The 72,089-nt window shown below is 39.8% G+C and overlaps 1 protein-coding gene across 1 annotated transcript; it reads right to left on the bottom strand.

Moving 5' to 3' along the window:
• Window positions 1-22,467: 22,467 nt before the first annotated feature.
• Ska1 (spindle and kinetochore associated complex subunit 1) lies at window positions 22,468-38,179 on the bottom strand. Its single transcript, XM_076837166.1, has 6 exons — window positions 38,092-38,179; window positions 33,793-33,917; window positions 32,002-32,099; window positions 28,552-28,698; window positions 23,528-23,697; window positions 22,468-22,782 (listed from the first exon to the last, which is right to left on the bottom strand). Exons 1-6 carry the CDS (start codon window positions 38,177-38,179, stop codon window positions 22,634-22,636), a joined length of 777 nt encoding a protein of 258 aa, XP_076693281.1. The 3' UTR covers window positions 22,468-22,633.
• Between the last annotated feature and the right edge of the window lie 33,910 nt (window positions 38,180-72,089).

The following is a 72,089-nucleotide window of genomic DNA, read 5'->3' on the forward strand; positions in this document are numbered from 1 at the left end:
GCAGTGGGCCCCCCTAAATATTTTCCATCCTCAACTTTGGATAAGAAAGGCCGTGTAGTATATTGGAGTCCATAAATGGCACGACTAAATGTCATATGTCATGAGGAGGCTCACACACCCACTGGCCTTCACCTGTTAAGGGCATTTTCCTAGAGGGTCTGAGTTTTCAGGACACTGTGCTTTCTTTGTAGGTCCCAATGGAGTGATACCATGGGTCACACAGAAGGGGGATTCCTCCTGATAGGCACAATATGAAGCCATGTTTCTCATTGTCCACTTTGCTTTCCAAATCTGCCTGTGGCAAGGGTATAGACATGGAAACTAGGTCTTCCAGCTGGACACACCTGGGCAGGTACTGACTCAGCAACTAATGACAAAGAAGCCAGGAGTTTGCTCTTATCAGCATGGTGGCCACAGTACCTGTGTGGCTTCCAGTGGTTGACCGATGTTCAGTGTCCAGGACCGATGGCACCAGCAATACTAGTGTCAGTGGTAACTTCATGGCACACGCAGTGAAATTATTTGGAAGTGATCACTGGACTTGCTTCTCCAGTACTCTAGGATATCCTGTGAGCTTCCAATCTCTTAATACATTCCTTTTCAGCAAAAAATAGTCTAGTTTTTGTTGTTTCCAATTAAGAACCCAGAGTAACACATTGGCCAATATTAATTCTCTCGGCCAAGTCACAGTTCTTTCTACCTCAGGGTCTTTGCACATGTCCTTTCTTCCACCTGCCTGGAACATGCTTTCATCTCACTTCTTTTAGCTATTTCTTATTCATTCTTAGGGTCTCAGCTTAATGGTTCATTTGTTCCTTTTTCTTCCTCCTCCTCTTCCTGCTCCTCCTCCTCCTCTTCTACTAGAGCTTGAACCAGGGGCACTTTACCCCTGACTCATGTATTTCTTTATTATTTTATATTTCCAGACAGAGACTCACTAAGTTGCTGAGGATGGCCTCAAACTTGCAATTCTTTTGCATTAGCCTCCAAATTCACTGACATTACAGGCATATGCCATTGTGCCTGGCTCAGTTGTACTTTCTAAGGGAGACTTCTCTCATCTGCCATTAAGTATTTTCATGGTATCATTTACCTTTTCCCCATTTCTTATCACCTTTGTGTGTTCTCTGGTTGATGTAGATATTCCCTCTAGTATATAAGCTCTCTAAGAGCAAGGGCCATATCCATTTGGCTCAACATTCTATTTCCTGAAATTAGTCCTATGCCCAGAGCGTAGGGATATGGTAAACACTTGTTGGATGAGTATATGAAAGGGAGCGACAAAATTGTTTCTCCAATTATCCAAGGAAAGTGAGCATTTTTGTGAACAGACTTCACGGTTTCTGGGTTTTTGTCATTCCCACAACTTGTCTCTAACCTACTTTTGTTCTTCAGTTAAACAGGTCAAGGATATTGTATAAATCCTCAAAAAAGAGTCAATGGCACATACTGAAGCCACTAAATTGTGAAAACTTTTATACTACTTTGAATCTTCTGTTATTGAAACCGAATCACTAAGTTGTAAGGACTACAGAGTTTTGTCCTACCTACAGAAAGAATCCAAATCTGTCTCAAGTTCTGGCAGGTGACACTATTGCTGTTCTTGCTACCTCCACATAGGTTATGTGTCTGGAATGCTCTCGAAGCCAAGAAGTACCTTTTTGTTCTTAGCGTCATTTGGGTAGCGTAGGCTTGTGTGCCGACTCTGGCCCCCTCACTGATAAATTTATTCGGTTTCACTCCTTGTTCTTAGCTGGAAGTACCAGTTAGAAGCTGCTTTGGGGTGGCTGATGCAAGGATATGCGACTAAATATATAGAAATCCATGAGGATTTATGAGCGAGGGTGATCCATGTGAAAAGCATGAACACACATGGCATGAACTTGGATGTTGGCTCGGGCCCATCCGCCCACACAGACTTCACAGAGATGTTGCTATGGCATTTCTTCAACAAGAAGCAAGATGCATGGCTGAGCACTATTGTTCCTTTAGAGTCCCCCGCACCTGCAAGGTCTGTTTAAATGTCAGGGACCACGCCAAGGCCCTTAGCTGCTTTATTATTCACTTTGGGCCTGACCGAACACAAAGCCACCAATTAAGAGCATTCTCAGTCATCAAAGGCATCAGAGGAGGCGCTTTCCATTCAGAGGATTCTTTTTATTTTTTGTGGTGCTGAGGATGGAACCCAGGGCCTTGTGCTTGTGAGGCAAGCACTCTACCAACTGAGCTATACCCCCAGCCCATCCATTCAGAGGATTTTAATAGCTGAGATACATTCACTTAATTTTTTTGTTATTTCAAAAAATGGTAAAAGCATTTTTTTTAATTGACTCATTTCTAGTTTTCCATTCTAAAGGCTTAGAGGCAGAAAGTCTGTTACCTCTGCAAGAAAGCAACCCAGTCCAAATTGCATTTTATGTAACTCATCCTAATTAGACTAGAAAACTGCTGGGCAAGGAATCTAGCTAGCTGGCCGGAGCAAGAAGCTCCCAAAGCCTTTTCTCCCTCACCCACAGAAACCAGAGCAGTCACCCATTTTTCCATCACAAAACCCAGACACATAACACTCTATAAATTGTTCTTCCTACCAGTGCAGGAGGAGAATATCATAAAAGGAAGTCATTTGTGCAGTAAAGAACATTATAGCAGTACTAAGATAAAGCTATCCTAAACTAACTCAGTGTCTTTATCCCAGATAATCAGGATCCTGCTGTCCGGGGGAGCTCCAGCAATAGATGAAGGCCTAGCCCAAGGACAGCATCACAAAATTGTTAAGTTTCAGCTTCTCTATGATGGGGCACTGAAGTTTTATGAGGTGTCTGGGGCCTTGCCTTTTTATATCCATTTCATCAGCAATATTTATTTGCTGCTGTAGGCCAAAACAGGATCTCATGGAACTATGACCCAAAACAGCAATTTAATCAGCCTTGCTTCCAGGAACACACACACACTTTTCTCTCTTCTGGAGGGAGGGTGTGTGGAGCATTTAGAACAGGAGAGTACGTGGACTCTGAGTTGAGAAACTTGAATCCTAGTCAGTTATATCACTGCCTAGCTCCAAATCACTTTCTTTTTCATTTGAAAAATTATAGGTAGAATGGGAACTCTCTAAATACTTAAAGTGAAAATGGAATTTTGTTGAGCCAAGTGTAGATTGTTAGATAAAATTGTCATCAGTCAGAATCATGACTTTAGGAAAAAGTAAATAACAGAGAGACCTGTGTCCCCTCCAGCTACTCCTCTGCAAGGCGATGACCTGCTTTGTGACAGGTATCTTGTTTTTTCTTCCTTCCTTCCTTTTCTTTTCTCTCTTCCTTCCATCTTTCCTTTCTTTTTAAGATGAGGTTCTGCCGTGTTGCCCAGCCCAGCCTTGAACCTCTGTACTTAATTGATACTCCAATGATACTCCTGCCTCAGCATCCTGCCGCAGTCTGGCTGGGCACAATTCAGGAGCCACTTGTCAAAAGAAACTAACTTTATTTTTAGAACCACACAAGATAAACAAAACAGCTCCTCAGGAAAAAACCCTCAGAGCCCAACTGCCACCACCGGCTTCCCACAAGCCACACACCCAACAACCTCTTCCTCCCACAATCCTCCTGCTCTTGAGGCCGATTGGCTGGGTCGCATGGGCGGAGCCAAAAAAGTCCCCCAATGAGCAGCTCCGTGGTCTGAAAGGGCAGGGAAACAGCCCAATGAGCATCACCGCAGAGGAGCCAATCAGCTAGATGTTGTTGGGGCCGCTGTGAGCCAATCATCAGCTGGTAGTCTGAAAGGGCAGGGAAACAGCTCAATGAGCATCTCCACAGAGGAGCCAATCAGCTAGGTGTTGCTGGGGCCGCTGTGAGCCAATCATCAGCTGGCAGTCTGAAAGTTTGCTGGAGCCCCTTTGGCTGTGGCTCTCAACAGCATCCCAGATCAAGAGACCTGACCTAAAGGCTAAAGTCAAGCTGATGCCATGGTCTCTAAGACCCCCACCATAAATCACAGTGTTAATATAAACCATCTAATGCTGGCCAGTGCCCTAGGAATAAAGACATGGGTGTCAGGCAGGCTATTCCAAGAACTTACAGGTTATCTCCCGGGAGATGGAGAAGGGCCAAACCTTCCTTTGGAGAATACAGGGTTTGGATCACCCAGACCCACTGAGTTAATCATGTACTGCACAGTATTTGAATGCCATCAGGGTGGTTACCTTGGGTTGCTGCAGTATTCTGTATCTTGATCTGGATGTGTACAGTTAGCTTACAGATGCTAATTGAGTTGTTGTTTACTTCTGACCTGTGCATTTTCTGTATGTATGTAATACCACAATAAGAGGTTTTTGAATAGAAGCCTTATCTTTTAGAGAAGTATTTCTCAATCTCAACACTATTGATATTTGGGCATGATAATTCTTGACTGTGGGGGACTGTCCTGTTTACTGTAGCCTCCTTCATCCTCCTTCATCATTGCACTCAGTGGCAACCTCTCCTCTCCAAATATTGCCTTACATCTCCTGGGAGGCACATGGCCCCTCACTGAGAACCACTTTTTCAGACATACATCCTGGAAAATTAACAATTGAATGATATTATCAAAATCTGCCTCAGTATAATCCTGGGTGAAAGGGCTGAGGGTATAAAGAAAACAAGGATGGCCATGAATTGTTAATTTTTGAAATTTGGTGATGGGAACTGATGATGCCATTCTCTATATATGTGTTTTAAATTTTCCATAATAAACAAATTTGCAACAACAGGAAAATGTTTATGGCATAATGTTAAAGTAGAAAAAAATCAGTCGAACAACGTATATAATGTGCAGATAGTAAAAAGATTAGAAGACAATAGGACAGAGTGTGGTTGCCTCTTGGGGGACAGTATTATTATGGAATTATGGGAAGGTCATTTGACTTTTTCACATATCATATGTTGCATTTTTGAATTTTTAAAGTTGTATAAAATATTTTTAAAATTTGAGAAAAGAGTAATTCAATTTAATTTGATAGTTATTGGACAGAAGATCAGAGCAAAGAACTTGCTAACTCTAGCCAGGAAACTAAGAACAGCTCAAACTGACTTGGCATCTGGGCTGAGTTTAGTAGGAAGAATAAATAGTTCTGTAGGGGGAATGGATGAGGCCTGGTTGGGCACGTGCAGGTGAGGGAGCCACACACATGCAGAAGCAGAAGGATGGAGCATATGTTACTTTGAGCAAACTAAGATCTCTATCAGCTCAAAGAGGGGTCCCACCCCAGAGCACACACAATCAGAGAACACTTTGTAAGTTAAAGGTCAGCTGGTGTCTTGGGAGGATATTTTATTCTTGACTCTTCTTACTTATAATTCCTTTGCCAAAGCCTCTCACAGAGTTTCCCATCACACTCAGAATGAAATCCATGGCCCTTGCCCTGGCTCTCCAGGCCCACCTTCCTCTCTCATCATCTCTTGGTTCACTCCAGCCACAATGGCCTCCCAGCTGCTCCTGGAACCTACCAAATGCTCATGCCCCGAAGACCTGGGAAGTTGCTGTCCCCTTTGGTCTCCTTGTTCTCCCCAATGCCATCCCAGGGACTCATGTAACTTTCCTCCTCTCTTTTCTCAACTGACACACCACCAGCGGGGTCTCCTTGACCACCTTATCCCCAACAAGCCACTATTACTGTTTCCTCTGGCACTGCTTTATGATTTCATGGAAGTTATCACTATTCAACGTTGGCTTCTACTTATTTATCATCTCTATTGGCCCTCACCTCAGCAATTCCCCCTCCAATCACACTAGAATAAGAGCAGTATTTTTACTAACTAGAATAGTTTCTGACATAGGATCTCAACACATATCCCTTAATGGAATGATTCTTATACACCACATGGAGGGTAGTAAGTGCAGGAGTTAAAATCACGGGCATTGGAGTTATCGGGGAGGGGTTCAAAGCCCAGCTCTGGATTTAACCAGCCATGTAGCCTCAGGAAATAAATGTATCTTCTCTCTGCCTATTTACTTCATTTATAAAGAGGCTCACCTGTCAGAGGGTTGTTTTCCAGGTCAAATTTGGACACTGTCAGTGAAGTCATTAGCACATTGTCCATTGGACAACAGGTGGCAATCAAAGGTTATAAGCAAGCAAGTGGCTGGATTGCAACCCAAATCTACCCCACAGAAACGTGAATGGATCACACAAAGATGGGGAGGGGGATTAGTTCACTGCCTGCATTTAAACATTGGACACTTTGACATAAATATCTGGGTCTGAGAACCAGGCATCCTGGCAGATGCTTGTTAATCCAGCAACTCAGGAGGCTAAGGCAGGAGGATGGCAAATTTGAGGCTAGCCTTGGCAATTTATCAAGACCCTCTCTCAAAATAAAAAGGGCTGGGGATGTAGCTCAGTGATAAAGCACCCCTGGGTTCAATTCCCACAATCAGAAAAACAAAAATCTATTCCTGGGTCTGGAGCTCTTCTTTAACAACTGCGTCCCATTCTCCCAGGGCAGCCATGAGTTGGAATATAATGGAGGCCTCCCCGCTTTAGGTGGGTGGGGGTGTTGAACAATCTCCAAGTTGTCCCAGCCTACTTCACTATGATATCACCTACCTGGCCACTGTGGACGTGTGTTTGCACATCAGCAATAAGTAACAGCAGTGTGGTTGATGTTTTTAGGTTGGCACTTAACGGCTACTGCTAAGGACTGCCCTTTTAAAACTTTCATGAACACTGGAGGGCAATACAGATCCAATTTTTTAAAAACCACGTTAATATTTTTAAAACTGTTACACATATATAAATACATATCATACTTTCACATACACATATACACACATTTTTTGATGATGAAGACAATGCTACACTAGAGGCCATTTTTATGAACATGATCAAATGTAAAGAAACCATCAGTCCTCAGCAGAGACCTGACTCACCACCTGACCTGCTGCATATGGGGGAGAAGCATGGGAAATGCTTATCTATAATTATCTATAATTCCAATCTCATAGAGCAGTGAATTCTGGTGTTCTCACACATAACATAGGCAGAGATGAGCCAGCAAAAGTGTGAAAACAACCTACTGGGTGGACTATCCAAGTTCAAGTCCCAGCCCTGCCATTTATTAGAACTGGAATGCGTGGCTACTTACTTTTGGTATGTTTTCACATCTGTACAAGGGGATTACTGGAAGGATTAAATGGGTTAACAAACATAGGGCCAGCTTCATGGATGGGATTAGTGCTGTCTCACAGACCCTTCCTCCTCCTGAGAGGCTCATTCTCCTCAGGTTTAATGTTCTCTGGGCACCATCTTGAAATACTACATAATTTTATTTTTGAGGTCAGACGATGGAGCATGTGCTGGGGACTTGGATAGCTCACACTTGGTCCTACCTCCCACTTTGTCCTCAGGATGAATCCTCTGCTACCTACGCCCTTGACCCTGGCATGCTGGAGCAATGGCAACAACGAGATAAGTGCCAGGAAGATGTCCTCTAGGGCCACAGATCACTGCTAACCAGCCCAGCTTTCAGGAGATGAGGGGCAGCATTGAACCTGAGTTCTGAATACAGGTGAGGCTCAACATGACCAGAAGAGAGAGACAGAGTAAGGGGCCCTGGGAAAGGAGGCCAGAGAGGCAAGCAGGGGCCCATGCACAACTGATTTGTTCTAAGCTGGATATAATGCCCAAACAGTACTATTAACTCTGGCAAGAAAAACTATGGGCCCAGGTGGAATTCAGAAAGACATATCACTTTCCTCAAATCAAGTATGTCTGTATAACACGGCTTCTTAAAGATGTTTCCAGATGACAAAGAATCTCTAGTGCAAGGCATTATCTTTGAGCTAACTACTAAGGATGTCAAGGTAACCTAATCTCTATTAGCTCGAAGTACTAGAGATTAAGAAATTCAAAATCAGATAGCCAACAATAAAATAAAAATCCTTGGTTTTTTAAATAAAATTTTTATTAATTTTATATTTATTGGTTTTTTGGGTTTTTTTACAGTATGAGGATTGAACCCAGGGGTTCTCCACCACTGAGCTACCTCCTCAGTCATTTTTATTTTGAGACAGAGTTTCTCTAATTGCTGAGGCTGGCCTTGAACCTGTGATCCTCCTGACTTAGTCTCCTGAGAAGCTGGGATTACAGGCATGAACCACCCAAGCCTGGCTTTTTTTCCTTAAAAATTTTAAAGGAGCTGATGCAGTGATGAATGCCTGTATTAAATAAAAAGATGTATTACATAAAAAGAGCTGGATATATTTACAAAAAAAGCTTTTTGCAATGTAACAATACATACATACTTGGAAAGAAAAAAATGGAATTATGCATCCTAATGATGATTACCTTCAGGGAGGTGATACATCTTTAAATGACTTTGCTAGTTTCCTTTATTAATTGCTATGTGCAAGGCACCACATCTGGTGTATTCAACTCTTTTGGAAGTGCATTTCTATGAGTCACACCTGGACTCCTAATTAATAGATAATTTGCAAATAATTTATGATTTATCTTTTTTAAAATTAGATAAAATTCATATTTATCCCTATGATTTTATTGCTCACTTTGCATTCTACATGACAAGAAAGGAAATGCTGGGTATAGAACATAGCTGGATTTTCTTTGGGGCATTTGTCCTTCATGGAAATGGCAGACTGCTCTTTCTGCTTGGATCCTCTCTCCTCCTCACCACCCCAGGCCTCTGACTTCTCCCAGGAAGATATCGCTGGTCCCTATATATTTATGTTAGGTGCTTCTGTGCATCCCTATAATAGCCTGTGCATCCACATCCAAGTATTTATCACTCTACCATTTAAAAAAAATTTAAGTTGTAGATGGATGCAACACCTTTATTTTATTTATTTAATATTTTTTCATGTGGTGCTGAAGAGCCAACCCAGTGCCTCACATATGCTAGGCAAGTGCTCTACCGCTGAGCTACAAGCCCAGCCCACTCTACCATTTACTTGGGTATAATTAATTCCTCCCAAAATAAAAGCTTTAGGGAAACAAAAGCTCATGTTTCTAGATGTCACTGACCCTCCACACCTAATATAGTGCCTTTGCCAAGGAAGATGCTCAATAAATATTTGTTAAATATTTAAATGTATCTATCTTGTGTCCTGGAGAAGGGGTAGAGGGGCAGGTTGGGAAAGCACTGTGTGAAAGTTTCTCCTGGCTCTTCACACTGGCTGCAGGGGCACCAGGGAACACATCTCAGGAGGATGAGTGTGCAGACCACTCGTATCTAGGACAAGGGCTTAGCAACAGAGGATGAGCCAAAGGGTAGAAAGGAAAGATGCCTCAGAAATGGGCAAAGTAGGAGGTTCATCCAGATAAGGAAGAGAAATTAGTAGCTAAGAAAACTGGGCCATTAGGTTTCAATATTTAGAAATAACCCATAGGATTCCTTTCAGCAGGGGACAGACATCTCATCATCTGAAATCATCGCCACCTAGAGGACATCTGTCAACATGACAAAATTTAAAGTCATACAATTAGACATTATGTCCCACCAAGGTTCTTCAAGTCCAATATTTTGTTTGTTGAAGAAATATTTAAAAAAAAAAAAAAAAAAAGATTGTTTTAAAACATTGTACTACCTGTGAACTGGTATAATGTTATTTAAAAGTGGACTTAGAACTTGTGCCTCAGAGATACTCGGCAACAAATCTCATGAGACAAAGGAATTCCCAGACTACAGGTTCGAACACTGCTGCTGACCAAATCTCAAAAGGACAACACAGATTCCAAAACCCGGAAATTAGCCTGTTTACATGGCTGGGCTTCTCCAAATCCTATCTAATGTCAGGAGTCTTACTCAAAGGGAGTCAAAGAAGCAGAAGGAGCAAATGTCCTTCTCACTCCTCCCCCAAGACAGAGGAGTAAGCTCACACTTATAAATGGCGCAGGTATTTGTCACTATACATCCCTGAATCCAACTCCACCTCCAAGGAGACCTCAGAATAGAAGAGAACCACCCACCTCCATGCCCTGCCCACGTGGAACAGCGGAGGCTTGGGTGTTCCAATTCAGGAAAACAAACGATTGCTATGATTTATCATATCTCTAAGTTGGAAGTGATTACCAGAAGTGAGTCATTTATTTCCAGCTTACTAATACCAAAAGCTGTTTCTGATAACACAAAGGACCAGAGAAAAGACAGCTGACTAAGGTATATCTCAATTATTAGCTTGGAGAATAAAAGTATATATTTAAATTTACTTAGGTATAATTAATACCTAAGTAAATATTCTTCCAAGCTGTGGCAACAGGCCAAAATCAAGTATAGTTATATATCTGTCCTGCTTGAAGAAAATCCCACGTCCAAAATTCAAATATTCAAACAGATTTATGGTTCTCATTTCTCTCCACTTGGTAGGAGAATACTAATGAATAAAAGCACACAGCAGGTACATGACATTTTTGATTACCAGTCACCAAGGGAGATAAAGCTAATGTCTATATATTAAAGGCATGTCTTGCTGCTCTCTTCAAAAAGGTCAAGAGATAGCTTCCTAAATCAGTCTCTAGATTTAAGAGTAGCTTAAAATGGACTAATCTCCCACAGATGACATTTATAAACTCCATGCAAAACATTAAAAATCCAACTATTTGAAGACTGTAAAATGACCCAAAGCAAGCAGAACTGGAAGGGAGATGTTCCCTGAAACAAAGGAGTTCACAGGGTTAAGATCCACATGTATCCAAGTGCAGTGGCACATGCCTGTAATCCCAGCAGCCCAGGAGCCTGAGACAGAAGGATTGCAAGTTCAAAGCCAGCCTCAGCAACTTATCGAGGCCCTTAGCAACTTAGTGAGACCCTGTCTAAATAAAAGATAAAAAAGGGCTGGGTGCACAATAGCTAATCTGTGGAACCAACTTAGATGCCCTTCAGTAGATGAATGGATAAAAAATGTGGCATATATACACAATGGAATATTACTCAGCAATAAGATAATAAAATCATGGCATTTGCAGGTAAATGGATGGAGTTGGAGAAGATAATGCTAAGTGAAGTTAGCCAATCCCCAAAAAACAAATGCCAAATGTTTTCTCAGATATAAGGAGACTGATTCATAGTGGGGTAGGGAGGGGGAGCACAGGAGGAATAGACGAACTCTAGATAGGGCAGAGGGTAGAAGGGAAGGGAGGGGGCAGAGGGTACTGGAATATGATGGACTTCATTATCCAAAGTACATACATAAAGACACAAATTGGTGTAAATATACTTTATATACAACCAGAGATATGAAAAATTGTGCTTTATATGTGTAATATGAATTGTAATCCATTCCGCTGTCATTTATTTTAAAAAATCAATTAAAAAAAAAAGGGCTGGGGGGGTTGGGGTTGTGGCTCAGAGGTAGAGCACTCACCTAGCATGTGTGAGGCCCTGGGTTCAATACTCAGGTTCATAAATAAATAAATAAATAAAGGTATTGTGTCCAACTATAACTAAAAAATAAATATTAAAAGTGGGGGCACTGTGAATGTGGCTCAATTGTTAAGCACCCTAGGTTCAATCCTTGGTACTAAAAATAAATAAATAAATAAATAAATAAATAAATAAATAAATAAAAAGTTCCACATTTAGACAGGTCTTCACTGAGGGCATTCCCCAGTCTGTAAGCCTGGCAACTAAAAAACAGGAAGCAAGCTGTAGTACTACTGGTGTGAGATATCAGAGGAAGGGCTCTGGGAGTGTTGGAGTAGCTGGAAATGAGAAATGAGGCAAAGTCTTAGAGAAAAGGAGCCAAAAAGAAGAAGTCCCAAAATCTCTTCATACATTCCACTCAGATACTTGCTGGGCACAGGGGATGGAGGGGTCTTCAAGGAGCACACAGGGAACAACCAGCTGGAAGACTATAAGTGTTGGTAATAGACAGCAGCTGTTGCCCACTATAGCAGAGACAAAGTTGGAATATGGAACTTTGCTAAGTTAGAGGATCTTACCAAATATTTTTGGCTTTTCATTAAAAACACCAGAAAGACCTGGGTTGCAGGACTAATGAACGAACAGATGGGAAACATATATATAAATGGCAATACCAGAAGGAAAAAAATAAAATATTTGAAATGATAATGACTAAGAAATTTCCAAAATTAATGACAGATACTAAACAATAGATCAAAGAATCTCAGAGAACACTAAGCAGAATAAATATGAAAAACCTTTACATAATATACTCAAAAACCTTCAGCATAATACACTCAATTTTTTTAAGTGGACTTAGATTAATGGCAAGTGTATATAGGACTCTAGGGAAACCACATGAAAAAAATTTAAAGACGTATAATTTATCTGCTAAGAAAAAAGAGAAAATGGAATCAGAAAAAATGCTCACATAAAACCAGAGAAGTCAGAGAAAGATGGGAAGATTTTTCAAAAAAAAAATGAACAAATATAACAAATAGGAAAAAATAATGAATATGGCAGCTAGTCATCCAAATATGAATTGTCAATATACCAATCATAAGTCAAAGTAGGTTAAATAAAGGCAAGGTTCCACTATACATTGCCTATAAAAAATACATTTTAAATATAAAGACAGAATAAAATCAGAGAGATGGCGAAAGACACATATACCCTGCTAACGCTAGTGACAGAAAGCAGAGGGCAGCCGTCTTGTGCAGGGCTTTCCTTCCCAGCACTGAAGCCCTGGCAGCTGTTGCTGCGACTGCTGCTCAGTCCTAGGTACCCTCTGTCCTTTGCTCCTGCGCACCTCATGGCCCCTACTTTAAATGTGAAGCACCTTAAATAAAGATGGAAAATATTTTTAGACAGGTTATCAAATTTGATTTATAAAAAAATGCTTTGTTTAAAATGTATACAGGTTTGAAAAAGTGTATTAAACACTTTGTATTCTGGGAGTGTGAATGCTTTTAAAGTCTGTCAGTGTTATTATTGGTATTTCTCAATAAAGAATAATTTTCTCTAAAAAAAAAAAAAGCTAGAGTAGTTATATAAATTTTAGACAAAGCCAGCTTCAGAACAAGGTAAATTATCAGGGACACAGGAGACCTTAATGACAAAAGAGTCAATGTTCCAAGAAGACTTAACAATCCTTAATGTGATGTACGTAATAACAGCATCAAAATACATGAAGCAAAACTGACAGAACTGCAGAAGTAGACAAATCCACTATTCTAGTTATAGACTTCAACATTCATCTATCAGTAATTGGCAGATAGAGCAGGCAGAAAAATCAGTGTAGAGTTGAGTGGAACAGCATCATCAATCAACTGGATTTAATTGACACTTACAGAATGCTTCATCCAACAATATCAGAATACAAACACTCTCAAGTTCACATGGAATATTTACCAAGAGAAATCACATTCAAGGCCATAAATCATACCTTAACAAATAAAACAGAAATCATATAAAACATGCCTTCAGATCAACATGGAATTAAACTAAAAATCAATATAAAAAAGATAGCTGGAAAAATCCCCAAATATTTGGAGATTAAAAACTTCTATGGGATGGGTTTGTGGCTCAGTGGTAGAGCACTTACCTAGAACATGTGAGGCACTGGGTTGATTCTCAGCCCCACATAAAAAAAATAAATAAATGAAATAAAGTTATATTAAAAAAAGAACTTCTAGACATAATTTTCCTAAAAGAACTTCTAGACGTAAGTTTCCTGTGTGTGTGTGTGTGTGTGTGTGTGTGTGTGTGTGTGTGTATTATACAAATACAACATTCTCACCTGTGTCCCACACAGAGGGTGGGAATGGGGTTCCCCTCGGTGGAATGGGCTGGCTGAGAAATAAAAGCTAGGAAAAATAGAATGAGAAAACCACAGGACACAGAAAATATTTTCAAAAAGCGGGAGCAAGCCAATCTAACGGATCGAGCTTCTATACCAATGGCAAAATGGAGCCTGCACCAGCTTTATTTATCAGGGGACATCAAAGACCTTCCATAGAATGTTCTTCTCCAAAAAAGGTTAAAGGTGGGCATTCCAGTTCCCCCTATCTCCGAGCAACCATAAGAGATCTTCCTACCAGAGACAAGATGAAGGTCATGTGCTCTGGGCAATCTATTTCCTGGGAAAGCAGGGATAGTTCCCAAGGCTAAACCTAAAATCTCCCTGGCTTCATGCTGAGAGAAGATCCTCCTATGTTTTTCAGGAATGGCTCCCTGCACACATAGTTAATCTCCACATCATGTACAACCACAAGACTGGGATCTAATTAGAATACAATGTGCTGCATGCTTGTATAAATATTTCAAAATATACTTTACTGTCATGTATAATTAAAAAGAATAAGTTAAAATGGAAAAAAACCTTCTAAACACAAAGATAAAGAGTCAAGAGAAATTTAAAGTTATTTTGAAAGAAGGAAAAGAAAAATACAACTTATCAACATTTGTGGAATGCAGTGAAGAGAGTACTCAGAGGGAAAAAACAGTATCACTCTGGAATATACTTTGGCAATTAAAATAAAAAAGAAAGAAAACAAACCTAACAACTAAACATGCAACTACCAGAGGACCCAACAATAGCACTCCTGAGAATTGTACACCCAGATAAGATTCATGTACACACACACACACACAAAAAAAACCTGCACTTGAATGTTGACTGTAAATAGCTTCATTCGTGATAGCCACAAACTGGATACAATCAAAGAGGAATAATCAAATGACCTGGGACATCATGGAACATTGTTCAACAATAAGGAACAAATTGTTGATGGGAATGACACACCTGGTGAATCTCTAGAAAAGTATGCTGAGAGAAAAGAGCCAGTCTCCGAGGCTTCATACCTATCATTCTGCTTATAACACCGCCGCCCCCCCCCCCCCCCCCCCCCCCCCCGCGCCCCGCAGTGCTGTGGATTGAACTCAGTGGTGCTTTACCACTGAGCTACATCCTAGCCCTTTTTAAAATTTTGAACTGGGTTTGACTAAACTTCAGAAGCTGGCCTTGAACTTGGAATCCTCCTGCCTCAGCTTCAGTACCTGGGATTATAGCTGGGCCTTGAAATGACAAAATAAAAATTGAAAACAGATGAATGGTTGCCAAGGGCTAAGGAGGGGATGGTGGTGGGAGGGAGGTGGGTATAGCTACAAAAGGGCAGGAAATGTTCTGTATCTGGCTGTATCAGTGTCAGTATCCGGATATGACATTGTGCTATGGTTTTGGAAGATGTTACCAGAAGGGAAAACTGGGTAAAGTTAAAGTTCTCTCTGTTATTTCTTACAGCTCTGTGTTAATTTATAATTATTCTCAAAATGAAAAGTCTAAGAGAAAAAAAAAAATGATAGGCATGTGGATTAAACGGGTTTATATGCATTGACCTATATCCTTAAGATCTGTGCATTTGCTGTATATTTTCTCAATTACTAAAAAATTATGTTAATCATAGCTACCTAGTTTACTGCTTTTCAATGAAACAGGGCAGACTACTCCAAGTAAAGAATTTGAAGTACAACTTGGTAGTGATACTATAATTTCTCAGAAATACTTCTTTTGTATGCTCCTTGAGTACCTAACTTTAACAGTCAATTGATACTGTATTATATTACATTTCTACTTTCTAATCATATATACAGTCTTGGCTCCAGTCTGTTTAAAATATACCAGGAAGAGCCCTTAATATCTTAAGTAACTCTTTTTGTTACTTACATAGTTATGGAACAATGCCAGTTGTTTATTAGATGGGATGTTTCATAAAAGCAACTGCAATAATTTCACAATAATCCTGAAATCACATCCAATAAGCAAAATAAATTAGAAAACTAAAGATATTGGCTGAAAAGAAATTTATACAAAGGCCCTTATCAGTGAAGTTCCTTACTTTTAATTATGTAATTAATAACAGAATTTCAGTATTTCTTGAAGCTTATTAATTTATAGATTATTTGCTTAAAAGATGAGATTTCATGTAATTATCAGAATTTTTAAACATTTTTTATGACCCAGTCAAACAGAAGAATATCCTTTAATTTCAACATAAATGTATTTCCCAGAAGAAACTAGGAATATTAGAACTGTAGAATATCAAAACTACAGGTCCTTAGAGAAAATTTTGTACAACCATCTCAGTACATACAGGAAGAAACAGGCAAGGAAAGGTGAAGTCACTTGACCATGATCACCAAATGTTTCAGTTAATGTACATTCAATAAATATTTATTCAGCGCCCTCTACTGCAGAGCCCAGCTAGAGAGGCTGAGGCACAGCAGTGAACTTATCAGACAAAATTCCTTGTTTATATGGTTTATATTCTAGTGGAAGGAGAAAGACAAAAAAAAAAAAAGGTAAAATATCAGAACCATCAGATACATGTAAGGGCTGTGATAAAAATTAAGCAGAGAAGGGAAAAGCAAGGAGTGCAGAAGGGAGATGTGATATTTAATAAGGGGTGGCCAGAGAAGGCCCACGGGATCAGAGGGCACTTAGCAGAGAGACAGAGCAGGAAGGAGCAGGTCCCTTAGGCAGAAACAGCCACTGCACAGTAGTGACCTCTGGCCTGCTCTGGAAGCAGCAGAGGCTTAAGTGGCCAGAACAGAGCCAGAAATGTGGGGAGCAGAAGATGATGCCCTGGGTTGAGGAGGACCAGGAAGGGCTTCGCAGGCCTTTGTAAGGACATGGCTTTTCCTGTGAGAAGCAGGAAGCTTCAGAGTAGCAGCGTGATCTAATCTAACTCACTCATGTGGAGCACAGTCAGTCACAGGGCCAGGAAAAAAACAGAGCACTTAGGAAGCTACTGTTTTAATACCGGGAAGAGGTGACATTGTTTGGGACTAGGGTGCCAGATATGGAGCTTGTGAAAACAAGTCAAATTTGGATTATATAGAGTTAAAAGTCAGAGCTAGGAATAGACCTCAGGTTTCCTGGTGCCTACATGTCCCTTTTGACACACCATATTGCTGAACAATTTTTAAAGAAACCATTTTCAAGGAATAATGTGATTTTTTTAGTCCTGATTAATGATACAGTTAGTCTTCTGTTATACAAATGAGGCACAGCTTACAATCACTACACTAAAAACCATCCATAATTAGAAAAGACCACATTCACCAGCTTGGGCCATTAGAAGAAAGGACATTTTAGTGACCTCAGATTGTTGCTTCAGTCATTAGCAACAGGTTACACACCGTTCATCAGCAGCATGTCCAGAATTTAAACTCCAACCAACCTTCTCATTCCAAAGTACATGATACTTGCTCAGAAAGTGATATGTATATTTAATAATAGTGACTTGTGGTAATGAACTTCATTTATAAAAATGAGCACAATTTCAAAACAGATTGCCTTATAACAAGGTCCCAAAATGCATTTTATGGAGCATTAGTCTGCCAGAGATATTAATATGTATTCCTCAAAAACAGTTAAAGAAATAACACACGCATTGTCTCTATTGGAGCTTTATAATGCAAATGGGCATAGTTAAGTACATGAGAAGTTAAGCAATAATAAAATCCATTTAACTTGGACTGGGGCATAGTTTAGCATAGAGCACTTGCCTTGCATGCACAAGGCCTTAGGTTGGATCCTAAGCAGGCAAGAAAAAAAAATCCGTTCAATTAACTGTACATATCACAAACTCCTATAACCACAGAATCCTTTTTTATTTATTTATTGTACCTATAGATGGACAGCATGCCTTTATTTTGTTGTTTATTTTTATGTGGCGCTGAGGATCAAACCCAGTGCCTCACACATGCTAGGTAAATGCTCATCCACTGAGCTACAGCCCCAGCCCCCACATAATCCTTTTAAAAACCACCTACTATATTGAGACTCTAGTCCTCAAAACATGCAGTTTGGGAAACATAAAACTACAGGTCTGTGAGCTTTATCTTGGCAAAAGGTCCCCAGAGCATGGATAACAATTTATTGGGGGTTCCATGCCCGGGGCAGCAAGAGTGAGGGAAAAGAGACCCAAGACAGGGAAAGATGGAAAGCAAATCCAAAGTGATAATACACCTAAGCTCATCGCTGCTCCATGACCCACAATCGGCATAGTCACTCAGTCACACAGGATGTCGCCGGACAGGCAGGTTAGAGAAACTATTCTTTGGAACAGTATCTCAAAAAGAGGTACAAAGAATTTATCTGCCACTTCATCTCCTCTCTCACTGGGAAAGTACCTTCCATGGGTGTATCCTCACAAATCTGGGTTGTCACCTGGCTCCTCAAACAGCTGCTCGGAAAGCCAATGCCCATACTCTGTGGCCAGCTGCTTCCTGAGTCCAGGAGGAGAAGCCAGAACCTCCACAGCTAGCTGGGTTGGGTTTGAGAACTGGCACCACAGAGGCTGCCCCAGTAGTGTGCGCCAAGGAAGCCAGAGCCTGACGATCGCGCAGGGGAGGAGGAGATTGTCAGGTGTGCCAGAGCCTGGGCAGCACCAGTCAAGACTGAGATGAGGCCAAAAGAATCTGAAGGGACACCCACACACTCAGTTAACATAAAGGAGGACAGGCATACCTAAGACAGGGCCATGTGTAAAGTACACCCAGGAGAAGTCCAGGGGACAGAACGTACCTAGGAGAGACTTGCGAGTAGAGCCTGCCTAGGAGAGAGGCCAGGACACAGTGTAACGAAGAGAAGTATGGGGCACAAAATATACCCAGGAGGAATAGAATGGGATTGAGGTGGTAGTTCCCAAGATCATTTCTAACTAGCCTGTGTTTCCTGGGGTAAAAAAAAAAAAAAAAAAAAAATAGGGGAGTGGTTATATATAAACTTTCCTTAAAAAAACAGAATTTATAAAAGAACAAACTGAAGATTTTATCATGATAAAGGATTTAAAGTATCACAAGAATGAGGCCACAAAATTCTATAGCCCAGGGAAAACATGAGGCATGAAACAAGTCACCTAGGTTGTTCTGACTTGGCATGCCATATTTCTGCCACCTCCCTGGCGCCATAAAGATAATAAATAAAAAAAGCCTTTCCCACTTGTCACAATTCCTTACTGGGATGCATGACATAAATGAACAATGATAAATCAATGACTGTACAATGCTTGCCGACCCACTTGTTGTAACCCCCTTCTTGTTCTTCTTCATCTATACAACCAGATCCTGGGCCAGGGCACCATTTTGGAGCACTGAATCTGGGCCATATGTTTCCTAGGCGGCCACCACCATTTTGGCTTGAATAAACTCCTTGTTCTCACTTTGGGTGTGCCTACCAGAAGTTGAGCATGCTTGTATTTTTTTTCTGGCCAGCTACTACTTCCAGCCTGTCCATTGCATGCCTAGAATGGTGCACAAGCAATCTAATCAGTGAATAAAAACGATCACTGTTTTTCTTAAAATATCCAGAACTAAAAAACATCCTGTGACTGGGCAATTAAGATCAGGTATGCCCCAGCAGCTTGGGAGGCTGAGGCAGGAAGATCGGAAGTTCAAGGCAAGCCTCAGCAACTTATCAAGGCCCTAAGCAACTTAGCAAGACCCCGTTTCAAAATAAAAAATAAAAAGGGCTGGAAATGTAGGTCAGTGGTAATTGCCCCTGAGTTAAATTCCCTGTACTCTCTTCCTCTAAAAAAAAAAATCAGGCATGCATCATCTCGCCATAAACCTGGAACCCTCACCAGCAAAGAGAAGGTGGCCACTAGTCTACAAACACCCATCATCCTCCTATATAAACTACTCGTACATCAGCTTCCCAGCAAGATAGATTTTGGACAAGTGTTCTCTGTCTTAAAGTTGCATTCCTTGACTTAACACTTTGTCTCTAGGTTTAATTGGCCTGTAATGTAGCCAATTAAGTGGGGGAGGTCTGATAACATCCCCACTCACCCTCTGGATTGTAAATCAAATAAATACTAGTATCTTACAACCAACATACACAGAAGCTACAGAAGTTTCTAGGTGCCTACTGCCACAGCATGATGAGAACAGGAGAGAGCAAATCTGGTCTCAGGCTCTGCAGATACTGTCAGAGCCAGCCCACTGGGACATGCTCCCTAAACAGAGCAAAGAAAGGACCAGCAATGAGCTGAGGGCACAGACTTAGGACTACAAAGTCTCTCAAAATTCGATTAAAAATGTGATTTTCAAGAAACAAATAAGAACCACCTGTTGTTTTGCTTGAAAATGAAGTTGGAATAAGAAATTAGTTCTTATTTTAAAATTAATACCATCATTATTCTTCATGGGATATAATTTTATCAACAATGTACCTAAATTTATACAATAAATCAATTATGTGCTAATGAATAAGATAGAGACTAACTATTCATCTTAGTATCCATTTATTAAAAAATGAAACAAACTTGCTGACACAGTTGTTCAGCTGTGGATGAAGGAATATTTTAAACAGAGAAAGTTTTTCATAGGGAAAAATGATTCAAAGAAAAACATGAAGCAAGACTTAAAAACAAAATAAAGGATAATGCCATCATTAATATTTAAATTGAGGCATAAAAATACAACTTGCCTGCATGTGAATTAAGGAGAAAGGACAGTAATCAGGGCCTATACTCTGTGGTCACTAGTGAGGGTGTTAACAAGGCCATGAGGCCAGATGACACATTTTTTTTCTCCACTGCAGGGATGAGCTTGCCAAGCAGATGGCACGGCCACAGACAGACCAGACTGTCTAACCAGGTGCAGAACAGGGCTCAATTCTTAAAATCTTAAAATCCAATTACCCACACTCACATCATCCCCATCAACCTGTGCACACATTATCTTGCCATCATTTTTATCTCAACAGGGAAAACCTTCACTGTTTTCTTCTATATTACATTCACATAATACTTCTGACTCCAAACGTGTGGAGTTCCCTCCATATGTTAGTAAGCTTTTTGTTGCTGTGACCAAAATACCTGACCAAGAACCATACTGAGGAACAAAAGTTTATTTTGGCTCACAGTTTCAGAGTTGTTCATGGTCAGCCTACTCTATAGCTCTGGGGCCTGAGCCTGAAATTGGGCAAAATATCAAGGTATAAGGGCTTGGTGGAGGAATATTGCACCATTCATAGCAGTTAGGAAAGACTTTCAACCCCTGCAGGGAAGAAGTACCCTTCAAGGGCCTTCTCCCAGTAACCTACCCGCTTCTACCACACCCCACCTGTCTACAGTTACACCTAGTCCATTCAAACTAGCATGGACTGATTAGGTTACAGCTTTCATAATCTAAACTTATCAAGGCCCTAAGCAACTTAGCAAGGCACCTCTGATTATTCCTGCATTAACACAAGAGTTTTGGGAAGATGCTTCATACCCATAACTCCATCAGATTCTCCAACTCTCTGGACACCCTGTGTGTCTTACAATTCAATTCTAACACTAACTACCTGGAATTAGTAGAGACCCCACAAGTTAAGGGCTTAGTCCTACAACACTGTCTCTATTTCACACACCACTCACAACTAATGGGTCCCCAGGTTACCCCTACAAATCAGGGGTTTCCACTTCCCCTCATTATAGGTTTGATAATTTGCTAAGAATACAGAATTCAGGGAAATAGTTATGTTTATCAGTTTATTATAAAGGGTATTATAATGGATACAGATAAGCAGCCAATTGAAGAGGTACACAGAGTGACTTCCAGAAAGGGCCTCAAGCACAGAAGCTTCTGTCCTTGTACAGGTAGGGTGCAACACCTTCCTGGCACATCAATGTGTTTACCTACCTGGAAACTCTTCGAAGTCCACAGTTTAAAAATTTTTATGACTTCATAAAGTTGGCATGATTGATCACTAACACTATTTCCAGCCCTTCTCCCCTTCCTGGGGATAGCTGGAGAGCTAAAAGTTGCAGCCATCTAGTCACTGTGACCAGACCCCATCCACTGCTGTCCAGGAGCCCACCAAGAATTGTCTTGTTATAACAAAAAATGCACCTTTTTTTAAACACATATTTTTTAGTTGAAGATGGGTACAATACCTTTCGTTTATTTATTTTTTATGGTGATGAAGATCGAACACAGTGCCTCACACTTGCTATGCAAGTGTTCTACCAATGAGCTACAACCCCAGCCCCCTCAAAAGGCTCTGGTTGCAAGGAAATTCAAAGGGATTTAAGAGCTCTGTGTCAGGAACTGAGGCCAAAGACCAGTGAGTACAAAAGATGTATCCCTATCCCTCAGGACATTACAAGGGTTTTAGGAGCTCTGAACAAAAAACCAAGGATGAATAACAAATATAAATTTATTACATCATGACATCACATTATCTTGATATACTTTCATTACAGGCTGAAGTCTACATCAGGGTTATACTGAATACATTTTAGGTGAGCTGGTTCCTAAGAACATGTGGAAAAGCACAATAATCAGATAAGCCACCTTCAAATCCACTTCTAGGAAGTCACCTGGAGGCTGAAATGTCTTTGATGGAATTTGACATGAATGACATTTAGTTTCAAAGGGCCTGGGTATCCTTGACCTCATCTTCTTGATTTTTTTCTTGCAATATCACATCTATACCCGTTTCACGGGGTCTAGCACGAAACTAGACATGAGCAAGTTTAGTCCATAATATGCCTAGTAGAGAGGCTTATGTGGAGGTGATTAAATATTTGCTGAAAAGAAGTGACCTTTAAAATATACATACTTTATCCAAAAAGATCTTGTTTCTATTAGAAACAAATAGAAAATGAAAAGCTAAAGAAATTATATGTAAGAAAATCATAGGACTAGCTTCTATACTCTACTGTTTAATTCCAAAGCTTACAAGGGTCTCAGGTTATGACATAACGGGTAAGTCCTCCCCCTCGGACCTCTGACAGCCTCCGGCAGTGTCGCAAGATATTCAGGATCACATGAAATCTCTTGTCAGCTTTCAAAGTTGTGAATTCCTTTATGTCAGCTTCCACTATAAAATACTGTCCTGAAAATAAAAATGTTAGTGCTAACTTTTATGAAGACAACTTTTAAGATGAGTCTTTAAGGCATTAAAGTTTGAATATAAATGACATTAGTCATTCTTATTGTCATTATCCAATCAAAGTGAGAAAATTATATTCTTGCTAAACTAATTATTCTTACTAAAATTGCATATTTCAGTATGGTGACCCTGCTTATTAGATTACCAGCTGCCTGATGGTATCTCTTGAACAATTCACTTATCGAGAGGCATTATGTGGTGGTGGTTAACAGAATGGAGTAGCCTTACCATTCAAGCGGATGACCTAGGATAAGTTAAAGTCTCATCTGCAAAATGATATAGGGATGTGTGAGGATCAGACTTCAGCACATTCTCTGGCACAGGGTAAGTGCTATATAAGTAGGACCAACTAGTATCATTACAATTCTAATTCTCAAAACTTTGGGTATAGTTTCAAAACAGACTCTAAAGCAGTGTTCCTCAGCATTAGCCATGTTGGGCACGGTCCTATGCTTTGTAGGGTGTTTGAGCAGCACTCCTAGCTCCTATCCACTAGAGGCCAGGAGCACTCTTTACCCAGCTGCTACCACTAAAAACATCTCCAGCATGACAAATGTTGTTAGCTGGAAAACTGCCCTGGTTGAGATTTAACCAACTAGATTTAGAATTTTCTAGAATCAGCTTTGCTGCTCATGATTAATCAGACTCCCGACAGTTGACAGGTACATGCATATGCATATCATTTTACCTTTAGTGTCCTTTGTTTCTTCATTAATAAATCTATGATAGAGATTTCTGGCCACAGAATTCATAGATGATTTTGGTTGATGTACAATCTTGTATTTACTAACTACTGCTTTGTTGATTTCTTTAATAACATCATTGATTTGACAATAGGTCAAGCGGGATTTCATGTACCTGTAAAAAAAAAAAAATACATTTTTCAAATTACTTTCTTTGAAAAATACAAATTTGTACTGTAGCAAAATATCCTTTATATATTTTTTTAAATTTTCTTAGTTATTGATGGACATTTATTTTATTTATTTTTATTTGGTGCTGAGAATTGAACCCAATGCCTCACACATGCTAAGCAAGTGCTCTACCACTGAGTTACAATTTCGGCCGAAATATCCTTTATATTTTTTAAAAAAACAATTTATATCAACTCTCAAATAGACCAGACACATCTCAACAGCTGCAAAATTAAATTGAGGTGGCAACATACCAGTGCCTAGCTTCCCTAATTCATATCTGGATACATTAATCAATTTCTATTCTCTACCTATACAATATTTACACTCAAAATAAGAAAATTCTAATTTAAATGAACTATCTAACCACAAGATGTATTTATTTAGGCATTTAAAAATGTGTGCAAAGAAAAATTTCAATGTTAAGAAAGTATACAACCCGTAGCATCATTTTCTGAAAACAGTATGTGTTCAGTGGGCGGGGGGGGGGGGGGGGCAGAAGGGAAGATGAGGTTAAAAAGGCCACAAGAAAGAAGATGACAGTGACAAAGAAGAACTGCTAGGGAGGGGACATAAAGAATAAGAGGCTTCCGAATTTCAGCACAAAAGCAGTCTGTAGCCCTGCTCCTTTCTACTGGCTACCTCAAAGTCCTTCAAAGAATTGTTTCTTCCATGTTTGTCCTGTTACCAAGGATTCTGAATATAAAAATCAGACACTCTCAACTCTGAGGGTTCTGCACACACCAAAACCAAAACTCAATCATCTGCCTCATTCTCCCCTCAACAAGCTGTTGCTTTGTGTTTCTTGCCCACGTCCTCTGTGGGCAATGAAATTCGGGGTTCCTCTGCATGTAACAAGCTGGCTCTGAAATAAAGTTAAGAAAGAGAAAAACAGCAAAGAAACCACAGGACACAGGAAATAATGTTAGAAAGTGGGGATGGGACAGCTCTTCAACCTTAGGGGTCAAGCTTCCACACTGGAAAGAGAGAACAAAAGCCCATTTGCTTTATTTGTATGTGGGAAGCATCAGAGGTTTTTCATTGGATGTTCTTTTGCCAAATAAGGTAGGAGGTGGGCTGTCCATTTTCCAATGGGTTATACCCGACTCTGCAGCTATGAGAGTGGTCTCCCTAGCGAAGCAAAGACAGAGGTCACGTGCATTGTGCAATCCATTGAGTGGGAGGGGTCACAAAATAGTCTGCAATGCTAAACCTAAATCTTCCTGGCTCAAGGCCAAGTGATGATGCACAAATAAGCTCAAATAATTTACGGGTGGCATCCCATGGTAAGTTCATCATGTTGAACTCTGTCAAAGAGTTTCTACTCAAGGTGGCAGTTTTCCAATCAAAAGTTTTTTAGTATTGTGCTGGGGTTGTGGCTCAGTGGTAGAGCTCTTGCCTAACTTGATTCAATTCTCAGCACCACATATAAATAAATAAAATAAAGGTCCATCAATAACAAATAAAAATATTTTTTAAAAAAAGTTCTTTAATATAAAATAATAAAGGAATTTAAAGGAGAAAGCTCATATTTCCAAAAGCATTCATTTTCATTATTCCTCTTTTTCCCAAACTTCTGCAGCAGTTTTTTTCTAAACACAATTTCCAAACTCGATTCGAATACCATCGCTCTCCACAATGCACTTAGGAATTCCTCCAAGTCCTCTTGATTATCACTTTATTTCCTCTGAATCCATCCCCCATCTTTGCCAATGTTTTCCACTTTAACTCCACTCTCAAAATTAAATCTTTTAAATTAATAATTGAAAGTCACATGTTTGAAATACATTCTTCTTGATCTTAATCTTTTAACATTGTGTCTCATTCATTAAATAATGAATTCCTATAAAATGAGTCCTCTACCATCACTCTTCTAATTTCCTTCACCCCTACACACAGCATTTTCTAAGAACTTCTTGTCCACTGCTCCTCATGACCATTTGCTCTTCCCTGTAGCTCAGGTGATGACCAGCAATAACTACAAGCAAAACTGAACAGCATTAAAGTGTCAAACTGATTCTGTGGAAATAAAGTTGTCAGTAAAGGAAATGATGGAGTGACAAAACAAAAAAAGACTAAAGAGAAATGTCAGCCTCAATACTTGTCTCAAAATTGTAGCAGATATCTTTCAAGGGACTACCTGGCAATAATTTTTAAGACAGTAGGTAATGCTAGCAAGGCTGAGACAAGATGGGTATTCTCATTTATACACTATTAATAGGAATAAAAATGGGGATGTAGAACTCTGATAGTAAAGAAGTTTGAACTCCTCTCCTCTTTCCAGTCTTCTCAAGAACAAACTAAAACCATAACTTTTCTTCAATCCATCAGAGAACTGAGTTTCAAGGGCAAAGCATTGGCTCCCAAACTGAAATCACAAGGAAATACAGAGAAATTCAGCTTCCTGGGAAGAGAAGCCATTGGAACTAGTAACTACAAGAATACTTTAACAGTAACCGATAAATTGCTAAGGTTCATTTTGAATTAGTTTGAAATCTAAAAAATCCTGGGGACCAGCTTAGGGAGCCCCCCATGCTCATTAGTTTTATCTCTAAGATAGCTTCCCCCTCCCAGCTTTTAATGGTGCAGTTCAAAGAAAAATTCTCTTTTAACAGCATGAGGGAAAACATAATCATTTTGAGACAGCTCAAGGAAAAATAACTATTGTGAATTATACCTAGAGAAGTTCTCTTCTCCAAAGGCCTGTCCTCAAGAGAAACTAACAGAGCTTTATGGGACCTAGAGGGAGGTAATCACAGAACTTTAGGTCCTCTAGCTAAGAAACCAGAGTCAGCCCTTGGTCAAACCCACCAAAAAGCCTGAGAATTAACCACCAGATGATACAATGCTTCCTAACCACCATACATTACGACCAGCCAACAAGGCTCTAATGTTAATAGTGCATCAAAATTGAACAAGTTACAAGTCAGAATCTATTCAAGAAGGAGTTTCTAGGGGAATCCAAAGACAACAGGGAAGACAAACAATAGAAACTATAAGAAACTGAATACTCTGACATCTATAGCAAATATTAACAGCCCAGCTCCTAAACACAGCAACAAAAACCCCTCTTACTAGAAGCCTCAGTTCTTATTACCAGGTACGCTCTGTGCAGCTTGCTTTTTTTTTTTTTTTTTTTTTTTGGGGGGGGGGGTGCGAGGTGTGCTGGAGATTAAGCCTAACCTCTCAACAGAAAATTACAAGGCATAATAAAAAGATAAAAAGCATGGTCTGAAGAGACAAAGCAAGCATCAGAAGCAGAGTCAGAAATAACAGATTTTGGAAGAATCAAACTGCTAATTGAAATAACTGTTTAATATTCTAAGGACTTTAATTTAAAAAGAACAAAATACAAGAACAGATGGGTAAAGTAAATAGAGAGAACTCCAGAATCAATACAAAATGCTAGATATTTAAAAACTCTGTAACAGAAATGAAGAAGTTTTTGATGGGCTCATCAGCAGACCGGACACAACTAAGCAAAGAATTAGTGAACTTGAAGATATGTCAATACAAACTTCTCAAACCATATTGCGGAGGGTGGGGGCAAGGGACAGAACAGAAAACCCAAGCACTGTGAGGCAATTACAAAATGTATGGCATATGGCAGACACACAATGGGACCACCAGAGAAGAAAAGATATGCAAAGAACTCTCACTCAACAATAAGAAAATAAACAACCCAATTAAAAGTTTTATATTAAAAAAAGGGAATCCTTAAATAAATTATAGGATGGTTATGTAATGAAATATTACAACAACTATTAAAATCCAAGTTTTCAGTGATAGTTAATGAGGAAAAAATTCCGGATAAAAAAGAGTAAATTATAGTTTAACTACATTGTAAAAAAAAATCAGAAATACCTGTTATGTGTGTGTAATAAAATAAAATCTAGATTTATTTTATTACACCATGTCTTATCTGAATGGTAGAATTACAAATGAGTTTTATTTTCTGACAATAAATATTTTCTAACTCTCTATATATTATTTGTAATAAAAGGAACAATAAATGTAACATAATATAAAACTTAAAAGTTACATAAAACCCCAGAATTAGGAGAGTTTAAGAGCAGGGATTTCCATAATTATTTCCCCATTACTGCCATCTGTAACAAGCAAAGGAAACCTCCCTCTAGGGGAGGCATCTTGTCTTATTCATTCCTGGTTCTCCTCAGTGACAAGGTGCTTAGAATATAGCACAGACTCGACAAGATGTGGTACAAGAGACAAATGGAAACCACACATATACTCTGTTCTAATTTTCAAATCTACACACACACTCAATTTAAAACTACCACAAAACTGATATACTTAGGTAAATCTGTATCACAGAATGGTCCTAGAGAAGACATAAGCAAAATCTCTAAATTTCTATGAAAAGAGATTTTTACAACTAAACCAAAAAACCTGATTTTGAGCATTTTCAACAAAACATTTCCTGCCTTTTCATAACACAATGCAAAAATATTTTAGATAAGTCTAGGATTTGTACTCCACATATTACAATTAATATAATCAGGCCTTATGATCTAAATAATCATGTATGTTGATTATTCAAGAGTTAAACATTAAAATCTATATTGGGCGGGGCACTGTAGTGTAGGCCTGTAATCCCAGCAGCTTGGGAGGCTGAGACAGGAGGATCATGACTTCAAAGCTAGCTTCAGCAAAAAGCTAAGCAACTCAGTGAGACGCTCTCTAAATAAAACACAAAATAGTGCTGGGAATGTGGATCAGTAGTTGAGTTCAATCCCCAGTACCAAAAAAAAAAAAAAAAAAAAAAAAAACAACTTACGCAGGAACACCATTGAACTCATCAGTAGTTATAAACAGCATTTCTTTAATACTATTAATACTTTTTTGTTCTTTGGGAGTCTTCTTTATGGGTACAGATTCCTCAACTTTGACTGGTCCATCAGGGTCAAGATCTGGCCCTTTAACCCTAAAAAGTAGAGAGGTACATATGAACAGGTAATTGTTAGAATTAAGCAGTATCCTGGAAATTTTTCCCAACTGAAAATAATCAATAAACACATGACTCATCCTGTTATAATAATTTTATAGCCAACATTTTTCCTATCCCTTCACTATTAGGATTAAATAGTGAAGGAAATGTTAAAAAAAAATAAGTCCCCAACTCTTCAATAATACAGCTATATTTACTCACATACCTGAAACATAGACTACATAGGATATATGCTAGACATCTCTTCCCAACTTCCATAGTTCTGAACTGCCAACATTACTCATCTTAGACCTCCATTTATTCTAATTCATCCTGTTGCTTGTGTCAGTTGTTGCCTATTATGGACTCATTGTAGGTGCCAGCAATGAGCACGGGTCACTATATTCAGTCTGCCTAACTTTATTTAATGAAAAGCCTGATGTAGCTCAAGAAAGACTGTAGCTTCTAGGCTGCTTAACTGCCAGGGAAGGAACAAAACTCTGTGGCCATAGTGACTTGACCACTACAAGAAAGAAAACACCAGGAAACAACAAATCCAACACAGAAGCAAGCATAGGAAATCCCCAAAACTACAGCTGAGCACCAGACAGAGAGCAATCAGGTAGGCCCAAATGGCTGTTGTGGGCTATTGAGATAAAGACGCCCAATGTGAAGATATCATCATCCTAATGTGAATGCTAATGTGAGACTCCACTGAGAAACTGCCTTACTTTTTCCTATACTTGCTTGTCTTCACCATATGCTAAGTAAGCGCCAGATTGCTCCTGTAAGCCCTGTTGTGTGTATCAGTCAACAACAATCATTTCAACCTACAGAAAGGTTCTGCTTGACCTACCCCCAGAGAATTTCAACCCTCAGTGAACTCCTGTTCTCCTGTCATATTCCTGCCAGATGTCTAAAGTCTGGCACATACTACAATCCTGAAGATATAGGGTGATTGTTGAGAGCCACAGCCCAAGGGGCCTCAGCAAACTTTCAGACTGCCAGCTGATGATTGGCTCACAGCGGCCCCAGCAACATCTAGCTGATTGGCTCCTCTGCGGTGAAGCTCATTGGGCTGTTTCCCTGCCCTTTCAGGCCACGGAGCTGCTCATTGGGGGACTTTTTGGCTCCGCCCGTGCGACCCAGCCAATCGGCCTCAAGAGCAAGAGGATTGTGGGAGGTGTGGAGGCTGGTGGTTGGGGAGTGTGGCTTGTGGGAAGCCGGTGGTGGCAGTTGGGCTCTGAAGGTTTTTTCCTGAGGAGCTGTTTTGTTTGGCGTGTGTGGTTCTAAAAATAAAGTTAGTTTCTTTTGACAAGTGGCTCCTGAATTGTGCCCAGCCAGACTGCGGCAGGTGATGACTCTGTTCTCTAGTATTCTCTCATAACCTTGTCCATTAGTCTTCTCTTCTTGCAGGAAAATTCTCAGGCATGCTGATCACAACCAGAGACACTGAAGAGCTTTCATTCCTGGAGACCTTCAACCATCAGCAGCACTATAACTCTTTTCCTAGTGGCAAGGTTCACTGTTTGCCTTTCAGTTTTCCAAGTTTAAACAATATACTATTTGTGGAAACACACATGCAAAGGCAGGATTGTCATCAAGGACAGGAAAGTGAGTAACTCTGTGACAGAGAGAGGGTCTGCATTAGGAGTATTTTTAAGGTATTGGTAATGTTCTGTTTCTTAAGTTGGCTAGTAGACACATGGATATTTGTATCATTATTCTTCAATTTGTAAAAGTAATACTTTAATCACTTTTTTGTATATATGACACATTTCAAAACTTTTCTGTTTCTTTAATTGGGTCATGGAATGTTTTTATCTACTCAAAGTACTTTTTTAGAAGTAAAATTTTGGTAGCAGAGAATAGAAGACATGGGAAAGAAGAAATACTGGAAGAGAAAACACAGGATCTCCCAAATCATAAAGTCAAAAGATGATAGAAGATCTTATACAGTCAGGCAGTAAGAATAAGGAAAAGGACGGACAGACAAAACCCCAGAGAGGCAGAATAGACCGGTGATGGCTACAAGACAGTAAGGCAAAGTAAGGATGCCAAGTCCCTGCTACTTGATGGGAGGACAGGACCAGCAGGTTGGGTGATGAGTAATAAGACAATTGGTGAGTTCTGCCCTAGACTTGCAAAGTTCGAAGAGAAAATATTTCCTTCATTAGATTCCCAGTAGGCCACGAAATCACTAGAACTAAGATGTGTCATTACTGGAGCTGGACATTTGTGAGCGTTAACAATAGGGTTAGGTAAGCAAGAGTAAATAGCTTCAGGAGATACTTGTAATTTATGGAATGGCAGAGGGAAAGCAAGCAGCCAGGTCAGATATGGGATGACAGCTAAGGAACCAACCACAGTGCAGAAGCAGCATCTCTAAAGGGGTAGACAATACAGGACCTGGAAAGCAGAACCAGGGCTAGAAGGACTTCAACCTCTCTGTGACCTGCAAGCCATCAGTTTCATAAGAATGGTGGTAATGAAGAGCTAGGCACTAGAACTCCTGGGAGAAAGGACAGCAAAACAGGAAGGGGGAAAGAGCTAAGTTGAGTGTTTCTTTAGCTATTTTTCAGAAGAGAAGTTTATCAAGTTTATCCTTACTCTAAAGCAGTCCAGGGAGAATATGCCTGCAGAGGATAGTTGGCAATGTCTGAAGATCATCATTGCCACAACTGGGTATGGAGGAGGGATGCATCTGGCATCCAGAGGGTAGAAATCAGGGATGCTACTGAATACCCTAATCTCACAACAAGGAACTACCTGCCTAAAACAGCAATGGGGCTGAGGCTGAGAAACTGCTCTAAGAGAACGAGTGAGAAGAGAGCCTCGGGAGCCTGCCCCTCAGAAGCCTGCCCCAGAGAAGCCTGCCTCATGTCTCTTAGCCATCACTGTCCATTCTGCCTCTCTGAGGTTTTGTCTGCCCTTCCTTCCCTTGTTCTCACTGCCTGACTCTTGAGTAGGATCTTCCATCATCTTCTGTCTTTATAATTTGGGAGGGCCTGTGTTTTGTCTTCTAGCATTTCTCCTTTCCCATCTCTCCAGTTCTCTGCCACCAATATTTTATTTCAAAAACGCACTTCAAGTAGGGAAAAATATTCCTCAGAGATGCAAGATTAAGAAAACTGGTGAAAATAGGAGGACATATAGTTTCTACTGCACATGACAAAAAAAAAAAAAAATGGATGACAACCAACGAAATAACAACCACATGATAGAGAAAATGGCTCTGAGATATTTGTTTTCATGGGTTTAAATCCAGATAGCAAGAAAAACAATTATAAGTATACTTACGAGCTCTGGGTTACGTTTACTTGAGGCAAATGGGAAGGAATATTTTCTTTGAGATGTACCACATCTTTATAGTCTTCTTCAAGAGACTCACAGAGTTCCTAAAATTTTTAAATGCTCATTAATTTCCTTCCTGTGTGTTATATTATAAAGACAAAAAAAAAAAAAAAAAACTATGAACCATAATCAAAGTGATTGTGAGGTTTGAGGATACAGAATGAAAGGGGAAAAAATCACTGGGTACAGCAATATTTATAAAAAAAAAAAAAAAAAAACTTAGGGGCTGAGGTTATAGCTCAGTGATGAACCACCAAGCTTGCACAGGTATGAGGCTCTAGGTTTGATGCCCGAAACCAGAGGAAAAAAATAAATGTTAATAAACAAGAGTTTTGGCTTCTAGAGCTTTTTGGACAGTGATATAATATTGTTCCCTACTAGACTTCATCAGAGAAAAATCACTATAACTACATTACAAAGCAAGATTGAGGTTTAAGTCTTTCCAACACTTTAACCTTGGGAAGCAATTAAGAAATAGATGAAAGACTGATCTTTTTTTCATTCTGATAAACTGCTTTTGCTAACTTAACCCGCATTCCCCAGTGTTACATATATGACAGTACCAAGTGACAATGCCTACACAGATGACAACTACGAAATGCTACTTGGAATGATTTCATGTGGTCATGCATACATTCCAGCTTAATGAATATCTCTACTAGATCATAACTGAATTTTTAAAAAATCTTTAACTGCTGCTAGAATTTGAGGAAATGAAATTATGCAAACTTTACGAGAATACTCTGTACCTATTAGATTCCTATTATCTGGCTCCCAATCATAATGTAAACAGAAATTCCAAATATCCTTCAGTTCTCATTTGAACATTCTCTAGGTTTACCACTAATCCTGGGCGTTCTTGGATAGAATAGAGTTGAAATAGTGATACTGCTTCAATTTTGAATTTATGACATCTTTTCTTTTGAAGAGTTAAATGATGTTCATAGACACTAATTTCATGTGGACTAATAGTGTGTGTGTTTGTGTATATATATATATGTGTGTGTGTATATATACATACACATATATAGATAGATATTCCTATAGCTGAAAAGTCTTTACATAAGGATTACAAGTCTGACAGGGACCAGAGGCCAGGCTGTTCAGCCCCATTGAACACATCAATGGCCCTAACAACACCCAGAGGTAATTACTGTACAAACTGAGTATTTTTTCATTAGGAAGTATACAGCACCTTTATTAGCTGAAGTCAATTAGAAGTCTTATTTAAAACAAAATGTACATATAAGTGAGGCTCAAGTTTTCCTTTACTGAAGAACCCTTATATTACATTTTACAAAAATGTAGAAATATAGAAATAAAAAAGACTAAGAAATAACCCAGTATTATTTTTCAAATGCAGATCCTGAGATCTAAGAGGTAAAGTGGCTTTCTTGGTATGGCAGAGGGTGCCAAAGGCAGCCATTGTGAGAACCCACGTCTTCTCACCTGAGGAAGGTATTCTTCACACATCACTCTCCCAGGGGACCATTTGCTTACATTAAACCTACCAAGAATTATTTTTTCTTTTTAGTAAAGTTCAATTCCACTGGCATGAAGAAATAGCTTGCTCAGAATCCTTTATACTAGGATCATAAAACACAAACAGCACTTCACACCATTAATAATTTATAAAGCTAAGAACATTATAAACTCAAGTCTTTCCAGATTAGCTGGTAATTACGGAGTTTGTATTTGTTGCCTTTTTACTTTGTTTCTTCATTAGGAAAACAGTACCTTGAGTGAAGTGTTGGTTTGTTCCTGATTCTGAATTTCCAATTCAAATTTATTTAGAAGTTCATTTACTACAATAATCTCATCTTCTATTTGATTTAATATTGACTTCAAGGTAGGTTCCTGGCCTGTTATAAACAAAGATAAATAGAAAACAAAGTATATGTAAAAACAATAGCATTCAATAACCATGCAAACTCTTGGGGCAGATAGCTTTGCCTTGGAAGCATTGAAGGTGCTTCATTCCTGGGACCTGTTTCCTAGAGACTCTACAGATGTCATTTCTAAGCATGGGAGAGAAGTAGGGGAAAGGCACATACAAGGAATCCTCTGAGGCTTTTGTTTTTAGCAAATTCCTTCATGATAATAAACATCTATAAATATTAGATAAAATAAACACCCCTCTACCTGCTTCACTGAGCCTTCTTAACAATAAGATAAATTCCCAAAGGTTCCAATGTGAAGAGAGATCCACAGACGCTCTTCGTAGTGCACATGAACTGATGCTGCAGCACCTCTGACCTAGGGAGTGTGGAGGGATGCTGGAGGAGACTGTCAACATCATCAAGTGGATGCATTTCACTTTAAGGAGGATAGGATCCAAGGCTTTGTGGCTTCAAAATACAGGTGGTTGGAAATTAGTATCTCAAAGGAGGCCAGGACCCCTGTTCAAAGGATATATCTTCAGTGAAAGATCAATCCCCAAATTCTAATCACAAGCTCGTGTTTTCAATTAGTCCTCTGGTATGTGTGTGGGGGATAGGGGTGGGGTTGAGAGGAGTTCTCTATGGGAATTTGTAATATAGGCCTGGGATTCATAGTTACACTATCTAAAAAGTTAGAACAAATGAAAAATTTTTTTAAAAAAGAGTAATACTGTGAATTGAGATGTGTACTTGGCTATAATATACATTTGTCAATTCTTGAACAAACATTTCATCAATTCCTTTCTGAATTATATTTGTGTTATTTGAGTCAAAAATTGACTTTAACCTTAAAACAGAATAAAAAAATAATTTTTCTGTGTTTAAAGTGAAAAAAAAAAAAAGGAGTCCTAAAAGAGACAGTGACAAAAAAAGTCCAGGGTGCAGAGAAGAAACACACACAAGAAATGTATAAAGCAGCAAGTTTTCATATTCCCAGTTCCACCTCCTAGTGCCTCTCTCTAGCTTCATAAATTTGAGAATGGGAAAACCAGAATCCCTTCCTCCTTAGAAACAGAAGAAGTAATTTAAAAAAAAAAAAAAAAAATGAAGGGCAGAACAAAAGCACAAAAGAAAACCTACAGTCATAATTAAACCTCTCTGTCTTCATTTCCAGCAACAAAGCAATGAAAAACATAAATAAAAGCATACTTTGGCCATACTTGTAGATTAAAGGCAGTAGACTGAAAAGGCTAGATTCTCCAAACTTGAAAACAGAGACACCAGTACCTAGGCCTATGGTCACTATGAAAGTATATAGAAGACAGACTAAGTACTGTGTCTGGAACCTAGTAAAACACTGAGTGAATGCTAACTGCGTTTCATCATCATAATAAGAAGCAGTATATTATTCCATCTAATTGAGCAACGCTAATTGGCTTTGACACTCAGCTCATAACAATTAAAACAAATTAATAAGAGTTGTGGAGTATCAGGAGTCCACTGTTCTTTCAATCTGTTTCTAGACTCCCTCTCCTAGGCTCAGGAGCCCTCGGTTTCTGTGCTACGCAGGTGCTGAAAGAACCATAGGGAAAACGTGGAGACTCAGAAAGCCAGGAAATGATACCCCCTTGTTCCAGCAGCTTTAAAAAAAAAAAAAAAATGTCATTTTTCCACTTCTCAGCAGTGGAAACTTTCATTTATCATTTTCTAATTGGACATGTCTTGTTAAAGATTCTCTTTTTAGTTCTACAGGTCTATCTATTCATAACATTATGAGGTGTGCACTGATTTCTCTGAGTTTATAACATATAGCAATGTTTGGCATAATGATCTTTTGGTCAGTGATGGACTTTATGCATATGATAGCTACATTATAAAGCATAGGCATGTAGTAATTTAAAATGTGTCAGCACACAGCATGATATTTGCAAAAATGACAAAATCACTTTTGAGTGCATATCTTTGAATGTATGCCCATCATTTAATGAGGGACCTTTGTACACATATACATATAAGTACAGATATAATTAACAAATATTTATGTCTCAAGTTTTTCCATTTTATTTCTTACTAAAGCACCAACATTTGACATTACTGACACACTGAGCATTAGTTCATTTTGAATATCTTTTAATTTTGTTCTTTTACTTAGAATTTTCTATACTCTCCTTTTTATAAAATTTGACTTTTTCAAACTATGGAGATTTTGATGATTAATTAATGAATTTTAGGCTTTACAATAACCAATATAAGTAATAAATCCATTACTCTAAATAAAATGTTTTCTAGTACCCATATAAAATTCTTTTCTCCTCTTCTTTGTCACGTTTTTATTTTTATTTTTTTATTTTTTATAGTAGATGGACACAATACCTCTATTTTATTTTTTTGTGGTGTTAAGGATCAAACCAGTGCCTCAAACGTGCTAGGCAAGCGCTCTACCAACTGAGCTACAGCCCCATCTTGCTATCACATTTTAAAATAAATTTTGACCATTTTTAAGGTTAAAAAAAAAGTTCTAAAATTTCTACTGAGAATAATTTCAGAGAGTAAAAACAAATTGGATACAATATGTCTTCCTTGTGCACTGGTATCTCATATAACTTTCAGGCATCTAAATTTTTAGGGTCTTTTTTTTTTACTGATTTGAAGCAATATAATCAATTGAGTAAATTCATTCCTTTGGATAGTAGTCAGCTAATAGGTTATAGTAGCCAAAATGGCAGACAAACTACCTGGCTTTAATAAATAGGCTATGAAAACAAATTATTCTCCCCATCTACAAAATAACAATTGCCCAGTACATAGTAATCTGTTTAACAGGCCTGACTGCTTCAGATTGGCCTCTGCTTTGGTGGCCAGCTGAATCTAATTTTACAGATCTCCAAATCATATCTGTTAATTCAACTGTAATCATGCCTACAGAAAAAGAATCAAAACAAGGCAATTTATTAAAAATCCAAAAATCATTTTTAACCCCCCACCAAAAAAAAAAAAAAAATTGGCATATAAGTAGAAAGGATTCTACACTGGAAATCAAGATTCAAACTGTCATTCCAACTGAGTACTCATGAGCTGGGGAACTGGGCAAGCCACTGGACTTCTGAGAGTCTCAGTTTCCTAATGTGTGAAATGATGGGGGTTGCTACACTGAGTACACAGTGCCTATAGCTTTTCTAGAGTATGTGAACCATAACTAAAACGGAGGAAGGAACTTTATTAGAAGTTCTCAATAATGATTGAGAATATAGTTCTTGGGAGGTTATGTGTAAATCAAAAGAGCATATTCAACATGATAATTTCATATTTGAAAATAGCTCTAAACTATAAATTCATAACACAAACTACACTAAAAGTTCATCATAATCTTCCCAGTAGATGGAATTCCATCTATCAATAAATTTTTTTAAATTTTTTTTTGAGTTGTTGATAGACCTTTATTTATTTATTTATATGCAGTGCTGAGAATCAAACCCAGTACCTCACACATGCCAAGCAAGTACACTATGGCTGAGCCCCAGCCCTTATCAATAAATCTTTAACTCTTCTAAACTGGGCTGTGGGAAACCTTTTTTTTTTTTTAAACATTTCGACTTGACAAAGATCATCTGCTTCTTTGAACTTTCATTACATCATCCTTTCCCAGCATGTCAAGATATTTTCAAAGATGGTTATAACTTCCAATTTGTAAATGTAAAAAAAAAAAATTCATTTTTAATTAGCTGTTTCTGTGATATAAAGGAATAAGCTTTCTACAAAGCAGGCAGGGAGATGGTTTATGGACTAAGTCCATCTCTGAATCTTCCACTTCAGTTGTTTTTTTTCCCCCCTACCCCTTTTCTTTTAGCATATATATTAAGGTTGAGAACCATGGATGCCACATACATTTCAAATCTTACTAATGGTGTGTACACACACACACACACACACACACACACCAGAAAACTATAAATAATGAAGTTAATGAATATTTAGCTCATCAGCGCAAGTATCCTCTGCAATATTCAACAAAGTGATGTAGTGTTTTAAAAATCACTATTCAAAATCTAAAATTACCTTACATACATTCACTTAATCAGCCATAAGATATCATTTAAAGAGGAACAATAATCACAATGTATTTTGTACATAGAAAGTCAGTGAATCTTTTACTTACCAAGGTTTCTTAATGACAGAGTTTTTTTAATATTGCCAATCTTTTCATTAACATAAGAGCATAATTGTTCCAGATCTGAGGAAGCCATCCTTTAAGTCTCTGAATAAAAAATACATAAACACATTTTTTTAGAAAAAGAAAAGCTAGACAAATTTGTTTATTTTCAGAATCCAAGAATAGTAAATATGAGTAAATCACTGTTCCTTGAAAGGAAAGTATAAAACTCAAGAACAATTCCTTTCAATTCTACAAAATTCAGTTTCTAACCAAAGCACAGTACTGACAAGTCTTAGAGTCAGCCTTCTGCAGTCAACGGGTTACAAAACAGGATACAGGGGATAACCTGGGTCATTTCCTTAAGAATTCAGTTAAGACCAAAACATTATTTCCACATAAGCCAACATTGATACTTTCTTTTAAAATGCAAAATACATATGCATTTTTAAAAAATCAATGTTATTTCAAAATGGGCCCAAAAGAAGCATTGGGGTGGGCGGGGTGGGGCCTTCACTGTTTGAGTTTGGTAATGAGGCGGAGAGAGGGAAAATAACTCTGTTTCTAGTCACTGCCAGTATAAGTGAGAAGGGGCCTCTCCAAAGTAACCACTCAAACTAAACCAAGCCAAGGACTCTCCAACCGGTGCTCCGCCCCACCCGGCGCTGCCCGCGTCCCCACCTGCCAAGCGGTGCTTCCGAGGTGAGAGGCCCCCCACCCCAACACCAGACTCCGACCTCGTGTGGGTAGGGGAGCAAAGGGCCCACTGGCCGCTGGGTAGCAAGCTGTAGATATTCCAGTCTCGGTGGGAAACCTGGATCGCGGGAAACAGCTCCAGGTACGTAATTCAAACGACCCGCGAGGCCCAGCCTTGCGCAGGCGCACATACGCGGTCTCAGAGCAGGCTTAGCAGCTGAGCGCGTTTGGGTGTCTTCCGGGGCGGGGGCGGGGGCGGGGGCGGGGCGGGGGCGGGGCCGGGGCGGGGCCGAGGCGGGGCGGGAGGGAGTGGGGCCTAGTCGGCCCCAGAAGATCCCGCGTGATCTCTGTCACTCACTTAGACCTAAGCCCCGCCCTGGCAGGGTACAAGCCCTCCAGAAAAAAACGAAACCTGTGGTTCACGGAGTCAGCTGAGCGGAGGGCAATCACCAGGGGCAGCTTTTACAAAGTCAATGTTTAGGGAACGAATCAGTAAAATCAGACACTTGGAAGGTGAGGCCCAAGCCTTAGTATGTTTTAAAATACCCGACATTATTCCCAAAGCAGCCAAGATTGCGAGCTAACAGGCAGAGACTGTGGGACTTATGGCTTCTTAAGGGGAAATACCAATTTAAAATTTACAAACTAAAGTTTGGTTTTGTTATGGGAAGCTGCTTTAGAAAATACTCTTATGTCCTAATTCAAACCAAAGAGAGTTTTATTTACCTGGCCAGGAACTGTCTCCCACCCCTAGAGACTGAAGCTCTGTGGGAGAAGAGCAACTTCCTGGCCTGTGTCTTGGGAATTTAAGGACAAAAACTATAGCTTAGGGACTTTTCTTAGCGTCATGCAAGCAAGCCAGTCACAGAAGATTAAGACAGCATTTAGCACAACAACTCAAGACAATCCCATCTTGGATTTGAGCAGGTGTTGGACAACCCTATCTTGAGTTCCAGCAGGTGGTTAGCCAGGTGAGAATCTACTTCAAAGTCTTGGGTCACCAAGCCACCATATCCTTCCTGGGTTGAGTACTGCCGGGTTTCTGTTCCCTCTACTAAAAGGCTCAGGGGTCACTCTAGTTAAACTGGGCTAACTGGGCTGCACGAAATAACCACACAAGAGACACAAATACCTTTTTCTTTGGGGTTGCTGAGTCCGCTCCTCTGACCTTAAGGGTCCTCAGAAAAAGAGAGAGAGCGCGAGCCGTGCTGACCCCTTTTATTGAGGAGAAGCTATTCAAATGAGGCAAAGGGTCAGGTTTCAGGGGACTGAGTCTATCTTCATGATGTCCACTGTTAGCAGGTTGACTGACACCTGGGTAGGCCACACCCAAGGGCACAGTAAGAGGAGGGGACACACAAAGGCACTTCCATGGAAGATTCTATCCTAAACAGGGCAAGGGGTTATATTACAAAGGAACAGGTGAGCACAGCTTCACCCATGGGGCTGTAGCAAGACACACTCATTTCTGTGACTGAGCGCCTCAGCACCCAGCTGTGGAGTGTAACTCAATCACCTGTATGGTTGGCCTCCCACAGAGTACATTTTGTGGGGTACGAAGTATATAAAACAATATATTTTAAGAAAACAACTTTCATTTCAGTTTCTCAGAAACAGCTCTTGTAATAGATTTTTTTAATAGAAGGCAGCAAAATGGAGTCTCAGACCTATGACAGTTCTTGCTTTATAATTGTCTTATCTCACTTACCAAAATCTTATATCTGTAATCTATATTTTTTAGTAATCTATAACCTATAACCTACACTCTTATTGATTGTTTTTATCACTTCACACCACAACAGTTAAAGCGTCCCAGGGTGATAGATCCGAAGTCATCATGTACCTGGGTACCTTCATCCTTTGGCTCTGCCATCCCGCATTCTGGCCTTCAATTGGCTGTGGTACAAGAGGGTCTTTCCAGTCTCTGTGTTCAAGTCTTGTCTCAGGCAGAAGAAGGAGAAAGAGGTAAGGGTGATAGGCTCACCCACCAGCAGAGCCAGCACCTTTGAAGATTTTTCCTGCAAGCTGCATCCAATGACTTCTATCTGATTTTCACTAGTCACTCACATCTGTGAGGGGAAAAGTCTTTAAAATTTTTTTTTTAAATTGCCTTCAAAATATTAAAGAACTTAAAAGTGAGAACAAGAACATATATACTGGGTAGGTGAAGGACTACTAAACATATCACCTCAAAACAGATACTCTGGCATATGGATTATTTTGTTAAAGGCACCTAAAGCCATTAAATACAAGAAAGGCCCACTGTCCTTTTTTCTCCCTGAAGGCAGGAGATGAAATTCCCATGTGAAAGATGACCTCACTGTACCAAGAGGAAAGAGACATTTTTATCACCAGAGATGGGAAGTTAAGGCTGACAGAAATTGTGAAATATACACAAGTAAACCTTTTTAACCCTTATATTTCTAGTCATTCTCTACAATTAACTAGTCTAGCCCAACCTCTTGTCACATGTTCCCAATTTACTATTCTTTGCCCAATCTAGTATATAAGCATTCAGGTCTAACTACTTCTTTGGGTGTTCATTTTCCTGTGAGGGCTCCTGGGTACATGTAAAAAAATGTATTAAAATGTGTATACTTTTTTTTTTATATCAGTGCCAATCAGAGACTTTAGGATGGTGGAAGAAAATGTTACTTCCCTTCCATAGGCAAATAGGCCATTTATGATTTTTTTATTATTTTTTACATACATGACAATAGTAGACTGCATTACATTTATAATTTTTTTGCATTACAATTCTTAATACACCTTTATACCACGATTTATCAAATCTCTGTTTGTTTATATGGTATGAAAAAACACTTTTTAGGATTCTGGGAAGATGATAGAGTAAAAAACACCAGAATATGTCTTCCAGCCTGGACTAGAGATAAATTAGTAAAATCTGACTGATCTAACAGTTTTGTAACTCTGGAACCTTCAGAAGGCTTGCAACTTGCAAGGGAAGCCTTAGATGATAAATTGTGTAATTTTATCAATTAAAGCTATTATCACTGTGGGAGGCCAACCTTATGGGTGACTGAGTTACACTCCCCAGCTGGGTGCTGGGGCGCTCAGTCACAGAAATGGGTGTGTCTTGCTACAGCCCTATGGGTGAAGCTATGCTCACCTGTTCCTTTGTAATATAACCCCTTGCCCTGTTTAGGATAGAATCTTCCATGGAAGTGCCTTTGTGTGTCCCCTCCTCTTACTGTGCCCTTGGGTGTGGCCTACCCAGGTGTCAGTCAACCTGCTGACAGTGAACATCATGAAGATAGACTCAGCCCCCTGAAACCTGACCCCTTGCCTGATTTGAATAGCTTCTCCTCAATAAAAGGGGTCAGCGTGTGTGTGTGTGTGTGTGTGTGTGTGTGTGTGTGTGTGTGTGTGTGTTCTCTCTCTCTCTCTCTCTCTCTCTCTCTCTCTCTCTGCGGACCCTTAAGGTCAGAGGAGCCGTCACAGCAACCCCAAAGATAAAGGTATTTGTGTCTCTTGTGTGGTTATTTCGTGCAGCCCAGTTAGCCCAGTTTAACTAGAGTGACCCCTGAGCCTTTTAGTTGGAGAACAGAAACCTGGCAATTGGCGTCCAACGTGGGCCGAAAGGTCTTTAAGCCGCCAGAACAAAAGCGACAAATGCTGGCTCCTAAGGGGACCCCAATTTAAATATTAAAGAAAGTTAGTGAAGTTGAAAGTTCTCTCCAGAAGTTAAGCATGCTTAGGATTGCAGAGTATTGTGGGCAGAATTGTAGAAAGTGAGTGAATTAGACAAAATCTGTGACGTTAAAATTTTTAATATTGGGGTACAATTGTAGAGACTCTAAATAAATATAGTTATTAAGATGATTGATGGGCTGTGTTGTTGAGTGAGTCCTCTCCATGGAAAGCACGCTTTTGTGGATTTTTAAAAATTGTTTTTATAAATCTTTATAAAAGATTTTTGCGGGGCTAGGATTGTTGCTCAGCGGGAGAGTGCTTGCTTAGCATGGGCGGAACCTGAGTTCGATCCTCAGCATCACATAAAAAAAAAAAAAAAAAGCTTAAAAAAAAAAAAGATTTCTTGGCCTTTATGTTCTAGAAGTTTGCGCTAGGAGAGTGAGAAAAGGGGAGAGAAAATATGATGTTTACCTGGAGAGAAATAAGCTTCAATTTTGTATTGTTTTTGTCAATACTCAGAAAGTATGTACGGACCTTTTTACTACATGATTGTCCTATGAATCAGAATGGCTGTAACTCAGCTGCTGGGGACAAGAGACTTTAGCTGCTGCTGCTTGCTGCTTGCTATGGGGTCCTAGCCCCTGTGGCCAGCAGTGCTTTTAACCCTTGAATTACTTGACCTAAATGCCAAACACAGACTAACTTAAGATCTGATGGTAATGCTAGTGTTTGCTGCTAAAAAACCTTTGGAGCACCCACGTGCCACAGAAAAAAGTCAGGATGTACACGAGCTGCAACCGCAAGTCGCAGAGACAGAACAAGCTGCTACTGCAGTAGGATCTTGGCCAGGCGGGGGAAAATACAGACAAAACCAAACAAAATGCAATCGGCTAGGAAAACTTGGGGAACTTTTGCCCAATGGGCAACACACTCCACGTTGTTTGCATCACCATGGTAACCACAGGGTGCCTGGCAGGAAGAGCGGGCTTCCTGGTCCCACCTCCCACACTTTTGCGGGCTTACAATTGGTTCTTCCACAGTCACTCATACAGGACTTCTGGTCCCGCCTTCCAACCACTAACCTGTACTACTGTGTTTCAGATTTCTACCAGAGCTGTTCAGAGCCTGTATTTTTAAGAATGCCTACCTGTAAATGCTAAGGAAAGATATCTTTTTCAGACAAAATTTAATTCCACAGGTTTCTGTTGCAGCCCTAAATTTAAGTTAGTTCTGAGTTAAATAACCTGACTTTTCTCTATAGTTGTGTTACTAAATAATGTTCTATTGATGAAAGATATCAAACATGCTTCTTTATATTTTACTTGTAATTTTGGAGGTTATGAGGATGCATTTGCTCGCCACAGGAACAAAGCCAGCAATGTTCCTGTGATGACCAAAAAATCCTTATTCTCATTCCTAACTATAAAAAATAAATATGTATACTCAAGAATTTTATTTCAGTTACATCAAGTGACGTCACATAGAAGAGTCACTCCTAGTTAAAAATAAATTAAAATTGATCCAAATTTTTAAGACCACCTGGTTACATAAAGTTAATACAATTATAAGTTATGTTCTTATTCTTAATATATATTTTTTAGATATTTAGATAACCTATATTTGTTAATCTATAAAATAATTAGCACATGCCTAATTGATTAGTTAATATATATTTACCTAATTGTTTTCTTCAACAGAAAACCCATAATTTATGTTTTATATTTACATTTATCAGATACTCTGCCTTTTCAGTTACATATTTGAGATAAATGTGTTTACTATAAATTTGCTTTTAAGTGAAAATACAATCTTCAAGTAGTTTCTAATTCTCAAAGTTACTGTTTAAACTCATAAGATGATAAATAATTATAATTATGTCTACAAAATATCTAAGGATTTTAACTATTTTCATTGATGTTTCTTATCAGAGTACAATAATTTGTTTATAGATTCTAAGGTTTTCAGAAATTGTTCCAAAGTATAACCAAAAAAATTTTTCTAAAAGAAAAAGATGCTTCAACAAAGAAAAAGCACACATGGATCCTAAAAAGAAGAAAGAAGTCATCTTTAGGTAAAACAAGGTCTTTATATTCATATTTCAATGATAAAAGTATTTTCCTAAGTAAAAAAGATTTTTATATTATTATCTAAACAGATGATGTAAAAAGTTAGAATGATTAAAAAAGAGATTTATATATACTAAACTGACTATAATTAATTTAAGGGTATTTCAGGCTATTTTCCTAATTTAACTATACTAATGTGAGTTAAGATTTTGTTCATATTTTGACATGATAAGCACCTATTAAAATGTAAGTTTATTTCTTTAAAGAAAGATCCTTATTGTCTAATAATTCTTACTGTTTAAGACAAAGATTAATTTGGGTAAATAAATTCACATTGTTGATTAAATATTAAGTATATTGAACTACTAACTTAAATCCCGATTTTAACAATTGTCCTTAGAGACTAAAATTGATTGATTTTAAGACACTGAGATACTAATTTTTACATATTTTGTTTGTTAGATAATTATAAAATTAAAAAATTTTATTAAGACTAAGGTTCTCCAAATTAAAATTATATATTAATTTTAAACAATAAAGGTTACAAACTTAAAAAAAATCATTGATATTATATAAGTTCTCTGACTAGATCTATTGTCCATAAAAAATATAGTAAGATTTATACACTGCTCCCTACACAAAAAATAACCTAATCATATTTTTTAAAGACAATTAAGAGATACCTATTTAAAGGATAATATTCTAAAATATAGAGATTTTGAGACCTTCTCTCAAAAAGATTGAGGATTCTTTCTAAGTTGTTAGGATGGATCGACTAGTCTATATTAAAAAATTTTAATAATCAATAAAAGGTAAATCTATTCTTAGTCATTTAAATACTTGTACTATTATCTATAACTTAAACTAATAATACTATGACTTATGCCAAGCCTTTACTCAATTTTATTAAATAAGAAAAAGGGGGAATACAGGATCCCAGAGAGACACTAGATTTTACAAAATACTTTAAAAGTTTTTTGTAATATTGAGAGTCTTAATGTTACTGAACATGATTCAGTGAATTTAATCAGATATCAAAGGAGAGTTTAAACCAGTCATCATTATAATGACTGAGAAACCTGGTACAGGAAGGTAAATTTCCAGCTACATAGTTTGTAGCCATGCAGCTTCACGAGCTTGTCAGGTAAATAAAAATTATGAAAAGACTTGTATGAACCCATTTCCCAGGTCCACCTTTAATGTGTCTTGCAGTGTGGACTGGAAAGTCCACCCATGAAACTAAACTAATTGTCCTGACTGTAATGGTCAGTTATACCTATATATTGATTCTATGGTAAACAGACTGTCTGGAAGTATCTTTTGAGAAAAAGACAGTGTTGAAATAATGGATTGTTCCGCATCCATATGGATGGCGGCTATGGACCAGATGTGAGTAACACCAATTAAGGGCCAGTTCTGTGTGAGGGATCTCTCTTCATCTGTCTCTCTCAGCTTTGTCACTATATTACTGTTTGTCTGTCTATGGCCTTTCTCCTTCCTTCCTGAATGCATCCCCGGCAGCCCAGTGCTGTGAGCTGGGCCCTCCATGGAGAAGAAACCTGAGTTTCCTGATCCTAGCGTAAATGCTGGTGTGGAGGCCACGGGGGCATTATCTATCAAGGAGACAGGGAGCCCTCTTGGGGATGATGCCTTGCACACGCCACATCACCCTGTTTGGCCCCGGAGGATGGCTGGTTAGCCAATGACGGGTAAGATTCCTCAAAGGAGGGACAACCTAAGACAGGCACAGTCGCAGAGGGGCCATCAGGAGAAATTTGGGGGCCAACAGAGGTGAGGCAAAGAACCTCACCCCCCCACTGGTGCAAAGGCCTAATTCTTCTCCCCTTCTGAGAGAGGTCTCCTGCCCCATAGCTGCTTTGCTCCCCACATCCAGCTCAGATCAGAACCCTAGTGACAGAGACCTAGTCAACAGTGACTGCCTGCTCACCACAGCAGGAGACAACTGCAGCTACAGGAATGGGCCATGTCTGGATGCTTTTCTCTTTCTTGGTTCTCATTTTTTTTTCTATGCTTTTCCTTTTCCTTTCTTTTCTCATCAAGGAAGGTTCTCCTTTGACAATAAATTTAATAGTAGAGGAGAAAATGTTAGAATAGCCTTCAGTTGCAACTAACAGCTACAAGCATATAGAGTTTCCTCACAGTATGGTTACATTAGGCAGAAGATGATTGGCTTATGGATATTATCTTGCTAATGTAGATTGACAGGCATGCCCCACTCAAACCCTGTAACAGTTGTGTACATTCCAAAAAGAAACTGAGCTACTGGACATTGACTTGAGATTTGTCACCAGTCAGTTATCACCAGCTCCCATGACTGAGGTAGCCAAATAGCTGAGCAACAAATTGACCACACCAGTGTCAGAAACTTATGCTAGACAGCAGATAAAAAACCCAAGCCAGCCAATTATGCTGGACTTTAGTGACTAAGACTACATTTACCTTTATGGACAATTGTTGGAAAGATTATTAAAATAGATTTTTCTAAGGGTATTTGTATTACTGACAGACCTAATTAACTCCTTAAATATGAGAGTAAAGAGAAAAAATGATAAATATCCTGTAGCCTATAAAAATACAACTTATTGCCTCATTAATTATTGCCAGCTAATATTTCAGAACTATAATATGTTGAAGTTAATATTCAGGCTTTGAAACAGGTGTATGTCTATTAACCAGACCTAGACAAACTGCTGATCTCATAATCCCTAAAGTGACTACTTTAAATATTATTCCTTGCTTATTCAATTTTGGCCTTTGTGGCTATGTCTTAAAACTTACATTGTATGGATTTTCTTAATATTTGGCTTAAATTACATCCAACTTCCTTCATGGTCAGATAAGTGCTGATGGAAGGATGAGAAATAAGTAATGATGTTCTAGAAGACAATGTAATGAATAATGTGAGTAAGCCCTTTGCTCTATGGTTTATGGAGAGGCCTAAATGCCATGGCAATGAAAATGTCTGTTACTATGGCCAAACACAATGCATCCCAATACAATTGGGAAAAGATTAAAAATCCTCTGATGAGTGTTTGGCAAGGTAATAATAATCCAGATTATTGTGTTGACTGTTAGGAAGATAATATGTTTTCTACTAATTCTTTTTGTGTTTCAATAGCAAATTGTGATGACCTTGGACCAAGAGCCAAGTGACTGAAAGAAAATTTCCCAGTTACATTCTTTTTTTTATATTAAGAAAGGGGGAATATGTGGGAGGCCAATCTTATGGGTGACTGAGTTACGCTCCCCAGCTGGGTGCTGAGGCGCTCAGTCACAGAAATGGGTGAAGCTATGCTCACCTGTTCCTTTGTAATATAACCCCTTGCCCTGTTTGGATAGAATCTTCCATGGAAGTGCCTTGTGTGTGTCCCCTCCTCTTACTGTGCCCTTGGGTGTGGCCTACCCAGGTGTCAGTCAACCTGCTGACAGTGGACATCATGAAGATAAACTCAGCCTCCTGAAACCTGACCCCTTGCCTCATTTGAATAGCTTCTCCTCAATAAAAGGGGTCAGCGCGTGCTCTCTCTCTCTTTCTGCGGACCCTTAAGGTCAGAGGAGCCGTCACAGCAACCCCAAAGATAAAGGTATTTGAGTCTCTTGTGTGGTTATTTCGTGCAGCCCAGTTAGCCCAGTTTAACTAGAGTGACCCCTGAGCCTTTTAGTCGAGAGAACAGAAACCCGGCAATCACAGTAGCAACTACCCATTTTCCACCTTCAGCCCTATGACAGGTAGTTGATCATGTGTTCCTGGAGAACCCTGCACAAAGCTAGCAGGAGTCACAGTGGACAAAAATGACCCTGTCCTCCAAATATCTAGGATCTGGATTCTGATCATTGATTTCTGCTTTAAACCGGTTTAAAACAATTATATTAAAGATACTCAAAGAACTAAAGGAAGATGTGGATAAACTAAAAAAAAAATCATGTATGAGCACAGTGGAAACATCAGTAAAGAGATAGAGAACCTACAAGGAAACCAAAGAGAAAATCTGGAACTAAAAAGCCCAATAATTGAAATTTTTAAAATTCACTAAAGTGATTCAAAGGCAGATTTAATCAGACTGAAGAAAGAAACAGTGGCCTGAAAGGCAGGATAATGAAAATTAAGTCTAAGAAATAGAAGAAGAGTTAACAGAGTCTAAGAGGTATGCGGTGCACTATCAAGTCAACCAACTTATGCACTGTGGGAGTCCAGAAGGAGCAAAGAGGGAGGGGCTCAATAATGGGAGAAGTAATGGCCACACACTTCCCCAAATTTATGAGACATGATTATAAACACCCCAAAACCTCAATGAACTGTAAAAAATCAGAGATACCTGCACCAAAACATAAGATAATTGAATTTTCAAAAGACAAAGAGAGAATCTTGAAAGCAATCATAGAGAAGTGACTTGTCATATACAAGTAATCCTCAATAAAATTGTCAGCCGATTTCCTCAGTGCACTAGCATTGGGAATATTTGCATCAAAGGAGCACAGCCTTCATAAATGGATTAACATTTTTTTACAAGATAAAATTCTCACTCGGGAGACTGAATTAGTTACTATGGGAATGGGTTGTACAAAGTAAAGCTACCCTTCAGCTTGCCCTGGGCCAGCTTGCCCTTCTGTTTTCTGCTTTCTGCCATTAGTTGAAGCAGCATGAGTCTATCATTGACTTTAGCCCGCGACCAGCGCCCGCTTCATGAATGAAAGTTCAAAACGTGAGAAACCGATTGGGAGTTTTGAATTAAAGAGACAAGACTCTAATTACCTTTAAACCAGCTCCAGGACGGCTCCTCCTAGCTCCAGCCACCTATTGTGGTAGTGAGGTTTACTGAAGAGGAGAGAGAGAGAGAGAGAGACAGAGAGAGAGAGAGAACACGCCAGGGAGTTGACTTTTATTGGGGAACAAAAAATTCGGGAGAAAATCCCATCCAATGAAGATTAAAGGGGGCAGCATCCCAGGGTCAGAGGTGACGATTGGGTCTTCGGGGCAGTGGTCAGACATGCCTCCACATGGACAAGCCCTCGGATCTGAGAAGGGTGGGGAAAGCTCTGGACATAAGATGTGCCTAAGCACCTCTCGCCTAGCCAGGGAGCTAATTCAAATCATGTGCGAGGATGGCCTCCCACAATTGACACCACGCTCTTGGAATACCCAACCTCCAGAACCACCAGCCCAAACAAACCCCTTTTCTTTATAAATCATCAGGTCACAGGTATTTTGTTATAGCAATAGAAAATAGGCTAAGATATGAAAATCCCTGAGCCACAGGGTTCAGAGATCTTCTACACTGCTGAATATGTGGAGGTCCTTGGAGGATTGTGGGGAGTTGGGGAGGATTGTGAAGAAGACATAAACATTTCATGCCATTTCCTCCATACTTTGTCATATACCTCTTTCACTTGGCTGTATATCTGTATCCCTTGTAATGTATTTTAAAATTAAATGTCAAGTATTTCCCTGAGTTCTGTGAGCCTTCACATCAGATACAAAAATTAACTCAAAATTTATCAAAGACCTAAACCTAGGATCTAAAATTATAAAATTCTTTGGAGAAAATGTGGGCAAACATTTCATGACATTGAATTTTGCAATGATTTATTGAATATGACATCAAAGGCACAGGCAACAAAAGAAAAAATAGGTAAATTGGACTTCATGAAAAACATTTAAAGTTGTAAAGATAACATCAGCACAGTAAAAAGGCAATCCACAGAGTGGGAGAAAATATTTACAAGTTGTCTCTCTGATAAGGTGTTAATATCCAGACTACATAGATAACTCTAAAACTCAACAACAAAAACTCAAAAAACCTGATTTAAAAATGGCCAAAAGTGGCCAATGAGGAAGTGAAAAGACTCTTGACTAATCATTAGGGAAATACACATCAAAACCACAAAAAAAGCTGGGCCTGGTGGCATGACCCAGCTACTCAGGAAGCTGAGATGGTGAATCACTTGAGGCCAAGAGGTCAAGACCAACTTGAGCAATGTAGCAAGACCACATCTTACAGTCACAATGAGGCACCAGCTCACACCCATTTGTATGGCTACTATTGGAAAAAAGAAAAACAGAAAATAGCAAGTGTTGACAATAATGTGGAAAAATTGGAATCTTTGTGTGTACTTTGATAGGAATTAAAATGGTACAACCATTGTAGAAAACAGTACTGTGGGGCTGGGAATGTGGCTCAAGCGGTAGCGCACTCACCTGGCATGCGCGGGACACTGGGTTTGATCCTCAACACCACATAAAAATAAAATAAAGGTATTGTGTCCACCTAAAACTAAAAAATAAATATTTTAAAAAATTATAACAGTATGGTGGTTCTTCAAAAAAATTAAAAATAGAGTTACCATTTGTCTATCAATTCTGTTTCTTGGTGTTTTAATGGAGGAATTTTTTAATAACTTTATTTATGTGGTACTGAGGATCAAACCCAGTGCCTCACACATGCTAGGCAAGCATTCTACCACTGAGCTACAGCCCCAGCCCCAAGAAAAGAAGATTTTGAAGAGATATGCATGCACTCATAACAGCACTATTCATAAGAGCTTAAATATGGAAGCAACCCAAATGTCCATCAACAGATGAATGGATAAACAAAATATGGCATATACATACCATGGGAGATTATTCAGCTTTTTTAAAGGAAGGTAAGTCTGACATACGCTACAACATGGAAGAATTGGTCACAAGAAAAAATACTGTATGATTCCACTCATACGAGATATTTAGATTAGTAAAAAAAAAAAAAATCATAGGGACAGAAAATTGGTGATTGCCAAAGCTGTGAAAAGCGAGAATGGGAAGTTATTGTTTAGTGGAAATAGAATTGGGCACCATATGTCCCGACCGGCAGGACACATCAACGTGGGCAGCGAACCTAGATGGGGAGGAATGAAGGGACAAGAGACATGAAGGATGACAGCAAGACAGGAATTCTGATCACGCTGCAAACTTTTATTGTTCACACAGGGGTATTTATATGCTCTCTAATCAGCAATTGCTGGATGTAGGTGGTAAAACTGCCAGCTGCAGGGTGTCTGATGATCCTGATAACCGCAGGATGTTAGATAGGTAGCTGCAGGATGTCTCCCAGGCAGGATGTCTCCCAGGGGACTGTCAGGCTATTCTTTGAAGGAGAATTTTCTTCTAGTCCCTGACAGAAAATAATTATGGAGATGAATGGTGGTAATGAATGTACAACATTATGAATTCATTATGAATTGCATACTTAAAATGGTTAAGATAGTAAATATTATGTGCTTTCTATTTTAACATGACAAAAAGGTGGGAAAACTTTTTATTGTGAAAACTTCCAAACATACAAAGGAGAAATATAACTCCATGCTCAAACCTTACCTAACTTCAACCATTACTAACTTATTCATTCATATCCCCTTCCCTCCTGCCCCTTATCTACCAGAATATTTTGAAGCAAGTCTCAAACATTATATCTTTTTATTCAGAAACATAGTCATATTTATATCTAAAGATAAAAAGCCTTTTAAAATTGCTGTTAATATTATCAGATGAATATTTTAAAATTATTACTGAATTAAAAATATCCAATTTTTTTCATATTATAAAAGTATCTATTTTTTTTAAAAAAAAAGTTTGCATCAGAAATCAAACAAGGTTTACACACTATATTTGGTTGATACATTTTAAAAGTCTTTTAGTCTATATGCACCTGCTTATTTTGAACTAAACTCCTCTAGCAGGACAAAGCCTATCTTTGTAGGACAAAATATGAGACTACAAAGTAACACAGTAACAGAAATTCACCCTGCTGCCTCAAGGACAGACATTATCAGATTATTTCCCATGAGAAAATAAAGACGAACACATAAGACACTAAATACCTCAAGGGAGAAAAATGTGGAAGGGATACAGAAATGAGCAATTGGACCACATAGCCTATGTCATATGTCTTTCTAGGACTGTTTTGTCAGGACTCCTTCAATTACAACGACAGAAATTTAATCCACATTGATACAAGCAAGACAAAACAATTTTTGTTGGCTTTTAGAACTGGTATAGTGTGGTGTGTGTATGTGTGTGTGTGTGTGTGTGTGTGTGTGTGTATGTGTGTATGACTGGTCTTATTAGGCAGATATAATATTAGGCAGCCCACTCCATCTCTCCATTCTGCATTCCTCCATATTGGCTCCATTGCCAGACAGGTTCTCCCTCAGCATGACCTCTGGTTCCTCCTAACATACATTCTTATAGGTTAGCAATTCTCACTTTCCTAAATGTGCAAAAGTGCCAGAACTGCATTTCATTGGCCTGATCTGAGTCATTGGCTTACTCCTCAGACAATCAGTCCATTTAGAGGGATGGAATGATCTGACTGGACAGATGCCCTAGAGCTGGAAACCAAGTCAGGCACACTCAAAACATGAGGGCCGAGGCAGTTTCTCAAATGAAAATCCAGGTGATTTTATGAGGTCACAGGGGTAAACGAAAGGATGGAGTGGGGATGTATTGAAGGCAGATAAAAAACCAAAAACCAAACCCTGTACATTTTATTGGTTATGATCAATGTACATGAAAGACCCTAGCCCAGTAACCCAGGCCCAATTACAAAACCATCAGGGCATGTTGCAAACCCACGCAAGCACCAGAGGTGTTTATCTGATAAGCAGTTAAGGGTAGCCAGTTGTGAAAGAACAGGATGGTTGGGAAAGAACAGAAAACCAGGTCCCAGGGCATGCCTGAACAAACAGGAACTGATAAGCAGGAACAGAAAAAAAAAGCAGAGTGCAAATATGTGACTGTCATGTGGTTTTTCTGGGAACATAAAGTGAAAAAAAAAACAACTTTGCCCTTTAGGTAACTTATATGTTGGGTTCAAAATAACCAATAAGAAACCTGTTGCTTACCGCGCGCGCGAAACCTGCCCCTCTATCCTATAAAAGACCTGTACCCCAAAGCCCTGTGTGCCAGTTCACCAAAGCTCCGGCTGAGGTTTTGCTGAGCACCCGCAGGCGCCTGTGTATCAATAAATTGCCTCTTGTTTTTGCAGCCAGTGTCTTGTGCGTTTTTCCTTGGACAGGGAGACTGAGGGTCTTTCATGTGGAGGTCCCACTGAGATTCCCCTGTACCCCCGTCCGGACCCCTGCCCGAGGAACACCCGGTAACCACTGGGAGGTAAGCTGGCCAGCTCGTGTCATTTTGTGTCTCTTTTGTTCTATGTTTGCAGTCTTCGGTCGTTATCTGTTTGTGCGCGGCGTCTGTACGATTACACGTAATCGGTCTGTTTTCTGGGCAGCTCGAGAAGGAGTTGACGGAGGGTCTTTCATACATATAAGTCATGAATGAAAGCGAGGTGGTAAGGAACAGCAAAAGTCATGAGAACTTTAGTATTCAGGGAAAAGAATCAACATTAGCATCAGAGAACCCTTTCAGAGTTTATTCTAAACCAGGCCTTCCAACACCTTGATTGCAGCCTTCTGACCTCCACAATGGTGAAACAATTTCTATTAAGTTACTCAGTTTTTGGTACTTTGTTATAGCATTCCCTGGACTCATTTGTTTTACTAATTATTTCTGTCTGATAATGGATGGAACTTTTCTATGCATTGAGGAGATAAATGATCTTGATCTCTAAAGGAAAATTTTGCTGCAGTCTGGCTGGGCACAAATAACCAAGCCCGCCACAAAGCCTTGTAGGTTCAAACAGCAACTTTTTATTCCCCAACTCTCACCGGCACTGCACACACACTATTCAGGAACACACTCCTTCCACCGAGCTCCCCGCGCCCAATCTTCCCGAACACCACCCCCCCACCCCCCACCCCCCCCACCCCCCCAAGAACTCCACTGGGAACTCCAAAGTAGCAGCGCCTGAGGCAGATTCCCAGAGCCACCCTACTCCCTACTCCTGGGCAGGGTCCATATACAACTCAATCAATCCAGCTTCACAGCAATTATATACAGCTTAACTCAAATCATCATCTCAATGGTTCGCTGGCATCACCTTTCAACCATTTCCTCTGGCAATATGCCAGGCATCTTTCTGACTCCACTGTGGCTCTCAACAAAATTTTGTTGTGTTCAATACATTTTGTTTAAGAAATGGGTGAGACTAAAAAAGAAGAGAGACCAATAAAGTACAAGAAGGGAATTGAGAGGGAGGGAGTAAGAGAGGGTATGAAGAAGTACTGGGGAACAGATTATGCTATGTTCACATATAAATATACCACAATTAATTTATATATATATTATATATATATACATATATATACACACACATACATATAAACATACATGTATAAATAATGTACTAATTAAAATAATAATAGTAGATCAATAGGGTAGAGTGAGTGGATCAGGGAGAGAGGGGGGCAGGAAAGGGAAGATACTAGGGGATGAAACTGACCAAACTATGTGCATATACAAATATGGTACAATAAATTCCGCTATTATATATAATTATAATGCACCAATAAAAAAATAAAAGAATGGGTAAGGATATTCACTTAATCTCTTTGTATTTTCTTAAGCTACAAGTGGAGAAGCTGTGTTCCTTGATGATGTCAAAGAATAGGATAATACTTTAAAATGGAATACCTTATGTATATTTGGTATCAAGAAGACCTCAACCAAATCAAAATCTACCTAGACCACTGTAGATTTGCCATCCCCTTCGAGCTTGATAAAACTGATTTTTGCTATTTTGCAATGTGGAATGGAAGGTTCATTTGCCAGCCACCACAAGATGGCAGGGCAGTGTTATTCTTCTCAAGGGCACCAGCGAAACAAAATGCAGGCAGGAACCCCACCACATGCTCCAAAAGGTTATGAAGTTAAACTTCACTTCCCCCCTCTCCCCGCCACTCCTTCTTGCTTTTTCTGATTTAGAAGTAATACGAGTCTTTAATAGAAAAGCGAAACAGCACAGAAAAGTATAAAGAATAAATTCAAAACTCATAATTCTACCTGTCCGAAATATCCTGGTCCTGCTCCTGTGGATAAAATGTCAATGTGTGGACCATTCCCAGTATTCTCTGTCAGTGTCATCTCTTCTCTGTCATCTCCTTCAGTTGTAAGAGTAAAAGAAATTGAAGTTAAAGTGTAAAAGACCGGGCATTGTAAAGTTTCTAAGCTGCAAGGCCTGAGTTAAAAAGTAAAGGACCAGGTATTGTTAAGTTCCTCTGCTACCCCCAAAACCTGAAATTCCTGTAGCTGTTAGGACAATACCCGGAACTGCCCAGTAAATATTCCCCCTGACTCTCTGGTTGTTTAATAACCTAGGACCCTGTGTAGCCTGGCACGTAGGCATTCAGGGCCCAAAACCAATCAGTTTGAATGTGTACCCCGCTTAGGAGTGACCAATTACCCCCACCCGACCTGTTCCCGCCAATGAATGTACTAATCATGTCTAAGAATTGTTGTTTGATTTTCCCGCAGTGTATGATGATTTGTTAAAGGAGACTGTGATGTATACAAAGCCCCCGCCCTCCCCAAAAAGTGTACTTAAACATTGCTCAAGCCCTGCCTGGGGCTCTGGGCTGCTCTCCCTTCTTGAGTGAGCACGGAGCCCCAGCGCGCTGGATTGGATCCTCAATAAACCCCTTTTGCTATTGCATGAGTTGGTCACTTGGTGGTCTCTTCCTCCGACGTTCGCTGGACCCTTACACAGTGACGTAACTCCTGCACAAGCTGACACAGAACATTCACCAATATCAATTATACTCTGAGCGATAAAGCACATCTCATAAATTGAATAGACTAGGAATTATACAAAGTGAGCTGTCAACCCACAATACAATTAAACTGAAAATAACAGAAAAATAAGAAATCTCTAAATTCTTGGAGATTAAACAATACACTTCTAAATAACACTTGAGTCAAACAGGAGGTCGAAGAAGAAAATAAAAAATATTTTGAGCTAAAAATCACGGATTAAAATGTTCAGTTGAGTAAAACAGAGGGGGAAACTACTAGTAATAATTCTCACCCTGCTGACTGTTGTTGTACATTCCTGTAATCCCAATTACTTAGGAGAATGAGGCAGGAGATCGAAAGTTGAAGGCCAGTCAGGGAAATTTTGTAAAAATTTTGTAAAAATGTCAAAACGGAAAATAAAAAGGACTGGGGATGTAGCTTAGTGGTAAAGTGTCCCTGGGTTCAATTCCCAATACAGCAAAACAACAACAACAAATCTACAACAAAACTCTCATCTATATGGAGAGCAAGTTCCTTTGTAATATAAACCAACACTCAATAAACAGAGAAATAGTGGAATACAAAGTTTCCAGTATTACAGGAAACATAATCGAAGTTTATTTTGTGCTCACATTTTTCAATGAAGAGTGATAGACTTTTACAGATGCAAAAAGGGTTTTCAGTACCACTTTCAGTGTGAGCATTGTTTATCGAGTGTATTATGTGTGAGAAGGCCCAAATGAACACAAATGAACTGGTATGAGAGAGGGTAAGAAAGAGGATCATATTTAGAAGAGGGCTGGGGACAAGAAGGGAGGAGATTTGCCTATCTCAGAGAAACTAGCAGCAAAGGAGAGTCTGGGCTGTTTGTGGCATTACAGAAATAACCCTGCAAGGAGAGGAACAAGAAAAGTAAGGTTCACAGAATTTCCCTCAGTCTGGCTGGCATTTTCAAACATAACTTCACTAGGTGTTAAGCAGCGACAGAGAGCATAAAAGAAATAATAAATAAATAATTAAAGAAAGTTTTAAAGTATCTAACTCATAAAAAAAAAAAAAACCAGGTTGTTATATTTCATGTACCTAGTTGGGATGGTTAGCTTTTGCAAACAGATTTTCTGGCTTTCTATGTCCTACTTCCCAGTCTGCTACTTAAAAAGATGGGTTCCTCCAGTTGTCCCTGGAGGCATGAAACATCATTCCTATTTCCAGACAGAAGGTGAAATACTCTTATGTCTGTAAGTTCCAATGTGTTCTTAATGATGATGGTGCGCATTTAATATTAAGCCACATCTAGGGTCATTCACATGACCATTGGGCAGAGCCCTTCAGATCTGATATTCTTATTTGTCTATATTTATAGAAGGAAAAAAAAGCTTTCTATGGTATTTCTTTGATTGCTTATGGTCTAGAATCTGATAAACAGAAAAACTATTGACATGTTTGAATGGAGAGGTTGCCAAAATCCAACAAAAAGGGTCTTATCTTCTTCTAATGGACCAAGCAAGGACATTTCTTTTTCAGAAATGTAGACCAAAATCAGTTTCCTTATTTATGACAGTATTGTAAGTGGACATAAGGGCCGCAGGCACAGTTCAAAAAATAATAATAACCTCATCTGCCACTCTTCTAATCTTACAGGAAGAAAAAAAAATATTCAAAGAAAAATGATCATTTTAAGCGAGGTGTATGGAGCATCTGCCATAAGACTTGCTAGGAAATTCTGGGACTTACTAAGTTGCTGGTTGTAAGGGACAGCACCCACAGGCATGCTTATTCATGTCTGGAGGCAAATGATAAGGACCATCCCCTAGAAACAGAACAACACTGGAGAAGATAACAAAGAGCACCAACTTGGAACTGTATATAAACTGCTTGTCCTGCCACATCAGAGAGCTTTGCTCTGAGGACATCATACTGTCTGTCCCCAGATCAATTCCACCATCTCTGACCATCCAACCATGGCCAGAGAGAACCACTGAACAACAATATTCGCCCTTCAGCTAATAGAAATCACATGGCATCTTGTGGCATTGGAGGCACTTGGGGCTCATGGTTGCCCAAAGATTGTGTGATCTGCTTGTCATGTTTAATTAGTGTGAATTCAATGCTAGTTGTTGTGCTTCAGCACATGCAACACTTTTTGCATTAATTGTTTGTGTTTGATAATTGGTGTGATCAAATATATGCTTGCATTTAAGGACAATTTACCTCTGATTAATTATTAAAATGCCTCTGGCAACACGAGACATGGTGGTACATGCCTGCAATTGCAGCTACACCAGGCATGTTGGTACATGCTTATAATTACAGCTATCCAGGATACTGAGGTGGGAGTATCACAAATTCAAGACCATCGTAGGAAAATTAGTAAGAAAACCGTGTCTCAAAACAAAATAAAAATGGCTAGGAAATAACCTCATGGTAGAATATTTGTCAAACATGCGTGAGGTCCTGGGCTCAATCTTCACTAATACAAAAAGAATTTTAAAAACTATTTTTATTATAATATTATGGTTACAGATATGTGTGTATATAGGTGAAAACATAGAATTTAAATTATATAATTAATATTATAAGGTCCTTGCTTAGCATTTGGATGGCCATCTTAATTGGCAGTCGCTGCCGAAGTCTGGCAGGGCACAATTCACGAGCCACTTATCAAGCATAAACTAACTTTATTTTTAGAACACACACGTCACACCACACAAGCTCTTCAGGAATTCCCTCAGAGCCCAACTGCCACCACCGGCTTCCCACAAGCCTCTCAACCCCCCCACTCCTCCTGCTCTTGAGGCCAATTGGCTGGGTCACATGAGCGGAGCCAAAAGAGTCCCCCAATGAAAGCTCCGTGGTCTGAAAGACGGGGAAACAGCCCAATGAGCATCACCGCAGAGGAGCCAATCAGCTGGCAGCTGGAAGTTTGCTGGGGCCATGGTCATCCAATGGCTGGAAGCCATCCCTTGAGGGAGTACTTTCCATTCATATCTCTGATCAGGACCTTCATGATTCAGTGCAGGGATAGTAAACGCAAAACGTGGACTATCCTCAGGATGAATTGGAATTGAAAAAAAAACAATCTTTAATATCTATAACTAAAACATACCAGGGTTTTGGCAAAGCAGACAATTGGGGAATCCCCGATTGAGCAGGTCCCATAATAACCATCTCATTATTAATGGCTCTTAAATCTTGCAATAATCTCCATTTACCAGATTTCTTTTTGATGACAAAAATGGGAGTATTATGGGGAGATACAGAAGGTTGTATATGTCCTTCTGCTAATTGTTGTTTGACCAGGTCATGGGCTGCTTGCATCTTTTCTTTAGTCAGGGAGTTCTATTATCCTCAACCATGGTCCATCCACCAAAAATTCAAATACGAGTAGATCAACTCAAATCACTTAACAACTTTCAAAGGCTATTAGGAGACATAAATTGGATAAGGCCTTATCTAGGCATACCAGCAGGAGAGTTAGGACCTCTATTTGATATCCTAAAAGGTCCATCAAATCCAAATTCACCCCGAATGTTAATGCCTTAAGCAAGAAAGACATTAAAAATTATTGAAACATATATGGAAAATATGCATTTGGATAGAATTGATATAACTTTGCCTTTATTATTTATTGTAATACCAACAAAAAGTATTCCTACAGGAGTATTTTGGCAAGAAGGCCCATTATTGTGGATACATTTATCTTATTCTCCTAACACTATTCTTACCAGGTATCCTGAGGCTGTAGGACAATTAATACTCAAAGGAATAAAAGCAGCAAAGGGAGTGTTTGGAATTTCTCCCAATAAAATTATTACTCCATATACTATGGATCAAATTGATGAGTTAGCTAATGAGTTAAATACTTGGGCAATAATCATGTGCAAATCTAATGTTTCATTTGATAATCACTTACCATCTAATCCTTTATTGTCTTTTTGGTCTTCACATCCTGTAGTTTTTCCAAAAATGACAAGAAAAACACCTATCATGAATGCTCCAAATATATTCACTGATGGGTCAAATAATGGTACAGCAGCAGTGGTTACCCCTGATCAAACTTTTACATTTTTAGTACCCAAACAATCAGCTCAAAAGATAGAGCTTAATGCAGTATTACAAGCTTTTGTGATGTTTAAAGATTCTGTATTTAATTTATTTTCTGATAGTCAGTATATAGTTAATGTGATAGTATCCCTTGAAGATGCTGGTAGGATTTCCCCTTCCTCTACTGTTTTCTCTTTGTTTTCTACTATACAACGTCTAATCTGGGACAGAAAAGATCCATTCTTTATAGGACATATCAGGGCACATACAGAATTGCCTGGAGCCCTTAGTTTGGGTAATGATTTAGCAGATAAAACTACACAAGACATACATATTTTTTCTACACTAGAAGAAGCTACAAATTTTCATAAAAGGTTCCATGTCAATGCTAATACTTTACAAAAGCATTTTAAAATAACTAAGGAACAAGCTAGACAAATAATAAAACAATGTCAAAATTGTGTGACCTTTTTACCACAAGTTAATCTTGGAGTCAATCCTAGAGGACTGATACCTAACCATATTTGGCAGATGGACGTCACACACTTGCCAGAATTTGGAAAATTAAAATATTTGCATGTTACAGTTGATACTTCTTCCGGATTTTTGATGGGCTCCCTTCATGCCAGAGAAAAAAACTAAAGATATTATAGCTCATTGCTTACAAAATTTTGCCACTGTGGGCATTCCAAAATAGTTAAAAACAGATAATGCCCCTGGCTATACCTCGACCTCTTTTAAACAATTTTGCTCATCATTTGGCATTACTCACATAACAGGAATTCCATACAATTCACAGGGACAAGTTGAAAGAGCTCATCGAACTATTAAAATGTACTTATTAAAGCAAAAATAGGGAATTGGAAAGGGGTATATATCCCCCAAAGATAAACTTAAAATAACCCTTTTTACTCTAAACTTTTTAAATTTGGATTCATCAGGGCTTAGTGCTGCGGAAAGACATATGTATCCAAAAAATGTATATAAGCCTAAGGTACTTTGGAAGGATGTTTTAACAGGACAATGGAAAGGTCCTGACCCAGTGATTGTCTGGAGTCAGGGTTCTGTTTGTGTGTTTCCACAGGGAGAACAGCAGCCGATTTGGATTCCAGAGAGACTAACCAAAGCGATATCTACAGACCAAAAAGAAGATGATTTGACTCAAATCTGTAACAACTGATATCCAGAGCCCCAGCTTGGCTATTCTTATATCTGCAACAGTGATTCTCCCACACCTGGAGGCTAATGAATAATGAACACCATTAAGACCTATTTCAAATGTAAAAAACCTTGAGGCTTGCTTGTGGGAATACCTTCAGACCCATATGCAAGGTACGGGAAGAAGGATGTGATATCAAAAGAGGAGTCAAACCTAGGTGGTAACCAGGATGCTTTTTTTCAACATCTATTTTATTATTGCCCTTTCCCACATCATAAAGTTCTATTTTATTTTTTGAGCTCATACAGACCTATGTTAATGTTTTTCTGATCAGTTCTATTTTTTGACTGTGGAGTTTTTAAACATTGCAATGGAGATTTCACCTGTAAAAAGCTACAAGGCCTTTACTATTATGTTATGTGTTGTATGTATTGTGTTATGTGTGCACACTTTTGTTTTGTGTTGTATGTCTGTATATGCATATGTCCATATATCATATATAAGGAGCGCTCATGAAAAAAGGGATACAAATATTGTTTTTATTCACGTGATTTAAATGGTTTAATTTAAATTGGATAAACAGCTGTTGAGGATTGTTTTAATATGTGAACAAAAAAGGAGGTTAACATCTGTTTGTTTACTTTCACCTTTCCTTTTCATTATATTTAATAATTCTGTTCAGGATAATGTAAATTGTTCAGAAAATTGTTTTCTTAGTGCCTGCTGTGTTGTTATAATTTCTCTTTAGCCATCATTGCCAGAATTCCTATCTTCATCCCAGTACCAGTGAAGACAAAAATAAAACTAAACTACACCTTCTTCGACAGCTATCACAGTAAACTGCATAAACTGATGAATCAATGAATAATAACTCAACAAGTGATACTCAATCAAGGAGTCGATTTACTTTGGGAGGAAATGGACATATTGATGGATTCCTCTGCTTTGAACTGCTTGCAGAACTTGCCTGGACTATGTATCACTTGTATGCATTGTAAACTATCTGTTGGTACAACAAATTGTGGTAGTGCTGGGGCATCTTTGCTGATGGAGTCATCGGTGGTACAATTTTTCCAAAAAGAGCCATCATTTGGCTTGGTGTCGTGGCATTTTACATCCTCCTCCCTTCTGCTTGTGATAGTCTAAAATTTGGGGGCCAACAGAGGTGAGGCAAAGAACCTCACCCCCCACACTGGCACCAAGGCCAAATTTTGGGGCCAACAGAGGTGAGGCAAAGAACCTCACCCCCCCACTGGTGCAAAGGCCAAATTTGGGGGCCAACAGAGGTGAGGCAAAGAACCTCACCCCCCACACACTGGTACAAAGGCCTATCCACAAGTATGGCTATATGCTGGACCGGTAGTCAATGACGGGTAAGATCCAATTGCAGTGGTACCAACCTAAGACAGGAGGCTGACACCTTGAGGTCAGCTCATCTGATGACAGGTAAGGACCATATGTAGATTTGGACAACCTAAGACAGGCACGGTCCCTAAGCCACATGCTCGTTGTTTAATTAAACATAAGGGGGGAGATGTTGAGAGCCACAGCCCAGTCAGAATGACGCCTGGCATTTGCCAGAGAGAATGGTTGAAAGATGACACCAGTGAACCACTGAGATGATGATTTGAGTTAAGCTCTATATAATTGCTGGGATGCTGGATTGATTGAATTGTATATTTGACCTTTGCTGTCGGGCAATAGGGCGGCTCATGCTGCCTCGGGCACCCGCTACTACTTTGAAGTTCCCGTGGAATTCTCACGGGGGTTCAGTGAGATTGGATGGAGCCCAGTGGAGGGAGTGTGTTCCCGTGTGGTGTATGCAGTGCCGGTAAGAGTTGGGGAATAAAGAGTTGCTGTTTTGAATCTACAAATCTTTGTGGTGGCTTGGTTATTTGTGCCCAGCCAGACTGCGGCAAATACCCACTTCCTTGCTGCTGCTGTCCCTCTCTCTTAGCAAAGCAGCCTTGTCAGGCTCGTGACAATAAACCTGATCCTTACCCCAGGTGTGTGTGTGATTAGTCCTGCGTCACTTTTCTTTCATTGGTGCCAGTGACTCAAACTTGTTCTACCATCAGCTCTGCTCTCCCCTCCAGGGATTTGGGATCCTGGCCTGAAGGCCCAGGACAATGACCACACACCTTCTTCCATGCACCTAGTGGTCTTCGTCTTCATCCACACTCTGGCCTTATTTGGGTAATTGACTTCACCCTTCTCCTCCCCTCCTCACTAGTCTACTCCTTAGAGATGGCAGTGTCAAGTCTCCTCTCTAGAACTTAGATCTTGGCCCAGCACCTTAGATTCTTGCCCATCCCTTCCCTTTGGCGAGTTCACTCCAACTTGCCATGGGGGATTCAAAATCCCATCTGACTCACCTCTTGGCTGCCTACTTGTCCACCTAGCCCCACTCTGGTTCCTGATCTAAAGGCCCATCGACCAATTCAACCTTCCAGTCTTCATAACTTTCACAAGCGCTCAGGAAAATGGAAGAAAATCCCTTGTGGGCAGGATTTCTCCTTTCTCCATTCTAAGCCTTCCCTTTGCTCCTCTTTTTCCCCCATCCAGCTTCTACTTGCCACTAAAGCTCTGGATTCCTCCAGAGACTCTACTTCTAGACAAACAAGGGACCTAGAACTCTCCAACATTGTAAAGCCCTAGGCAGCAGTCTCCCTGGCCACTGGCCACACTGAAGGTAACATTGAAATACAAAAGAGAGACTCAGCAGGCTTGATAAGAGGCCCAAGGAAAAGAAAAAAAGAAGAAGAAAAGTGTCAATTTAACTTCTCCCTTGGCTACAACACAGAAGAATGACTTTAAAACTTTCTCTCTCTATCTCCCTGATCTCAAATGCCCATTCTACCTTTATGTGGCTGAAAAGCAGGGATTTGCTCTAGGGGGTTCTCGGACACATGCTGTGGTCAACCTTTGCCCAGAGGCTTGTCTATGGAATGGTCTTGACCCTACTATTCGGGGATGGGCCCCTTGCCTACAATTGGCCGCAGCCTCTCTACTCATTTTTTTTTAATTTTTTAATATTTATTTTTCAGTTCTCGGCGGACATCTTTGTTGGTATGTAGTGCTGAGAATCGAACCCGGGCTACATGCATGCCAGGCGAGCGCGCTACCGCTTGAGCCACATCCCTAGCCCCGCCTCTCTACTCATTAACGAGTCAAAGAAACTCACCTTTGGGGCACCACTCACCATCCTGGCTCCCCATCACCTAAAGGAACTCCTCACCTACAAGGGCTTACATTCCTCACCCCCTGCCACCTTTTATCTCTACAGGTTTCCCTGGGGAAGATCCCAGTCTCACCCTCCACACGTGCTCACCTTTACACCCTGCTCCTCCCCTCCCCGCTCCTCAGGAGGCTTCCACCTCTTCGCCTCTTACCCATTCATCATCGAAACTCTGGAGGAGCTTCTTCCACATCCTTCCCACATACAGGAAGGCCCCTTGCTCCAGGCAACATGCACCTGGTTCACAGATGGCTCCTCCTTCCTTCAGGAGGGAGCTCTTCAGGCAGAGTTCTCTATGGTCTCTAACCTCAGTTGTGGAAGTGGCTCCCCTCCCCAATAATACATCCAATCAGCAGGCTGAACTGGTGGCCCTCATCAGAACCTTCACTTTGGCAAAAGGAGCCTCCCTCCATGTCTACACTAAATACGCTTTCCACACACTCCTCTCCCACTCTGCTATTTGGAAGGAGTGTGGACTCCTTACCACCAAGGGAACTTCAATTACTGATGTCCCCTTTATTTCTGATCTCCTTCAGGCCTCAGAGCTTCCCACTGCCATTGGAACTGAAGGATGGCAGCTAAGTAACCCCCTTCTCCAGCGGGGTTTCCTGGCCTCTCTCCTTGTCCTAGGCCTTTTGCTAATGCTTGCCCCCAATATCCACCCCGCGTCATTAGATTTATTCAAGACCAGATTCAAAGGATCTCTAACCAAACCATGAACCGGCTTCTGTTACGGGAATTCCAACCCCTCACCAAAATTGGGCTGTCCAGAGTCAGCATCACCTGGTGCCCTCTGACCATCACCACTGACTCAATGACACCCCACACCCCTAACAAGGCTTCAGACGCTGCCCCTTCCCAGCAGGAAGAAGCTTCAGAGGTTGATCAATGCCCCTGTCCCTTAAGGGGCCCCATAACAAACAATAAAGGGGGGACTGTAAGGTCCTTGCTTAGTGTCAGAACTGCCATCTTAAGTGACAACCACCTTTTAAAGAAAAATTTCATTTTCACACCCAAGAGCCTTTCTGTGAAAGGCCCCCCCACTCCCTCATACCAACCCCACCCTTAACCACCCACAGTAGGACCCGCCCAGCTCCAATCCCTGAGCCTGCCCCAAAAAAGTTTTGAACCTCAAGCCTGTGTTGCCTCTCTCTCCTACAGAGAGATGGCCTTTATTTGTCAGCTCATGTGTATCTCTGCCTGGTCTCTGTCTTTCATTTCTCGCTCACCCGTCTCCTGGTTCCTCACTTTCCTTTCTACTATATTGTCTGTCGTGGTAGTTTTTGGAAGATAACAGAAAGACATGGCATTGGTAAAGGTTTTCATGCTTTCCTTTACTCACAGGAGATCTTAATCAACAAAGAAACTGGCTCCCTCTTCTCTACATGCAAGGATTGTGGCTTGGAAGCTTGCCAGCATTGTAAAGAGAGTCTCCTACATACTATAGAATGAAAGTTGGTATTTACAGATAGGGTTCATGAGAGAAAAAAGGAGAGCTGTTTTGATCATATTCTGTATTCACTCTTATGGGTATCAGCTTTCAGTCAGAAACTGGACTCTAGGACTTGTATTTAAGATCAACAAAAGCAGAAAAATCTCCCAACAAATCAGAGGTGTATGTCAATTCAAAATTTTGGGTCCCTAAGAAAATGAGGTAGAGTAGAAAGAGAGCATAATCTGCTCCTCTCCAGAATTCAGAGTGTGGTAAGAAGTGTGATAGGAGTGCAGATCTGGATGAAAACTGGGGGAGGGTAAGTGGATTTGCAATCACCACAAGAACCCAACTAATTAATTCTCATAAATAATTTTAATGAATGATTGATGGGAGTTGGCACTTATTCTAAATATCTCCTCAGTGAGACACCAATTAAAAATGCCATATCTGAAGCATAAGGAAACTACTGTTTGATGAGTTCCTTTTCTTGATTCTGTTTATTTAACTCCTACAACAGTCTTAACAGGAAGATATTGATTTTGCTCAATTTTACAGTTGAAGAAACCGACATTCAAAAGACAAAACAAAGAGAATGATCTGTTCGATGAGGATGGAGGTGACGAGGTCAGCAGTTCCCCTGGAGGTAGGGAAGTCTTCTATCCAACTATAAGAGAGTTGGATCCTGTGCCAAGGCTTGCCCAAAGAGGTGGGGACTGTCCCTGAAGCCTTGGGTTAGGACAGTCCATGTCAGCTGTTGAGACATAAAGTATATTGGGTCTTCCCATGTGAAGGCAAAGAGGTAATAAGAGTCAGGATGGAGAGGCACTGTAAAGAAGGCATCTTTAAGATCCAGGACAGTAAAGTGAGTGGTCGAAGGGGGAATATGAGAAAGAAGAGTGTAAGGGTTGGGAACCACCGGGTGGATGGGAATAACCGCCTCATTAATTCGGTAGAGGTCCTGGACTAAGCAATAGGCTCCTGAGGGTTTGCATACCGGCAATATGGGAGTGTTGCAGGGGGAGTCAATAGGGATGAGGACTTCCTGGTTATTTGGTCTTTGATGTGTTTAAGTCCCTCCCCGTGGGTTTTGGAGATGGGAAATTGGGAATGCGAAGGAAATTTAGTTTGAGGTTTCAGCTGGATACGGATTGACTTGTGGTGGGAGGTTATGACCAGCTTGAAGGTGTCCCAGACCTGGGGATCAACTAGGTCAGGGGGCAATTGCACGGTAGGTACTGTTGGGTTATTAGAGAGAGTAAGAATTAGAGGTAGAAGAAGATGAGTGGTAGTATTCTTGGGGTGTTGTTGGGTAGTTGGAGGGTGGCTCTTAGTAATTGGAGAACATCTCTGCCTAGGAGAGGAACCAGACAGGATGGAATGACCAGAAAAGAGTGTGTGAAAGGGTGTCCCTCGGGGGCACAGGCAAGCTTAGCAGTTCAGTTTGGGAAGAAGGGTTTGCTGTCAATCCCCATAACTGAGACCTGGGAAGGAAACAGAGGCCCAGAGTGGGCAGGCAAGACAGAATAGGTAGCTCCTGTGTCCACAAGGAAGGTTATGGACTTTCCCATTACCTGGAGGGTTACTTTGGGCTCAGTGAGGGTGATGGGGGTCCTTGAGTCTGGGCTTCTTCAGTCTTCTGCGAACCTTAATAATTCAAGAGAAGGGACAACCTAGCAGGTCATACCCCCACATGGAGGTGTTGAGAAAGGGCCAGCCATGAGGCAGTCACTCTTCCAATGTCCTGTCTGCTTACAGTTGGGGCACAGCCTGGAGGGGGGCCATGGATTGGGCATTGGTGAGCCCAGTGACATTTACATCCACATTTGAAGCAAGAGAGAGGAATGCTGGTTCCCCTGTGAAGCTCTCGCTGGAGCTGTAGGCCTCAGGGCCACTGCCAAGGCCTGGGTTTGGAGTGTTACCTTTTTCTGCAATTGAGCCCGACTGGCTAGTTCAGCAGATTCCTCTCAGGCATTATAAACTTTAAAGGCCATTTTCACCAGATCTCGTATCGGGGGTCTGAGGGCCCTCCTCAGATCCTTTGAGCTGTTTTCTAATATCATGAGCTGATTAAGTAATGAAATGGGTTGCTAACACTGCAGCCCTGGAGGGAGACAGTATCCAGTTTAATATACTTGGTGAGGCCTCTATAAGGCGGTTGAGAAATAAGGGTGGATTATCACCTGAATCCTGAGTGATTTTTCTCAGCTTATCAAAGTTAACCATCTTATTGGAAACTGCCTGCATGCCCACTATAAGATATTGGATCATGCGAGTGCAGTGATGGTGACATTGTTGGCCATTTTGATAGTCCCAGTTGGGTTTGGTTAGGGGAACCGCTGCTTCACCTATGGGGAGAGTTATATCTTAGATGAATTTGATCAGCATGATCTCATGCAGCCTGCTGAATGTGGGTTCGCTCATCTGGGTTAAGGATAGAGGAGAGAATGACATAGATGTCATGCCAGGTAAGATTGTAAGTCTTGAGAGAAGTATTGGAATTTCTTAATATAAGTAGAAGAGTCAGCAGAAAAGGACCCAAGGCGCTTTTCAATCTGGGAGATTTCTTAAAAAAAAAAAAAAAAAAAAAAAAACTCTTTTTTTTTTTAATATTTATTTTTTAGGTGCAGATGGACACAACACAATGCCTTTATTTTTATGTGGTGCTGAGAATCAATCCCAGGTCCCACCCATGCTAGGGGAGTGCTCTACCGCTGAGCCACAATTCCAGCCCAGGGAGATTTCTTGAAGTGAGATTGGGACATGTAGTTGGACAATCCCTTCGGTGCCAACCACTTCCTTCCGAGGACAAAGAAGCTTTGGGTTAGCTGGTAAGAGGGCCTGGTATGACCAGGTGTGAGCACTGACAGGAGATGAGAGAAGTGAGTGGGTGGAAGGATCCATTAAGGGGGGTGGAGGAAGGGTTGTATTAGTAGAAGAAGTGGGTGGAGGAATCATGACTACAGGTGAGGAGGGGGAGAGGGAGGAAGGGGGAGGGTTCTGGAGCGGGGAGGAGCTGTGGGGAGGGGGCAGGGGGACTGGTGGAAGGAGGAGAGGGAGGGGAGGGTGCAGGTGTGGGAGGAGAGGATGTTTTAAAATACAAGGGATCTAATTAAGTAGACTTTTCTCTAAAGAAAGCATTAGGGCTGGAGTTGTGGCTCAGTGACAGAATGCTTGCCTCACATATGTGAAGCATTGGGTTTGATCCTCAGCACCACATAAAAATAAATAAACAAAATAAAGATATTGTGTCCATGTATAACTTTTGCCTCAATATATAATTTTTGAATTACATGCCCACATAACTTACTTTTTAATAATGGTAATAATAACATATAATTCCTGAAGATTTACAAATTAACTCTCATCAATGATTCAGCTCCTGTATATCGCTCTTTCTTATAATTTTTCATTTTAGGAATATACAGCCAAAGACAAAGAAGATAGCACTGGGTTTGATCCCTGGCACCACATAAAAATAAAGAAATAAAAGAAAGAAAGAAAGAATGAATGAATTAGCATGGCTGGTAAGCATTTGAAAAGTTGCTCAATATCATTAACCAGGGAAACACAAATCAAAACCATCATGAGATACTACTTCAATCCCACTAGAATGAATATATTTTTAATTAATTAATTAATTACTTTTTATTAGACCTTTATGATTATACATAGTAGTTGGGTTCATCCTGATAAACTCATACTAAGATGAGTATACTTCTTAAAAACTGAGTAACAAGTGTTGGTGAGGACATGGAAAAACTGGAACCCTCACCTATTGCTGGCAGATCATAAAATGGTATGGTCACTTTGGAAAACTCTGGCAGTCCCTAAAGAAATAAAACATAGAGTTAGCATATGACCCAGCAATTCCATTCCAAGTGTTCTATAGCCAAGGAAATGAAAACATATATTCACATGAAACTTTTACATGAATGTCCACGGCATTATTCATAATAGCCAAAAAATAGAACTCACTCCGATGTCCATCTGCTAATGTTTGGATAAGTAAAACAGGGTATGTCTATACAACAGAATATTGTTTGGCATTACTGCCTTCTTATGAAGGCATGAAGTAATGTAGTGACCAATACTGTATGGTACTGCATAAGGATAGCTTTATTGATCAACAGAATAAAACTGAATGTCCAGAAACAATCCCTGACATTATGATTTTCAACAAGGGTGAGAAGACAATAAAACCAGGAAGACTAGATACATGCTACAACATGGGTAAACTGTGAAACAATATGCAGAAATCAAGTTGCAATAGACCACGTTCTATGATGCCATTTCTGTGAAAAGTTCATAAAGGGTAAATCTGTGAATCACAACAAAAGTGATCTGTGGTTGCCTAGAGCTGAGGAAGAGGGCACTTGCCACCCTTAACCAGCACAAGCAGCTGAATTAAGGTCACTTGTGTGAATTTGTAGGAATGCAAAATAAAACACAGACACAATTTACCTTTACACAAGCTTCAGGATGGATTCCCTGGCTCTTGGCCTCAGGCTCCCTAAAAGGGAGAGCAAGAGAAAGTCATGAGAGGCTGATAAGAGTGCACACGTTTGGAAGTCAGCTTCTATTGGGGGGACACTGGACACTGTTCTTAGAAAGTTCTACCCATAGAAGGCAGAAGGGGTAGAATTTCAAGGGAACAGGTGGTAAGCCCACAAATAAAACTATCTTGCTATCCAAGCGGGTCAATGCCCAAGCCACAGTGAATGCATCAGGACTAGGAGGCACGGTCATTCTGAGTGGCTCCCCACAGGCACTTAGAGGGAAGAGGGGAGCAATTGCTACATTTTACAGTGTAGGATTGCTTTCTGAGATGATGCCAATATTTTAAAATTGAGGTGGTGGTGATTGAACAACTATGAACATACTGTAACCGTTCAAGATTTTTGGTTTTGTTTTTTACAGTATTGGGGTTGGGACCCAGGATCTGGTGCATGTTAGACAAGTGCTCTGCCACAGAACTACAACCCAGCTATTTTATTTTACAAACTCATAATCCTCCTGCCTCACCCTCCCAAGTAGCTGGGGTTACAGGTATACACCACCATGCCAGGCAAATATTGAGTTTTATATTTTAAGTGGGTGAATGTTATGGCATGTCAGATATAGTTAAATACACATGTTAAAAAAGATCCAAAGGTAATACCCAAAATGCATCCTTTTTCATTATTATACTACATTGTATTATTACTCATGATGTTGGTATTATCATCACCACCTCAATTTTAAAATTTTGCCTGTTGTATCTAGAAACTGGGCAAGATGGCACACATCTGTAATTACAAGCTACTCAGGAGGCTGAAGCAGGATTGAAAGTTTGAGGCCAGCCTCAGTAACTCCGTGAGACCCTAAGCAACTTACTGAGACCTTGTCAAAAAATAAAAAATAGGGCTGGGGTTGTGGCTCAGTGGTGGAGTGCTTGCCTAGCATGCCTAAGGCACCAGGTTCGATCCTCAGCACCACATAAATGTAAAATAAAGATATTCTATCCACCTAAAGCTTAAAAATAAATATTTAAAAATAAATAAATAAAAGATAAAAAGGATATCCTTTTTGTATAAATAAAGGAAACATGGCTCAAGCGCTCTCTCTCTCTCTCTCTTTCTCTCTCGCATGGAAGCTTGTATAAGGTCGAAGGAGAGCCGTCCTTGCCCCATTTTTTGGATACTATTTTCTGTGTTGTGTGATTTTTCTACCACCCCCTTCTTAGCTTTATGTTGCAGCCAGCCCATTTAAACCCAGTTTATCTCGTCTGTGCAGGACATGGTCAAGAAGTAGGATCTTTTAGTTGGATTTGAATAGGAGGATGGGGTTTAGCAATGTTGGGTTGAGAGGTGTCCCAGACTGTGGAGTCAATCCTACTGAGTGTTATGGGCCAGGCTATATGGGCAATGACCAAACAGACTCCTTTTACCCTGAGCCTGTATATCATGTAAGAAATGCTTCTCCCATCGGAAAGCCCCACCTCTGTACCCATTAATAATTACCTAGCATAACATACTTGGCAACACAAA

The sequence above is a fragment of the Callospermophilus lateralis genome, chromosome 17 (genome assembly GCF_048772815.1).
Source record: "Callospermophilus lateralis isolate mCalLat2 chromosome 17, mCalLat2.hap1, whole genome shotgun sequence".
NCBI classification, from domain to species: Eukaryota; Metazoa; Chordata; class Mammalia; order Rodentia; family Sciuridae; genus Callospermophilus; species Callospermophilus lateralis.

Bases quoted from the DNA above. Each gene is read 5' to 3' on its own strand.
- Ska1 (XM_076837166.1), bottom strand. From the start codon at position 38,179: ATGGCTTCCTCAGATCTGGAACAATTATGCTCTTATGTTAATGAAAAG. The intron at 23,698-28,551 runs GTAAGTTGTTTT...TTTTTTTTACAG, and splicing joins GAGTTCAATGGTGTTCCTGC to GTACATGAAATCCCGCTTGA. The intron at 22,783-23,527 runs GTAAAATGATAT...TTTTATTTTCAG, and splicing joins AGAAACAAAGGACACTAAAG to GACAGTATTTTATAGTGGAA.